This window comes from Loa loa, assembly GCF_000183805.2.
Source record: "Loa loa unplaced genomic scaffold supercont3.5, whole genome shotgun sequence".
NCBI lineage: Eukaryota > Metazoa > Nematoda > Chromadorea > Rhabditida > Onchocercidae > Loa > Loa loa.
In genome coordinates, this window is record NW_018108185.1 from 368205 (window position 1) to 429255 (window position 61051).

Here is a 61051-nt window from a genome sequence, read left to right on the forward strand (position 1 = left end):
TATTGATCAGCCGTGGCTACTTTTTCTTTTTTTACTAACGAGTTCCCTAACAACTCCCACATTTTCATATTGAGTGAAGTACTGATAATTGGATTTAGTTTGAGAGATAAAAATGGTTAGAAAATGACCTTTGAACTACTATGTAAACATTTCCTCAAGTTGAATTGTGGAAAACGCAATGAGTTATAGATGATGGAGCATACAGTTATACACGTGTTTATTTCACACGCACGTCGAATTGTACAATAGCTTGTACTTACTGTTTTCCAACATACCTCAAAATATGACTGTAATGTATAATGTGAATTTGAGAGATATAATTAAGAGGAACATTTTGTAATAGTATTTGTTAGTCGGGAGGACTCTAAAGTTATTATAAGAATTATGGATGTGCTTTTCAAGTCACATGTTGTTATACGGATTATGAATGTACTTTTCACGTCTCACGTTATTATACGGGTTATGGACGTGCTTTTCACGTCTTACGTTATTATAAGAATATAGATGTATTTTCCACGTCTCACGTTATTATAAGGGTTATCTCATGTCAATCTTTCCTCTCCTTGTTATTGTTCCTCAAAATAGCTAACGTTGATATAACAATCGACAGCAGCTGCAACAGTGAAATATACGCTGCATGTTTGTGCCATATATCCGAAAGGCAATGCATAAACAGTTGTGTAAGGTGCACGTGATAATTCCGGAATATAAGTCCTGAAGACGGGATTATCGGACCAAAATTTGTTGCTATTTGCAAATTAAATTCTAGAGCAGAATCGCTAATAATCCGAAATGTCATTTTGATGTCACAAAAATTCGAGTCAAAGTTCGGAAGAATGTTTTGTTGGAAATTTGTCTTCCTATATGTTTCCATTGCTTGCATATCAGTAAGTCTGGAAAAGGAAAACTCACCTAGCGGAATCGATCCAGAAAATGAAAAGACCCGTTATAACAACAAAGAAATCGCTGGAAGCAAGAAATAACAAGTATGTGTTGGATGAACTACGCATCCTGTAAATAATAACTGATCAGATATGAGGTCAAAGCTGATCTGATTTATTTTCATTATCAAATTCATGAATAACCTTTCCCGAGAATAAACAAATATATTGACAATATTTGATGCAACGCCGAAAGCCGAAATTGATGGTAATAAAATAATGACTGCTATGTAGTTAAACCTGGAACTTAATAAATAGTTAAAGGCCTAAAAACAGAAAAAAGAGATTAAGAGTAGTGAAGTAATAGTCAATAGGGCTAAAAATCTTTAACTCTGCTTATTTTTCACTATTTTTCTTCGATATCAACAAATTCGTCATTGATATTGGCTTAATCCATGGAAACAATAAAAATGGAATTTAAAATTGGAATGTAGCCAACCGGAACTGAAAGATATTTTAAAAAAAAAGCTAATTTCAACAAATTTGTTGAATTGAAGGAAAAAAGAGATACATACCATTCATATGCCGGTGAATAATCACTGTGTTGCAAATCGGAACAGATACATTGGGTGTCATTTGGATCCGGTCCCGAAATCATTTTAAGGCTGGAATTTATCTCAGAAATTTTGAAACTAGCGGTGCCAATGTTTATCATAGATAAAGACATTCCGACTGCTGATCTGACTGTGGGAGAGTGAATTTTGAATGAATTGAAGAAGTGAGTATAGGACGAGGAGGGGAAGATGAGGAGTTAGTATTACTTACTTTAAGTAAGATCTGAAAGGGGTAAACAAGCAGTGATGAGGAATAAAAGAGTAAATGGATGATAGGATGTTGTCATCTTTGACGAGAGAAAATAGCGAAACGATGAGAGAAAATGAAATTATAATGGTAGGTTAATTAAGGAAGCCTGATAAGTGGAAAGCAGATGACAGAGTTAAATATTTTCTTGTTTTTTTTTAATTTCCTGTTGGGATCCCCAATATAAGTCTATTGAACTGCGTCTGAAGAACTGATTTCATTTCAACGTTCATTAAACTGTAACATTTGTGAACAAGCACCAATCCAATGTATGACAATCAATTTCGATGAAAAATGCGCCTTAATTAAGCTAATAAAACTAAGCTGCTCAACTTCTTATCATAAATGGTAATTTCATTTCCGTTTTTTCTTTGGGACAGATTTCTTATATTACGAATTTCCGACAAAAGTAATTCCAATGAGATTGGTCGATAATTGTAATGAATTGCAAATATGATAAAAATAAAGAAAATCGAGATTTTACGCGAAAGAGACAATTGATAAGTAAAAACTAAATTAAAAGAAAGGGGAAACTGATGAAAGGTAAACTAAAAATGATTCACTATATGTATGACATCAACAATCTCGGGGAAAAAAATCTGCTAATGACAGGACGCTCCTCTTTCCTTCCGTCATCTTGAATAACATTATTTTAGAAATCCAAAATTCCATAAATTTATTTTGAGTTAATCGGAAATTCTTCTGTTTTGATTCGTTCTCAAATCCCAAAACAGTCTAACTTAAGTCATCCGGTTGAAAGTGTGTCCACAAAAAAAAAACTTTACAAGAAAAATTCTCTATTATGCCTGTGGTAGTCAAATACGCCATAGGCTTAAACAATTCGTAGATATCAATGTAAAAATAACATTTGTAATTGAAATATATAATTTAATCGGCTGCTAAGATTATCATTAATTATTTAAATGAGTTCGAAAAATGACCAATTCAGAGCGAAAAAAGAAAGTACTAGAAAACAAAATAAGATAAACAGTACCATTTGATCAACTGGGAAAAGGACTGAGTGACAGTTTGAAAGACAGAAGCACTTAGCAAATCTCGAATTTTCAGAACATAAGCTGACTTTATGATGTTTGCCTTGCTTGTACATTAATTTTTAAATAGTAAAAAACAAGTGCAGCAGTTGAAAACTATGCCATACTAAATTCATCGTCATTTCATCACGTAGCATAAAAGTGAAGAAAAATGCGATGAAATGAGAGATTTTTTTTTCCCATTACGCATTTCAGTCATCTGCGCTTCATTATGCGGCTCTGTCATCTGTTTTCCAGTTTGTTTTCATTTTTATTTTACAAGCCATCTTCCTTATTTTTTCTGCCTGTAAAAATGGTTCCAAAATATTTTGCAGCACGGGAAGTTCTTCTGTTCTGGAAAGGATTGCAGGCTTCCGTGTTAACGGGATCCATTCATTCCCATATGCAAAGATTAAGCGTAAAAGTACGCTGTTTATTCAATGTGCCCCATTTGTGATTAATGATAAAAATTTGAGGGATCTAATTGTTGTCACCAAGCTGGCAAGCAAAATTGTGATTATACTGCAGGATTATACTCTAAATTACAAGTGTAATTTAGACAATGTTGATTCACTAATAAGTTTTGAAATATTCAGTGTCTAATTCAAAAGTGATCCTTCGTGTAACTGATATGCTACTATCAGCTAGTTCTTGTTAACATTATTGCATAGAAACAATTTTAGAAAACGACATAAATTTTTCAAAATGCTGAAAACTATAAATTTTCTGCGTTGACAACTTTTAAAAAAAGTCGAATGAAAATCATAATGGAAACAAATTGTTTGACCTTCGTGCGTTGATCTTCTGAAATTCTTGACTTGTCACATTGGTCTTCTCGAACTTCACTTCAACGGCCATGCTTTTTACTATTTTAATTCCTTTGCGACGTTTCTTTTTTCAGAATTTTTGATAAATAATAAAAATGAAAAGTGATAGAATGGAAAACAGAAATTGGTTTCTAAAATTATCAATACAGTGCACAATTAGATAATTAAAATCTTTTTGAGAAACGATAAAGCTTACCAGTGGTGAAGTACTGTGGGTGAGTTAATTCAACAGATGACATCATGAACTTTTTTAAGAAAGCTTGATCTGCTTTCTGACCATAGAAAGCGAATCAAGTTGAACAAATGGATAGTTCTGGTTAACCTATTTGAAAAAGATCAAGGAATAAAAACATTTTGGAAAAAAAATGAATATGTATTTTGATTGTTTAATGCATTTTCCTGCATCTGCATAGTGTCAACCATATTCTTCCGCTTGATTTGATAGGTTAGAACAACTGATATGAGTATATTAAAGAATATTATGCTAGATAATTTACAAAATTAAAAAGAAAAAGATAAGAAGATTGTTCGATGAAAGAGACAAATGGCATTTCAGGCTCTTGCAATTTCTTAATTATTGTGTTGACAGGCATAAAATTGTTCTTTCCAGGAAATTTCGGGTGTTTTTTTCTTTTCGTTGCAAGCTACAAATGAATCCAGCAAGACAACCTGAATAATTAGTTTGTCATTTCTGAGGAAGGAAGGTTTTCTCGCATTCATTCCCGGAAGCATTCCTTCATTCCCATTGTATTTGCCAATAGCAGTCAAGGAAGTGGAGTTTTCTTTTCTTGTTAATAGAAATTGATTTATTTTTAATTCAATCTTAACTGAATCCCAAGAGGTTCTGCAATTTGTAAGCTTTGAAATTTCTGGAAAGCTTGCCTTGTCGTAAACCGATTTGGGATGAGTAATACCCTACGGCTTTTATAGATTTAAATCCTTCTTCTAATAAATTCAGGAAAAGCAGCATATTGCTTTTGACAGAAAAGAGAAAAACGATGAGGAAACGGAATTTAGGATATTTTTAGAAAAGATACTGTGGAGACTATTATCTATTTAATAATTGTATGTAACAAACAAGATAAATGGAGTTCGATTGATATCAGCCATAGAAGCATTTTCGAAAATAATTAATCATTTTAGATTGATTAAGAAGACTATTTATTGTAACTGATTTTCTTAAAATTAACCGATTCAACTGCTTCCCGTGGTGGGAATTAGCAATCGCGACAAGCTGTTGAATACGGAACTCTATTTAATTTAGCCATCTGATGCCTAAAATTACTGCTAATCTTTAAACTTCAGATTACAAAAGTATTACAATTGCTGGACCTGATTTACTTGTTTGATCTCTACATTGACTAAATGCTGATAATTTATCAACTATGAATTCAACCAATAACTTTCAATAAATCTTCTGAATGATTTCTACGTGAAATCCAGGTTCAGTCGAATATAAGATTTTGTGAATTTTCGGGATGAGTTAAAGACATGTTGCGTTCGTGGCATCTCAATGATATCGAGGGCAATGAATGACAAGCCAATCGAGGAAACATAGTGACAAAGTCACTAATTTTTCAGAAATTACTGCTCCATGAGGATTTGCAGAGAATCGATCTAAAAGAAATAAGAAGTTAAAAGGGAGAAATCCGCCTGCTGATAGTTTTTGATACATCTGTTCAAACAAGAATCAAGCATCAAGTAAGATGATATACCAAAAGGGCTGGATAAAACTCACTTCCATTACCTCATTTCAAGCTTTAGAAACTGTAAATTGCGTGAGATACTCACAAAAGTTTTTTAAAAGACTAGAATTCAGGATTCAAACGAATTTAGCTCGTAAAGTTTTCCGGAAAGATTTGTAGAATTTTCCGACAATTCATAAAATACAGCTATAATAACAACAGTTGTAATTTATTATTGTCTCAAAAAATTTAAAACGTTTACAATCTGACAAAAGAATGTTATCAAAGGTATTACTCTAAACAAAACCTTATTGGTTTAATAGAATTTCATGAATTCACCTGATATAAAATTCAAAAAGTAGGCAAAATTCTGAGGATTATTAAAGCCAATCATAATTATAAGGCAGAATGTAAGACTGGAAAGTTTAATTTCAAGAAATTCTCCCTTCAATCATAAATTGGAATTTTTATCGACTATATTTCTCTTTTTCAATACCGACAAACTTGCGCTTGTCTATTTTCTGCTTTCACCGAACAATAAATTCCCTTTTAATCTGAGGTCGAAATGGCCTTCCTGAATCCCGATCAGTTGTTTATTCCTGATCACTGTCTTGCAATCATGTACAGTAAATGTGTCAAGTCTGTGTTATTCCTTGTTTATTAAGGATTTCACTAACTGGGCCATGATTTTTTTTTGATAAACATATTGTTCACCAACGGTTTCTCATGATTAAAGTTTACCCTTTCTTATCCCTTAAAATCTGCTTTGGAGGAAATACATCTTAATACTAATAATTAATTGCAAAGAGTCCTTCAGAGCTGTCTTTGACGAGGAGAACTATCTTTATCAGATTTCTTCAGCACAATAGTTCTCCCATCCATTGTGTTAAGGAAATTTGATAAAATTAAAAAAGTCTTTAAAAGACACTGGAAAAAAGATATTTCAACAATTATATATTTTTCAACAAAAAAAAGAAAAATATTCCAACAAATTTATTTGGAGAATATGACATTTTTTTAGAGAAAAAGAAGAAAATTTTCAGTAAAATTTCATTAAATTTTAGTGATAATTTAACTACTAGAAGAAACGTTCCAATCGTAAAATTTTAGAGATAATGAACAATTTAAAGACATTTCTTTTGTTGCTGCTGCTGAAGTCTTTGTACCAATCATTTATGTTATTAGAAAGAATGAGAAATTTAATTGAAACTGTATCAGGTGTAATCAGGAAGAGATACTAATGTCTTATAAATTATTGGCAATAACATTTGGCAGATTTGTAAAAAATAATTGAAGAATTCGAATAAATCAAGGGAAATGGTTTTTGGAGCAACTGATTTTGCTTCATTTGACAAATTTTAGTTCTAAAAAAAGATCTCCCAGGGAAGATTTTTTTGTTATATAATGGGAAATTCAATCAACTGCACTGTTTTTTAAATTTGATTAAATAACAAAAGGGCCGAAACTTCTTGAACAGTCGAAAAACTAATGCATTTTCTTTTTCTGCAGAAGATACTCGTAAGCAATAGAAAGTAAAAATCCTAACATTGTTATCACAAGGATGTTCAGCTAACCATCTTCTTTCCGTCCCATCTAATTTCCTTCATTTTTATCGCCTTTTAGTTCCTTGTCTAAGACTGAAAGAAAATAGTTGGATAGGCAAGATCCCGAATACTATTCCTGAAATTTGTCGAGTTTGTTGAAATCCGGATATGATACAATTACCAGTTTTGATAATTTATGTTTTATCTCTGAAATTCAGAGTTACAATCCGTGCTATCATCCATTAATCATGAAAAGTATTTTTTTTTTAAATCATTGCTTCATCCTCACATCACTCAAAATTTTTATTCATCTCTGCTATACTTATAATATGACCTTTTGCCTACTTTCAGTCGTTTTTTCCATTAATTTTAATCCATTTCTATATGATTTATTATTCACTAATTCAGAAGATTTATCTGTTCCATACTTATCTTTGAAATTGATAAGTAAAAGTGTTGATCTTGTCAAAATTGAATTTCTTATCAAACTTACTCACATTTCCTCATTTTGAAGAGCAGAAGAAAGTGAATGATAGTTTTTTTAAATACAACAGTCTGTTGTGCTTAAAAAAAGAAGCGATAAGTGAGCAAGCAAAGAATAAATATAAATATTTGTGAGCACTGAAAACAAATCTGCGCACTTAAAAATCTTGAAAAGTGTTAGAATTGTCAACTTAAGACATGTCGTATTATTTTAGACTGTATAGAATTCCTCAAAAATCGAAAGTTGCAAAATTAATTCAAATCAAAAAACTCATCCATATCTCCTATAAAATTGTTTATTAAAACAGGTTAATTATTAGACTTTCGCTTTTTTCCAACTCTCCAACTTTGGCATTTTTTTTTTATTAACGTTACATTAATTTGTAACAAGTTATTCTTCTGATGCAGTTTATTATTTTGAAATTTCAATAAATTGTAAGTAAATATGCGCTTCAATCAATCAATAATTAGCAACGATATTTTCCTGATAAATACAATAGCTTTAGTATTGATCCCTCGCTGACGACACTTTCGATATTAGCTTTGGAGATGAAATTTCTGCACCAAAAAAAAACTTCCTTAAACAATGTTTAGCAAGTAGTCATCACCATTGAGTTCCATCTTAAATAATGAGAAAGCAAAAAGTACAAATAAAGAGCGTAGCTATCAGTTCATTAATGAGCAAGTCTGTCGAAATTTTTGTTCAAATTTTGATTGGAAAAGATTAATTTAAAATTTTCAATTATTATTCTCTCCTTTTTCTATCATAAATTCATAAACAAGAGGTTTTGATCCTCACAACATGCAAATAGTTTAATAATTGAATTCGAGCAATGTACAGGTAGTATGATTTAACAACTTTTAGAGTAGACAAGATTAACTGTTCCATTAGCTACAAAGAAGCTAAGAAGTGGTTGCGCTCAAATCTTTAAATCCAGGACTTAGGGCATAATTCATGCGAGATCTTCATGGCATTGAAGTTTGTTTTAATCGTTGTCAGTTTTTTTTAATCGATACAGTGATATCTTCGGTGATATCTTTCATAATTTTTATTAATAATTTTGTAAGCCATATATATAACCCAGTATTAAAATTCCAATCTTTTACTAAATATTATTGTCAGAAATTCAGCTTTTTGCCTGAGCTAAATCTTTGAATTCGGGAAGGTCAGTTCGGTAAAATGATGAATTTCGTAACTAATACAAGATTCCCAGAATTCAGTGGTATTCAGAAACTAAGCTTTGTATGCCATCGGTATTTTCTGACAAAAATAGTAATATATTTCATCTCATAAAATGGGTGATAACACAATAAAACATTGAAAGAACAAATTTTAAATTACGAAAAAGCAGATGAGTCAAATGACAAAAGATGACATTTTTGATTCTGTCGAAATAGAATTAAAAATGGTTAAAGAAATCGTCCATTGTACCAGAAAGAATAGATTTTTGGAATATAGCATTTCTCATCTAATCTAAACGGAAAGTTGTGGTAGAATGAGGCTTGTTTATGTGACATAAGCAAATTAACCTAATTTTATACCATTTTGTCTACCGCCTCCGCCAACGCTTCATCATCATTTACCTTATCATTTTGTTTTCTTTGGCATAACTTTCTCAGAAGGAATAATTAAATGGAAAAAGAAGACAGAAATCGGTTCTTTCATTTTAGATCAAATGGAAAAGGAAATCAGTTCATTTCTGACTTTTAATCATAAACTTGTGTATTTTTGTGTATCTGTGTCTATTTCTGTGTGTGCTTAATGAACTTTGTTAGAAAAAAGTTTTCTTGTCCTTTTTGGTGACAAGAAAATTGCTGTAATGTCGAAGCAAAGATATATTTTAGATTATTCGACCCTTAAAACCATTGAATTGATAAGCCGTGTTTAAAGTAAACAATGAAAAGCGTTGAGAATTATGCTATCAAATAGCAATTATCATGAAATATTCCATTGCTGATAAGGTATTATCCTCAAAAAGAGTCAATCGATATGAAATATACCATTCAAAAAAGAACAAGAAATTTCCCAGAGTTCTTCTGATCAAAAGGTTCCCGTCACTTCACTGTCACAAATATATGCTTTCCGCTGCTACTCTCTGTTATCCTTCCGTCACAACATCTGTTATAATCATTATTTGCATATTTACAGAAAGTAAGAAGGAAAGAAAAGATAGCTTAAATCCATTTAGAAGACCAAGGAAGTTAATGATCCTGTACTGATGGAACAATTGCGCGTACAATATATAAAGGCGATTTTTCTTCCTGAAAATGATTCAATACAAATAGATTAAGTGGTTTCTCGTCATTCTAATACAGTGTCCTTCTCCGCCCACTTTTGTTATTGTTATACCTACCACTTGTCAACTGTAGCTCAATTTAAGTATAATCACATATTTCATGCTCACTGTGACATTGTTAATAAAAGTTGGAGTTTTCACTTTGTCGGCCAAAAGGTAAGATATTAGAAAACATTTGTAGACGTTCATTTAATTCAAACAAATTTATTTCAATTGCACTTTCATCATGAGTGTAAAAAGTTTGCTGTTATCAAAAAGCTGAATTTAACTATAATGTCATCCAAAGAAGCTGATCAGTTATCGTTTTACTACGAAATGGCTTTAATGCAGAAAACACTTTTAAATTCAATATTTCACGGAATGAAATTCATCGAATTGTACTCCAGTTCGCTTAATGTCTTCGACAGTGGCCTTAGCTGGTAAAAGTGATATATATTTTAATGTATTTGCTTCAAGAATTCGCTACTAACATTCATAATTGTAGCCTAAGGCCAGAAACCAACTGGTAACTGGTAAGTATTAACTATTTTCGTCACTTATTTTCATCAGTCATGCATTTTTCTTTTCATTATTGGACATTATTGAACTCATTTATGGTGTGCCATTTGAACTGAAAGCCAACTTTCAAAACTTTAAAAGATGGAAAGGATTTGGTAAAATTTGTTTTTCATTTTTCGAATGGTATTGATACAAAGATTTGTCTAAATTAAAATTGAGTATATCATTAGAGTGATTTGCTCTCAGAAGAAATACATTATCATATTCTCTATCTGATAGTCTCTCCTTTTGTATTATTTGAAAAATGTTCATTTTTATGGAAAAATTGTCATTTTTCGAATGATATCTTACCTCATATCTTTCTTTTATTATATCTTACTATCAACCGTTGATTATGTAAGCCAATACAATGCTATTCAATTAGGAAGAGGAATAATAGAGAGAAATGGTCGAAATGAATACATTCATGATCTCACTTTTTCTATAAATAATTTTAATTTGCATAAAAATAGAAGATTGAAGAGTTAAAATGTCTGCCAGAAACTGAATAGAGATTGAGTTGGAAGTAGTTTGTAGGGAGTTCCAAAAGAAAAAAAAATTATTTTAAAAAGTGAGAAATAACTCTTCGCCTTATTAGTTAGATATCGGAGAATTCGCACTGAAATCTCTAATTTTTCGGGCAAGAATTGCATATTTTGATGCATTGTTTTTTTGAGAGAAAGAAAATCTGATATTAGAAAGAATAAAATGATGATAAGGATAGGTGGCAAAGTAAAACAACTTATCATAAAAACTGTGGATTAACTATTAAAAGAAGAATTTTTCTTTTTGGACCGTTCAACTATATACTTAGAATTACAGTTTAATTTTTTTTTCTGAAAAAAATTAATATCACTGAAGACAATCTTCATACTTTGCAATGACGATGACAAACGTTTCTTACATAATACACCACGTAATTCGATCGAAAAATGAGAAACTTTAGGGAGCAGAAAATAAAAGATGAAGAAAAGCTTATCTGATGGATAATTAGACGTTGTGCTATTTACTTCTCGATGGGATATCATCATTGATTATACTATTTTCTTTGATTCTGAATTATCATTTCTGCTAAACTGAATAGAAGCATTATTAAGTGCCAATAATTAAGGTTACATTTCGTTATATTCTGAAGTATTGTAAAAAAAAATGCTAAAAGTACTTTAAGGTTCGCTAGTCAAGTTGTCGAAAATCATGATGACAAAAGATTTCTCTGGAATTCAAACAGACAAAAAATAAATGAAAGAGTTATGGATCAAGAGCAATTTAATATGAAATTAAATTGAATAAAATTTCAAACTTTTCTACTCTAAACTGAGTTTGACGTTAGACATTTGAAACGCAAAATTCACGATGACTTTAGCGCTTGAATTAAAATGATATTAAATGAACCAGCTAATATCAAAACAAAACGGTAATTATTGAGAGCTCTATTAAAAATTACCATATCATAAAATTTATTTCCCCGAAATTTATTAAGAAAAAACAAAAAGCAGCATATTTTTGTTCGAAATTTTATGCATTTGGATTTTGAAAATCATAAAATTGGGAAAATATTCAAACAGAAAAATGAAGATTGACGTCATAACTCATGATAGTGAGGTAATATAAATAAGAAATACAATTTCTTGAAATTGAAAAAATATGAAAGATAATAAAATCTATTGCGAACCTACAAAACGCTAAACTTTTTCAAAGACCCTTAGAAGCTGCAATAACTAAAAGATTTCACTAAGGAAAGTCATACTTTTGCTCTTCCCTTTTCTCCTGATATCATTTAATTGATCATAACTAACTTCATAAAAAATCAACAAGGAATCTCGCAGACAATTTCCTCCCTTAATAACAAAAATTTTGAACTAACATGTTATTTAATGAAAAACTGACAAAATTATTTCTAAGAATTTTACCTTCTCTATTGCCATGCCTTATAATAAATAGAGAAAGCAGAATTACCAAAAGTTTCAAATGAATTTCAAGAGCGAAAGAAAAATCATGGGAGAAAAGTTTTTTTGTTTTTCTCAACAAAGTGCGAATTTTCACAGCTCATAGAATTTCAGATTTCTGACTACTTTTTATAAGAATTAAATTAATTTTCAATTATTTCGTTTTTTCTTTTCTTTTTTTTTTTGGAACTCTCAGTATTGAAAGCATCAACAGAAATTGGTCCATAAAAACATTGATATCTTGCAAAGATTGTTTTGAAAAATGATCGCATTGATAACAATAATATTTTACTGATACTCACTATTAGAAATTTGAACTTTTTTAGATTTCGTTTAGTACTGTTATGGCTTAATGAAAAATAATACAATTATTTCCCCAATTGCTTCATTAAACATCAGCTCAAATTATAGTTATCAATGCAACAGTTTTATCACACTTATATCATCGCAGTGATATAAATCTGATAAAACTGTTGACAAGGAAGGAAATAATTAGACAGTAATTGTATTATTGTTTATGCAAAATTGAAACAATTAGCAACGAGTTGAAACATAAACAAATTTGGAAACAATAACTGAAGTAAGAGATTTTGAATGCTGAGCTTAAATTTAATTTGATCTTTTGTTGTCTTTAAGGCAATTCACTATGAATTGCGCCCATTTACCTTCGAGTATTGAATATTCTATGTAGTGAAGGAAGGATTAAGAAATGTGAAATTATACAATCTATGCATATATGCTCGATGGTTCAATTCTGTTCGTTTTCAAATTATTCTCGCGATACATACGCAACCAGCGTTGTTGAACGTTCAGGGTCTGATTATGATCGATCCTTTTGGTTGTTGCTGATAGAACAATTGTCGCCATTGGCAGAGAGGCTCTTTTTGCTGTCTTCTTTATGCGAGTAATGATTTGTTGATTGAATGCAGTCATAATAAACCTTAAAACCTTAAAAGTGATCCAATCAAATCAGTGATATGTTATCAAAGGGTAAGCTAATTAAGAATATTCCCATTTCTTTGTATGTCTCATTGAATCTTATTGAGAGTTATGGCATAGATGGATGGCTGAAAAGGAATTGAAACATTTGTGATGAAATGCACAAAGAGTTAACAAACCCATCAACGGTGTGCATTGTTGCCCAGGCACCGAGATTTAGCACAAACGTGGAAAACGGTGTTGTCGCATAGACAGCAACACTCCAAAAGCATAGAAATGTCAATATAAGCATGGTTTCCGAACAAACAGACTGAAAACATGATGACTTATTGATGATAAAAGATGAAAGGAAAAGCCGTCGTTTAAAATCGCTTCTATACTGTACGATAAAGCCAAGCAAACTAGTAATGGAAGCGATATTATTATGCCCAAAGGCTCTTTGGATTGTAATGAAATTTAAGTCATTAAATCACCTGAATGAAATATCGAATCTCTTGCGATCTCCGCCTACGGTTTGCATGTTCTTGTGCTGGTTGGCCTTGTGATGGCTGCAATAAAGAGATGCAATAATTCCTGTAAGCACCAACCTCATTGGTAAAAGTTTATTTTCATTTGATCATCTATGAAGGGGTCATTGAACATGTAATATTGATTAATCTAATACTGGTTTCATCTGATTATCTTCATTCAGAATTTGAAATCAAACTGCAAGGTGATTTTTTTATCAATCCGATAAATATCTCTGTTATTCATTTATCAACTTCACATCCATTTTTGTGAGAAGTAGAGGAATTGATTGTTATTCTTAAAAATTCGTGCCATGTTTCTTCTAACCTGTACTGTTGCCTTACCTGTCATATTCGTGGCATGTATACTGGAAAAGAAGTGTAAACTATGGGTGAGATATTGTTGTAAAGGGTAAGGTTCTAGGCTTAAAGGAACATTATTTAATTAAAGATAGCAAGCGACAATAATAATTCGGCGTAAATTAATCGAAACAATTGCAGTAAATTTCAGTTAAATTGTATATTATATTAAAAGTAACCTTAGCCATTTTCTTCAGCTTAAAGAATGTCATTATATCGAGTATTACGACGAATATCACAAATGCTAAATTGAAGTAAAATTCGCAATAAGCAGAAATGATTTGGGCGCATAGCTCATCAGAATAAAGAAATAACATGGCACTACGATCAAAATAATAATGACAACCATCTGAAATAATATGAATGATTCAATCTTCTCAGAATATTTGCTTTTATGAATTTTCAGAGATTTATAAATATTTTTGGAAGGTATCAATCAGCAAAATTTTATCGCTGATAATGAAAATTTTTTATTTTTTGAAATGCAAAAGAGTTTTCCTTTTAGGAAATGAAAAATTTACCGAATTGATAAACACAACTTTGCATAAAAGAAATGATCCATATTAGCGAAATCCATTTTATCGTTTTACGATCATTAAAGTATATTCCGTATGTGAATGGCTTTGCAATGGCGATATAGCGATTTAGGCCAATCAATACATGTGTGTAAATTGCGCCATAATAAAATACAATCGTTCCTTGGCCAATTGTATAAGCTAATCGTTTGCTTTGCAGAAACTCGGGCATAGTTTCCGGAGTTCTAAATTTCTTTGTGAGCACTTAGTGTTATTAGGATATAATAACATATCGCACTGATAAGCAGTGTTTATCAACTTCCTTAAATTGCGAAAAATTTTTATTTTTCTTTTACAATCAACAACAGAGAATGACTAATTGCTTAATCATTCATCACACATAATGAATATCATTTTGTGCTGACATAATGAATCAAAGTGAAATATGTCAACTAAAGTATTTGTTATCTTGAATAACTGTAATCTCACTTATGCATAAGCTGACAAGTTAAATTTACTTTCTATTAATCTGAATTTTAATTTTATTCTGTCATAATGAATCAACACTAACTACAAATTTAATTTGACATTAACTCCTCATTAACTACAAATTTAATTTCATTCTACCTAAGCTCGCAATTAGTTGATTAAAATTAGTTCATAAGCTAATTATCATGCCTTAATGAATGCATGAAAGAAATATAGAATTAAAATTCTGTTTTCGCTCATTCTTTGAAACTTGCTGATAATTAGCTTGTTATGTAACATTTTTAGTAATCAAATGAGTATTGTCATCGGTCACCAACCATATTAATTATTTTTGAGACACAGTTTGGGTGTCGCAAGATTTATAACGTAAGGAGTTATAAGATTTATAACGTAAGGAGTCATATAACCATATGTTTTATTTTTTCAACCTCTTCGCAGATGGGACTATTTTTCATATATAATCAATATCATTACAGTAAAATATTCGATTTTTTGCATATAATTTTGTTTAGTTCAGGATTAGCAATTGGAAGTACACAATTTGTCTAAGAGAAATCCTCAGAATTCACTGAGAATGGAATCTGTTTGTAACTGGAAGAAGTATAGTAAGCATCTCGAAATATGACAATATAGAGACTATAGAGACTTTGCAATTCGTATGAGATGTCCTTGCATGAATACTTTATGGTAGCAAATAATTTTGCAAAAAATCATGAATCTCGACACCGTAAGATTTATAACAAGCAAAATTTTTCTCAAAGAGTTCCAATTTTATTGAAATATTTGAAAAAGTTCTTCAGGGACGTTTAAAAATTCTGATAAATTCCAAAGTCATTTAGTGAGAAAGTTAATGTATTTCAATTAAAGGACAAATGTTTAAAGAATTACGAATACCTCAACGTTTGCTATATGAGCAATAATAAGGTACTCAAAAGTTTACGAGAACTGATATTCAATATGATAATCAACGAAAATGAAAGAATCTGTCATTTGAGGCAATATCTCATAATACGTTATGCATTGCTTACATTCGGCAATTTAATTCAGGTCACAACTGATCACAAAATCATTTATTCCGTACAGATTTGATAAAATTAGCATGGAAGTAACATATGGCCTGTGACATTTTTGCAACGACGATACCAAATGTAATAGTGTTGATAAATTTGTTGCAGAGCTTTCACGCTTATAAATTATTGGAAGCAATATCCGTCCACGTGATTCCAAAGCAAATAAAGGTAGATATGACTGAAGTTTTTGTAATTATTTGAAAGAATATTAGGAATAGGAAGATATGTGAGTTGAATATACTGAAATAAATATGTGACACTTTTTAAAATATTTCAATTCGGTCGAGTAAAATTTCCTTAATTTTTTAAGAAAAGGAAAGAAGTTTGCGATGAAGTGATCTTTGAAAGATATAAACTTGTTAAAATAAAGAAAGCGTGTTCTCGTTAACGGTCTTTCTTATCAAGAGTAATCGAACAAACAAGAGGGAGGCTATTTCCAAAACTCAAATTCATCGCTTTACCGATTTCTTTCAGTATGTTCTCTTATTTTTCTCATCTACCTTAAAAATTCGAACTCAAATTGTTCACCACTTGGAATCAGTTAACTTCCAACTACCGCATTTTCAGAGGGTTAATTAAGAAAATCAGATACACAAATCTTTCTGAATCCGAACCAATTATTTCCTGACCGTTCTTGATTTCACAAATTAATTTGAAGGCGCAAAAGTCCTGTTTAAGCTTACAAAACACAATTTTATTGTGAATATTGGTCATCCATTTGAGAGCCTATCAAAGCAAAAAGGATGGGAATGGAGGAATTGAACCATAAATTTTAGTCTGCAAGGTAAATGCATAAATACGAACAAAAAAGTGATGTGAAAAATCCAACGTGATTACGGATACTGTAATCTATTTAATGAATCAAACTAATTTATAACACTGTTAATAAATGCTTATCTTTTGTTCATCTTTTGTTTCATTTCCAGTGGCGCATTTTGGCAAATTTTCAATTTTTTATTTGAAAAATAATAAATTTAGTTGTTCCTAAGAAAATTAGAATCTTAAAACTCAAGAAGATTAGAAATACTTCTCGAGAGAACTCAAATATAAAGCTTACAACTTCCCAATAAGTTTGTTTAGTTTTTTCGTATTCCGACAGCCCAAAGTTTTTAACTTTGAAGTTTTTAAGTTTCCTAAATTATTTACGACTTCTTTGAGAAAAGTTTATGAACTTGAACTCATCTTTAATTCTTCAATCTAATCATAAAATAGGACCACGAACTTCTCATATCTACTTTTTTTCTTTTTTTCTTATTTTATTCCCCCTTATTATATGCGGTAACACTTGCCGACATTTGCATCATTCGAATAAAGTGACAATTACGCCGAGACAGAGCTGGTCTGTAAAGTATTAAATCCTTATCTGAAAACGTTAATTAGCATATCTGTTGCAATTTATCATTAAAAGAATTTAAAATGCTGGAAATTTTTGGCAGATTTTTCTGTGTTTACCTTTCATTTATCTGTCTGAAAGTGTATTTAGAATGTTAGTCTAGCTCCCTCTTATTTGTCTTTTTATTACATTAGATTACGATTCATCTAATAATGGCATTGGCAATTTGCATAACAGCAAGAAAAATTTGGCGATAATTTTTGGATTAAATTAAGCATCTTCTCCACATAAAAAACTTCATCCAAAATTGGCTTTGTTGATTTTGATCAAAAGTATTCTTTTAAAAGCAATAGAAGTGGCGCAAAATGATAAAACAATATGCGCCGTAAAAGTTCGCTTCACTATTATTACTTTATCATATAACGGATAAAAAAGCTTACAGAATAAACTGAATTGGTAACCATGTAGCGAAAATGACCAATACACCAAGGTCACCAATTGCATGCGACATGCAGGAATAACCAAAAGCATTTTGCAAATTCTTCGCAGATACAATGATTGCAACTGCAAGACCGTTTGTTATGATGCCGAGTACTGCGAGCTGCAATATAGAAGCATGCACTGCATTAGCAGCAAAAAACAAAAAATAAAGAATACACGTGAGTCTACACGTGACCCACTATTACAGCTTCGCTATATTGCGGCGTGTTAATGCAATATAGGATTTCACTATTATCTTATTCAATTAGCAGCAATAGAAACCGTAAAGCAGATCACAGCGGCGTAAATTTCATCGGTCCGGCTAGCTTGCATTACTTGTTCAGTGCTATTTAGCACCATGTGAAGATCCTACGAATGATTCATTCCTGAAAAATATAATCGACAAGCTGGGGATAAATCGAGCTAGAAACCAAGGAGAATATTCCGGCTCGAAAATCTATGTCAACGGACTCAAAATAGTTTGGCATTTTTCGTTATAAAAACATATTGCCATAAGAGAAGGAAAAAGATCAGGAATATTCGATATAGTATTTCTCTCCATTTTAAGGGAAAAATCATGTTGAAATTTTCAAACATTTATTTTTAAATATTCAAATAAAATAAAACTGTGACAAAAAAGCTGAAAATTGAAAGTCGTGAATGAAATAGATATTCAATTAAACATAATTCATATTTTGTATTAAAATTTGTGCAATCATTATTCCAAACGTTCGAACATAATATTTAAGTAGAAAAGAAATTGTTTATTACTTATGAGGGTAATTTGGAACTCAATACGTGTTGTTGAAATTTGAATCTTGAGAGATTTTGTTTGGCAAACAAAAGTGCTCGATGGTTAAAGTTTAGTGAGCACCTGCTTGTCAGAGTTATATGATTATAAAAATTCATTATCTATAAAGCAAGGAGAATCAAACTCTGTACGGTATATCTTTCTTCAAATTTTTGTCATTTAAAAGACAAATATTTCAGGAGGGACTTTCTTTTTTTATGAACATTTTTCTGCAGTTTATTCCAGTATTTTTTGCCATTGCATTTTCTAGAAAGTGTTATACAAAAGGACAAAACAATCAGTTAAATGTCGTTGACAAGTGATTTTTTTTTATCAGATGCATTTGTCTGAATGTGTCAAACAAAAATTTCTTCCCTTTAAAACCAACAAATTAAATGAACTTAGGCATTTAAATGGAAAAGATCAATTTATCAGCAAAAAAATGAACCTGAAAATGATTAGGCTCAAGTTCTTTTTTCTTCTTATGAATGATTATTTTTATGTCAAAATACTAATTGCGAAAAGGCATAATTTGCATAAATTTTTCATGTCAGGTAATAAATATATATATATATGTCACTCATTATTCAAATTATTCTAATTTGTTGATAAATCTAATTTATCACTTTTTCACCAATATTTTTCTATTTCTACTCTCGATGAGAACTTATTTAGATAATACCATTCCCTTTGATCCTTTTTCTTATTTATTTCAACAATAATCAATGCTGATCATACGGTATTAAAAAATTGATCGATTTATCCATGTCTTTTTTGATAAGTCTAATATTAAAATAAGAGCAGATTACAGAATAATTTCAAAAAAATATTTAAATAGTTGGGAAGAAAAGCAGCTGTTTAGTTTGTTAACAAACATATGATCTTGGCACTTTTTAAAAACAATTAATTCTCCTAGCAAATTATTCTGTTACCCAATGACGAAATGGGAATACGTAACGTGACAAAAAGCTTAGCATTTTTATCAAATTTTCAAGCAAAAATGAAACGATAATTTCAAGGAATGATTGTATTTAAATATTGAATGATAAAACCTTTTTGTAAATTGGAAAATTTCGAAATTGAAGATTTTGTGCAAATGCAATTGAAATAAACAAAATTGTAAGCAAAAAACCCAGTAAACTAAAAATCGCATAAAATGTTCGCTGTTATGATATTGATAACATATGAAAAATGACCACACCTACGAAGCGGTCGGGAAGTAAGATGTAAGGTTATGTTAAATTAGTCTTAGATTATGGATTTCAATGTGTCCAAATTGCGTCATTAAAAGCAGGTAATGTGAGTTGGTGACTGATGACAACACTCATTTGATCATTGAAATATCAGTTAATAAGCTTATTATCAGTGTATTTCAAAGAATGTATAGCGAAAGCATTCTACCTTCTATACATTCATTAAAGCATGATAATTAGCTTATTAACTAATGTTTTGCAGGAGTTTGGGCAGATTGAAATTAAACTTGTAGTTAGTTGGAGGAATTAAAGAAACTAAATTAATCTGCTTAACTCCATGTTGAAAAAAGTTAATTGGAAGAATTTTAAAAAACTTTAGTAATTAGTATATGAATTTCAAATCCAGTTTAGTATTGGTTTTAGACTATTTATTTGTTGAAAAAGTTATTGAAAATAGGCCTTTCAACTTAGCTTTTAGATTGAAAATTAAATTTGGAAGGGCTTTTGAGAATTTTTTGTAAAAATAATCAAATAATTTTTTAACTAATCAAAATTTCGTCAAAAATTTTATTTGTTGCATTACAAAAGTGAGGAAGACTAACTCTTGGGTCCACTTTTTCATATCTTATAGCATAAAATGACGAGATAACCTAAAGATTTCAAATTTAAGAGGACAGTTAAAATCAGAAACAGCAAGATCGAAAAGCGATAGGTAAGTACAAAATATGCCATTTGTTGAAATATTATTCATTAATTTGAAAATGAAATTAAAAAAATATTTGCATTCTGAATTAAATTAAAAATTTTAGCCAATTAAAAGTGGATAGAGGGTCAGTGGTCCATCAGGAAATTGATATAAAGACAGGACAGCAACGTGGTGGTTTCCGGAAATTGTTGATGCGAATTAGTGAAAAAATTGGTGCGACGGAAAAGACTGAATATACCAAATGTTTCAATGATATGTGCAAGGAAGTGGACGAATACAGAGTAAGCATGGCAGATAAGCGAATGGATCAGGATGATATGATATGATACGATATCTATGTTATAATTTCAATAATTGATTTAGATAATTGATTGATTAATTGATTTAGAAAAAAACAAAAAAACATGATGAGACATGTAATCCCTGATCAGACCCTTCAATTTAGCTTTCTAATTTGTTCACTTTCAAACAATTCTTTTTGAAACTATCATTTATCAAATTACAAATTATTTCAGGTTATCGTCGAGGATATAGCACAACAATTAATTTCCACTCTTCAGCAGGATCCACGTTATGTGCCAAAACCACCCGGCAAAATGGAAGTGGAGGCTCCACCACAAGAAGATCCCTTTGAGTTATTGGAATTGGCGCTTAAGATAACAAGCCAACAAATGGAGTCAAAAAAGTCACATTTATTTTCGCATACCTTTTCTTATCATTAAAAAAAAAAATGATGAATGCTATAAGCGATGCGCTACAAGTTAAATTTTATTTCGAATTAATTCATTTAATTATGTTTAGTTTTATCCAGCCAATTAAAAATGAATTGGAAGATTATTGAAACCACACGATTTTCAGCACTTTTTATCTGTGCCATTGAAATGTAACTTTGCATTAATTGCAGGAACTCGAACAAATTCAAACCTCAGCACTCAAACTTGCGTCGTTACATCGCGAATATCAGCGAAAAGGTCGCCGAGCTATACACGGCATTCGAACATTCATTAATGTCGATTACGAAAATATTCGAGACGCAAGGAATGGTAAGTTACGACACGCTTGGAAATGACGGGTTTAAATTTAAAATTGATCTAAATTAGAATTTTCTTCAATTTGAATGATTGATCTCTTCCTTCAGCGTTAGAAAAATTTCGCCAAGCGCTAGATTTTGCGAAGTATGAACTAAAAGGAGCCAAGACTCCAGAAACAATTCAAGTAAACAACGCCCTTTACGCTGATGCGCTCAAAAAATTTCAAAAACAGTTATATGATGTATGAAAACTTTTCAAAACTTGAATTTTTCTATTGTTTAAAAACTGTTTTTAAAAAAATTGTTTAAAAAAAAGGAAAAAAAGACCGAATAATGGTGACAATGATAATAACAAATGATAAAAGCAATAAATAGAAAAAATGATAAAATAGCATAATGAATAAGATGATGATAGAATTATCTGACAAGTAATATAACTTAACAAATAATGAACTCTTTCATTAGGCCTTGCATTTCTTAGTTAAATTTTAATTACTCCTTTAAAGAAAATTGTTCAATAAACAATTGCTAATGTAGAGATAAAATACTTACAGACTGAAAGTATGCTGAAAGAATTACCTGGAACTCGAGAAAAACATCGTATAGAAATTGTGAAATTTTTTCAGGTATTCAATTACTTTATTTTTTTTAACTAAGAAAGATAATTGTTTTTTCCACCTTATCCTCCTTAACTTCTCATCTGAACAACTGCAGATGAAAAACGCTCCATTATTCATCTCTTTTTCCCATTCATCCAATTCCTTTTGAAACGAAATAAGTAGATGAAAATCAAAATTCTTATTAGATGGAAACATTTAATAGGTAATTAATTATATATTCAGTGGAAACTCTTGCATTTTGATGAATTCTGCTCTTTTCCTTGTTTGATTTTATTCAGACATTTAAAATAGAATGGATATCGTGGGAAACAGTTCGTTTCTTATATTACTAAAGCAAAAAGGTTTTATTTTAAAGCGAAAGCTTTTTATAATTTTTCCAGCTGATGAGAAAATATCATCAGGACTGCGCCAATGCGACAATTTTGTCCACGTAAATCTAAACAATCTGTTCATCCATCTCTGAAATGTCAAAGGTTGGAAAAGAAGGTGCGCTCAACAAATGACTTCTCTTTGCGCTAATGAAAAATTCGAATTTTTACAATAAACTATTAGTTAATATTTTAAAACTTTACTCTTCTCTGGATGACTCAGTAATGACCTTGCTTATTATGGCTACATATGTATTCATTAATGAATATACATGTACCGCATGACAGATGGTCTCACGTGATACACCTGCTTCGAAATTGTGATCTCTGATTTCCAAGAATTTATTTTCGCTACAAATAAAAAAGCAAAAAACATGGTCAGTGTTATTTTCAAAATTTGTGGAATTATTTGAAATATTTAGAAATATTATCCATATCTATGTTAATATTCAGTTCATTTTAAATTAATTGCAATCTTTTTACTTGTGTTCATTCATTCCTTTCAGCTTAATGCAAAAATTATTAGTACTGTTCCCGTGAGAGTCTCTAATTTCTCCATTAGTTCTCTCAGAAAAAAAAAAGAAAAAAAACTTTTCGGAAAATATTTAATTGAAAATATTTAACATTATCTTTCAGAGGTTCTCAGCTCTGAAAGCAGACAGTGCTTATACTTTTTGTTTCGGTGAACTGTTATCATGATGTATGATCATTGTTGAGAGGTAATACTAAAGTTAAATCAACGGAACAGATACAGATACGGTCCTCAACAAGACTACAAATTCTGAAGTCATTTACTATGAGAATATTATAATGACGTCAAAACTTTATGCAATTAAAAAATTTCCAATCATACGGCAAGGATAATTTCGAATCATTTAATGACAAAGTAGAAAATAAAAATCAATGCATGAAGAAGATTAAACATAAAGCTTTTTCATACAAATTAACTAGATTAAAATGAACACTATACGGCAATGTGGTTTGACGAGAAATTTTCAAAATTAATTAATTCGGCATAATTAGGATTGGGATATTTTCGGCAAATTAGAAGAGTCACTATATGGCTTGAATGCATACTCAATTTAATAATTGGAGGAATCTCCAGCTTCTCTAGAAGAAGTTCTTCCAGTAATATCCTTTTGTGGGTCAAAATCTTCTCTATGAGCTGTATAAAATCTTGTTGATGAAAAGGAGTGAATAAATGAGATGTAAATAAAATAAATAAAAAATGAAAAAGAATAGAAAGAGATCAGCAAAAAGTGCATCATATAAAGATTAAAAGAAGTTGATGAGGAAATTTACAAGAGAACAATTTCAATTACATAACAAGTTAAGTTCATTCCCATGTACCTGAGATAGATAAAAGCCTTTCGTTACTATTATTGCTAGAAACCTGAAAAGAGAATAATTTTGATGTCCACTTCAGATCACACAATTTTTGTTTATTTTTATGCAAATATAAATATGAGATTCATTTGTTATACTTTTTGTTAACATGACATAAACTAGTTGTATGATGTATGAAATCTCGAAATACTTAAGCAAGGGAACTAAGTAGGATCTGTAAGAGCAATAATAAAACTCTAAATGGGCGTCAAATCAAATCATTAATTTCGATTTGTATTATCAATTCAAATCACCAAATGGAACACTTCTTTACTGGATTCATCGGTGAACCTATGGGACAGTGGAATGCTTCAGAGAATTCAGGTCGATTCTGAAGTGGTATTATGGCACGATACTTGCTTGGTGCATGCACATCCGCCATAATAATTTGCAAGTAATGCTTCGGCCTTATCAATGAGCACCAATTCTGCAAGCTTACTACAATGAGTAAATGAATAAATCATTATTGATAAGATAAGGAATAAGATACAAAAGTACAATAAGTTTGGGAATTAATTAGATAATCTAGTAGGTAAATGAAACTTGCTAAAACTATGTGAAATAGTTGTTCATAAAAACCCTTGTCATTTTAATCAAAACTACTGGAAAAAATTTAATTTCATTATTTCTATTCATTCCTTAAATCAAACATTGAAATTACAAGGAAAAAGGTTTAGCTAATGAAGTTACATTTGCATAAGCAAGGAAAAACATCTGCATACTGGTCATATTTTGAAAACCTGGTAGCGCTGCTTCCTGACGAGAATTTTCTTCAACCCATGATTTATAAGCCTAAAAAGAAATCAAATTACAATAAATGATAGGAAAATAATAATTTAGGCTTAAATAAAAGAAGCATTTACTCTTTCAAAATTTTTTGCAATCAAATGATTATAAAAAATAACAAACTATGAGTGCTGTCTTTACACCAGCATTATCAGCGATATTTTCCCCAACAGATAATTGACCATTTAAATGTACGCCAGCTTCTTCCACTTTTACTGCATTATATTGTTTTATGAAGCATTCTGTTTTCTCATGAAATTTACGTGCTGTCTGCACACCCCACCAATTATGCAAATTACCGTATTCATCAAAACGACCACCTGAATAAATTAGTCAGTTGAGCAATTATGAAATCTACAAGAGACAAAATTGAAGTTTTGATTTTGAGAGCTATCCACAAATAAGTATAATAAATTATTAGAGAAACCCTGATCATCGAAGGCATGCGACACTTCGTGTCCAATAACAGCGCCAACCATTGCATAGGTAACATAACTTGGTACACCGGGTGACATAAACGGAAATTGCATTATACCAGCCGGAAATACTGCAAATTGTAAAAACTTATAAAAAATTTCATAAGAAATCACACTGTTGCATTAGCGCTTACTATTTTATTTGAATTGCTGAAACTAACTCATTTCATTTAAATTTGGCGCATAATAGGCGTCAACCTGAGCTGGACCTTGAAACCAAATTGATGTATCCACAAATTTTTTCAATCGCATTAGCTCATCGGTGATGCGAGCACATTTAATACGTATTGTAAATTCAAGCAATGATTCATTATCTGTGGTTTCAGGCTGAAAAAAACTTATGATTTAGCATATAATCGAAATTAGGTAAATTCAGTGCTACCAAAATCATCTGATACAAAAATTATGGCACTTGACTTGTCAGTAACACTCAAAAAATTCTTGTAGTATAAAAATATATTTGAAATATAAGCAAGACAACTTTTTAAACTTGCCAAAGCCCAGTTTTTTTCCATATAACTTTCGTTGAAAATATAAGAAGGGAAACCGCTCTTATAGTTTATATGCTGTGCTTTGATTACCGCCCGTCGTCGTGTCTCTTCGTCCATCCAGTCGACAGTTTGCAGTTGTTTAATTAGTTCATTTTTAAAATGTTTAGTCAGATCGTTCATCTAAATGGAGCTAATTGATTTTTTCTGTTCTCATTCGAATGAATGGCACACTCTATTTAATTAAAAATCAATAACTTTTGTCATTATGTGTTCTTACATCTTCGATATCATAAATTTTTAAAAAAAGTTAAATATTTAATATAATGAAATTGGAAACTTAAAGACTAACTTTTTTCATGATTCTTGATTGATCAAAATGATTAGCTATGTAAAGCCTTCCAACCGGCATATCGATCATTATTGTTGCCAAGAAGACGCAATCTTCCCACCTGAAAGGATTAGCAGATCTGCTGGGATAACTAAGCTTGATTTTCTCACTACTAATCAGTTCGATGTAAGATAATTATTGCAAGCGCTAAATTAAAATAACTTGGAATTAAAAATCAGAATTGAGGCTCAAATTCAGAACAGTAGCATTCTTCATATGATTGATATGATCACGAATTGATTTCCTAATCTTTGCTAGCTTTCATTTTCCAGGATGAAACAAATCTAACCTATCCGGAATCGGAATACTAGGTATGCCAGTTTGGTTAGCTTTGAATGCATAGAATGGTTCTCGCATTGTAGGTGATAGAAATGATGAATATCCCTGAATTACTCGCCACAACACATAATTTGCAATGGTTCGTTTACTGGACCGTCGCATCACTTCCTGTAATGATTTAACAACTTGTCTAGTCAGGACTCCGCTAATTTTTGATTCCACTTAATTTCCGAGAATAGTCTATAGATTTAAATCTTGGTAAATGAAAAAAATTATGTAGTAAAGACGATATGACAATGGCAATAACCTGAATTCGACGAAAATATTCCGGTTCCCGTATGATTATTGTATCGTTTGGACTAAGCTTTTCTAAACCCCCGAATATTGTATAGATATACGTGATCAGATCTATCTGAAAATTTCCATTTACTCTCTATTTCACTTAACCCTCTATTGGATCATTGCTAATACATCTCTCGACAGTATGTAATGTTTAGTTTATGATTTGCTAACTTCTACTGTATAAAAAGTATTAGTAAAATTCACGTGCGGAAAGAGACTGCCTAACTGCCAGAGCTGAAATCGATTGTTACCACGTTCCGGATTACGTCGGGTTATTTCATCAGCCGAGAAATTCACTAATCGTAGTTCAAACTCAATCGCTTTTTTCATATCATGTTTGGCATATATTGGATCAGCTCCTAAAAATCAGAATTTCATTTATTTTCGTTCAGCATTTCCTTTCGGAACTTATTTCGTTTTTTGAAATTCTTTCATTAAAAATCAATACCTATATTAATAGCTGTCTGTATCATCAGTGATGTATAATTCTGGATGACTAGATCGTTTATTCCTGCTAAATATGGCCATCTTGAGCCTATTCCCCATTTTGGCTGATCGACCTGAAAAAAATTGTGGTTCGCTTCATTTCAGGATTGCTAGAACTATTCGGATTGTTAGAATTAAGGCAGTGAAAGTTATCAACCCATATAAATCTATGCACGCATTATGCGAGCATGCACTGATCTATATGTTGCATTCGAGAATCCCGGAAGAGCATTTGGGTTGTCTTTGCTTAATTGTCGAAGGAGATGAAATGTCAATAACAATGTAACTGAATTATTCCATTGTATTTGCTTGCAAATAAGTTGCTAATGCTTGAGTATCCGAATAAGCACACTGCTTTCTGTTTAATAAAGAAAATCCTAAATCCCCCTAATATCTTGCAAATTTTCATTCCCTTTAAAGTGCATAACAAGTTTACCTCAATAATAAACCTGGAACTGTTGAGTGGATCATGTGATACGGCTAATTCGAGAATAATCGCATTGACACCGGTTCTGTTCATAATATATGCTAACTGTTTTTCCCAGCTGTTGCTCCAAGGTTTCCAGGTGTGCTCTTCCAGAACTGGCCATCCACCTAAATCACGAAGCAATTTCCGCATCGATGAAGCACCCGTAGCTTCTAACTCTTCTGAAAATAACAATTAATATTTTTCCTCAAAATTCTTTTCAGGTAAAATTTCAAAAGTAAGCTTGGCTCATATAATTTTCGCTCCCCAAAGATATTTCATCTGTAGAGAACTTTTTACTTCACATCGTGCAAAAATGAAAAAAAGAAATGCTTTGTTTTTTTGTTTCTCACGCTAAAAAAAATAAAAAAACGTTTTCCATCACTAGAAGGAAATTAAAGAAACCATCGAATTTATACTTGCAAATTTCACTTTGCAGTATTAAATTTAGAATATTTTTGGAATTTTAGTTTTCGATTACTTTGCTTATGAAATATTCATATTCCTAAAATTTCATTTAATCAAACCTTCATTAAGACATTTTTGATAATATTGCTTTGCAAGGCGATTCCATGGTTTATCATCATTAGTCACTGGAGCCTTAAAAGCTCTTACAATTATTTTGAATAGAGAAAAATAATGAAGAGTATTTCTGATCATGGATAGAAAAAGTACACTTGAATTACAAATAAAACTGAATTTTGAACCTGCAGTAATTCTCGAATTTGTTTGTTGAGACGATTTTGCATATCGCTTAAGGTATGTCTAATCGCCTTATTAGATGGCAAGTGCCGATTGATTGGATAATTACCGCATGCGTATTCATAGAAGTCATCACAAGGATCAACCTGAAAAGGAGCCAAACATATGATCTACTTTTATTTAAGGGAAAATTAGGAAAGCAATCGAACGTGCGTGGTAAATAACAAATGAATCTCTTAAACTTAAAAAGCTTTTTTCCTGTTAATGAAGTATTATCCGGAATTGGGACTATTTTAGTCAAAAAAAAAAATCCAATTTTTAATTTGTTTGCTGCTTAAGCCTTCAAGCATAAATAAAGTTTTTATTCAATCTTTTTGGAAATTAAAAATTTTCCCAAATATTATTCAAATTTCATCTATGACTGTTTGATAATGAGTTAATATATTGTGACATTTACTCAAACGTAATGATTTGTTTTTTGGTTCACTGTGTTAGATAGGGTGACACTATGATAAGAAGAAAAATTGATAAGTTTTTCTGTTTCTTGAAATGAAGAAATCCGAAATCTTTCTTTATAAGCGACAAAGAAAAATTCAATCCATAATCTTTACAAAATTTCCGTCGTCTAAAAAGTTATTCATACTTTAAAATTAAATACACAATTCAAAAGATGGGGATGGGATTTCTCATCTCATCCATCCCACTGTAAGTGTTGCCCACTTTTGTCTTCCCTTAATAAAATATTTATTGATAAAAATGTTCCAACTGTAATTGAAGAAGTTTTTCGAAATGTTAAATATTGATTATCATGATAATGAATCACCACTAAGGTTTAAAGTCTATAAAGTGATCCTATCTATATGTTTAATATATCTTTGTGACTATCTCTTTATTATGGAGTGAAAACTCGAGAAAACAGAACAGCTTATCTTATCATTAAGATTATTGGCAAAGAAGCCAGAAATCTGGGCGCATTCCCTAGAAGTACATACATAGCCATTGTGATATAATGCGCTCTCATCAATCCCCACTGATAACAGATTGGCTTCTTCGAATAGATCTCGCTTCACATTATTTGGAAATGTTGAACCTAAAAGATCCCAAGAATGCTCATTAAACTTTTGCAAGAATTTACTAGGATAAAATATTCATCCTAATATATTAGATTAATACCGTAAGTTATACCCCCAACCTTCAATAAAGTTTAATTTGTTATTCAAATTTATTCAACTCTTTGCAAACCTCGATATATAAAAACCCATAATGTTGAGATACCAATCAATAACGACAACAAAACAGAGGAAAACACAAGAAGTGCAATTTCCAGACGTGTAAAGCGAAATGCACATCGCCTGGAAGTGTAGTAAATATGAAAGATTTTAGAAATGCCATAAGTTCAGCTAATAAAAACTTCTTGAAATTTTGAGATTTTTCTGATCGAAATTTCAAGGATTGAAATTTCTACAATTCATGATATCATTCTCTTCGTACTAAGTATATTTCCTGAATACTTAATTCAGTAGTGTGACATTTGCAGTAACAAATGTCCTGTTAATAAACTACGACAACATTGTTTCTGGGCTTTATAGAAAATTTCTTTCTATAAAAATTTTTTTTCTTCTGCAAAAGTTAAAATGGAAATACTTTGATGAATTGCGATTATTCCATATGCTGCCATTTTGATCGTAATTCTTCATCGCGACATGCAAAGCAACGATTTATGCAACTTTATAATGCACTTATTGATGTACAAATATTTCCTTGCCATACTGAACTTCCCGTTTCATTGCGATTGTTGCTTGCTAATATTGATTATATCAGGTTGATAGATTCCTGAATTCAGAAATTCCTTCAGTGTTCTCTTTGTCGTATAATTGCTGATGAAATATTGCACGGAATCGTATACGAATCTGATCTGCATTAGAGATACTCGTTAAAGTTTCGGATAAGTGTATATTTTGAAAATAAGATTCAAAGTGTATGAAATGTAAGAAAAATATATTCAAGAAATCAAACTTTGCAGTATGATAGAAATTAGCAAAAGGACATCTAGCAGGAACCAATCAAAACATGCGACTATATGGAGAATTTGAATTTTGAAATTGAATAAGTGAAACGAAGACGCGACCGAATGCGACAAATCGATTTTTTAAATGCCTTTCATGGTTAGCAGCTAACTTTGATTTGCTATACGTTGGAAAAAAAACTTCGTGAACTTTCCAGGATAGATTTAAATTTCCCGGAGGATAGATTTAATTCTTTAATCACCCGAATAATTCTTAAATCAAATCTGATTGCCAAGCAGTCAATTAAAACTTTTCCAAACTTTTACAAATTTTGCTCAAAGCAAAATTTTGAAATCATAAAAATTTTTGAAATTTGGAAACTGATCTGAAACACAAAAAAAAATGTGCAAAAAAAATGAAATTTATATGTGTAAAATATAGAAACTGAAGGAAAAGTATGGTTTTACATTGATCTTATATACTAAAAGCAATTTCCTATGTGCTTGTTGGCATTAAAATTCAATTAGCTTCTAAAACTACCTCACATTTAATGAATTTCAGATATATAAATGAATCGCAACTGATTACAGAGAATTTCTAAAGTTAGGGAATTTTACGGATAATTTTAAGCTTTCAAGATAAAAAGAATATATTTCATAAGTGGTTACATAAATGTGAAAGGTTTGGAAGATTAATCTTCGTGTTCCATTAGTCCTAATTAGGAGTACTACGGTACTTCCAAATATTGTAGTTGTGAAAAAGTTAACTGAAAGGATGAATGGTGTTAAAGATTGTGTCAAAATTTTCAAACTAGAAAAAATAAACTATCACTTTGGCAGAAGTATGAATAAGATGGCAGGAAATTAGCCCGAGATTAGCCTAGATGTCCAACCTCTTTAAGGAAGTCCATTCCTAAGTGATTAGTATTTAACTTTGGGATAATCAAGATTTACTCTTTACCAAGTTAGGGAGGAGACAAAATAATGAGATTGACAAATGAGTTGACAAGGAACGGAGATTTTTAACTGGAATCAAGCGGATAGAATTCGAAAAAAACGATGGCTGCATCTATTACGCTTGCAGGACGCTACCTAACATCCATCATTTCAAAAAGTTGTAAAAAAATGCACAACTGACAAATTGAACTAACTATTGTCGCTAATAGCAAGCAGCTGCGTTGGGAAAATGTGTAAAATTTGAGGATTTTCTTCGAAGACTTAAAAAACGGTATGTTTGCAAAAGTTGGCGGCTAATTGGTGCAAAAATTGAAATAGCCTCTCAGAACAGAATGCTGTAAACAAGCTGCAAAATGTTTTCAAAAGTGCTAAAAAATTAGTCAACGGTTTGAATTGTCGCATTTTTTGGAAACCTTACATTTCGGTAAATTGCAAATACAAATGATGTGACCAGATGATGAAGGAAAAATGCATTAATGAAAAGGATAGCAAAGAATATTTGATTAAAGAGTTTTTAAAGCAATGAGTGAAAGTTTAAGAATAAGTTAGTTGGGTGATGAATGAAAATAGCATGCATTATTGCGAATGAAATTTTAATGGAAATTTGCGCGGCGAATCGGAAAACACCGCAGATGACGATTCTAGAAATTAACAACTTTATGAGAATATGAGATATGAGACAAGGCTAGATGATTCAATCAGGTTTCTGGAAAAGCCTAAAGAAGACTAACTCTACTCTTTTCTATTCCAAACACTTCCCAGTTTATTGACTTGAGATCCTTTTTTTTTTTACCTTCCATGAGTAATTTTAAACTCAACATCTTGGTTCGACGTCTTTCCACAACAATTTTTCAATTCATAAATATGACGCCCTAATTTAAGAAAATAATCAAATATAATTATGTTCTCATTTTCACTCGAAAGTTCGAATTTCTTTTTATCAGAAAGAATGACAGTTAAACAATGGGAGAGGAAGGGATGAGATAAGAATAGCCTAAAGTAATGAGTTAAGCTTTAACCGTAATTAAATCTTCAATCGAATTACTAGATCAAATTTTTGTAACTTTGGCATTTGGCTTTCTTCTGATGATTCCCAAAAATTTCGAATGTTATTTAAGTTATTTAAGTAAGATCTATCAAATGTATGAACGCAACAAGATTTACAGCTCCTTCAAAGTGATTTTATGGTCAGAACTAATGATAAGTTCTTATCGACGGTTATGAGATGATCGATCAGAGAACCCATCAAATGAGAAAGCTTCAATTACTCCCCAGAGAAATAATGCAAATGCTGATTTATGACTGCATGGATGAAATTCCACCTTCTAAACTATCTAGAAACAAATTAGTTTGGCTAAATATTGGCTAAATCAGAGAATATGAAAGTTTCGTCGGTTTTTGGTTCGAAGTTTTTCATGCGAGATTGCTTTTAACATCCATTTATCATCACTTTCGACTTGAGCTAAATGAATAGAATTAAACTGTAAGGAAATTTAAAATAAATAGACTTCGATAAGCTAAGTAGCACTGCTAAAACTGAAGCAAATCCTTAGGCTGGGACAGAATTACTGTCCGATTTTCTATAAAAATGGTAACAACTGAAGTCATTTGAAGAATTATTCAAACATCATCACTGTCACATCTTTTTCTTCTTTATTTCCATCATTCATTTCAATTCAGAGAGAAATGTGAAAGTTTATTTATCCTACAATATTACAGTTTAATTCCAATTTACCTTTGCTGATGGCCTATTTGTTTCTTAAATTTCGTTGAGTTTGAAAATGGAGCCGAAAAAAAAATAAAAAGCAAAAATGGAATGTTTTAAAATTACAAAAAATTCTGAGAAGTGCACAAAATACGAAATTCGAGATTGGAAATTTAAGAAAGTATGAAAAAAGCGTCACACCGCGTAAAATCGATAATAAAAGGTTTTTCACAGCGGTTTTATACGAAAAAATTTTGATGTGTGGAGAAACAGTTTTAAAATAGAGGAAGAATTTTTAGGATTATGCCACAGGAGATGAGGACTTTACTTGAAATGAGACTAAGTTGACACATAAAGATACTTTTGTTAACGGTCAATGATCATTAAGTGTATAAAAGATGTTGGTTGCAGTGAGCTGCACCCTCTACAACCTTTAAGCGATCTGAATCAAAAAGTGTTCAGAACCTTCAACCTTTCCAGTAACTTTTATCACTCAATTGTGTACTTTTGATTTATTTTCAGAAGTGACAATTTTCAGTAAGGTTGGAAGAGATTGTGAAAATGATGAGTGACGAAAGTACTCCACTGACCAATAAGGAGGTGACAGTGACGCTTGATGTTACGGATGAAGAGCTAGTTTGTGATGAAAACTATTAGACATTTTCTTCTTTCAACAAGAGATAAGGAAGCTAAGGCCAAATAAGTGAACTATTTGATAAGCCATTTAAAGCTTTGTCATACGCATTAGTTTCATGCTAAGAGTGGAAGATGCAATAAATTTACATCATTTTAATCATTGGTCAACAATAATGGCAGTGAGAAATAGCAAATTTTTTAGCAGGTGAACAGAAAGAAAAAACGAGCAATTTTTAAATCAGAATGAAAGCGAAAAGATAAAAACTGTTCATATAATAATACATTTTCCTTCTCTGTCTTCAACTTATCTTGATAGCATCATTGAGTAATGAATTTTAAGCAGTAATTTCCCAGTTAGCTTCCAGAAATTCCATTCGTGAAATTTTTAATGCTTAAAACTTCCGGCCCAAGCTCTCCGGAAAGTAATCATTCTTTTTTCTCGAAAACATATCCAGTAAACACCAAATGATATGTGACAAGTACTAAAATGTTCTTTGAGGATAAGTGCCTCGTTCGTTTTTCTACTCAGTGCTTAGGAGCAACTTGTGAAATCCAGGGTCAATTTTTTTTTTTTTTGCTAATAGTTATTCTGCCCACTTCTTGTTTTCCAATCTTTTACTAATTTCGAGTCAATACACTTTACGACACTTCTCTTTGCACTTAAATAATGAGGTGCTTCTGTAACTATTTTTCACCTTAATATAGCATTCTAGCCTAATGGTTCTCTCCTACTTATCCTTCAAGACTGGCCTAATTGACAGTTGGCTAGTGCAATTTTTAAATTACAGCCATAGATTTGAAATCAAAAGATTCTAGAAATTGACAAATGACTGATAGTTTTTGGATTACATTAGTTTACATTTTATGATACAAAATTGCGAAAGGCACATTTTATTACAATATCAACAATTTAAGTAAAGAAGAAAATGATAAGCAACGAAATGATAACCGAATTGATCTCACATGTTGATCGGTGTAAATTCCAACAATCCACTGCTTCCGGATAATCAATCTATCAAAAAAGAAAAAAAGATCAAACTATCTCAAATCTGAATAACATTATAACAATTTTAAGCTCAGTGCAAAAATAGGTTAATTTGTAAAAAAAAAATTTCGGAAGAAATTTACTGTTCTCCACGAGGCCCAAACTAACGTGCCACGGACTTAATTAGTGACGACTGAAGCGCAGAAGTACAGAAAGTTGAAATGGACGGTTCAATCCATTTCTCTTTGTTGAAACACAATGAGGCGCAATTAGCGCCAAAAGTTGTGCAACGCAGGAATAGCTTTAGGGACAATAGGTTCGAACTGATGATTAAGCATTAAACGATTGGGTGAGTTAATGAGTTGATAACACACTTAATAGTTCATTTCATCATCGCATTTGCAACCAATTTAGCAATTACACAATCAAAAGTGTGTAAATATTAATTAAATTGGAAGCTAAAATTAAAATTTATAACCAAGACTTAAGTAATCAAAATGGAAGTTTTGGAAAGAAATGGACAATACAAACGGATAAAATATTTGCGCTCCAAACAATATGAATGAAACAGAAATATGGCGATAAAAGAGGGAGACTGACTCTGGGGATACAAATTTCCCTTCCAGTTGATATTATTATTATTAATATTTACGAAGACAACAAGCCCACAGCGGTAGTTCTTTAGTGATAAACATTATCAGTTTATGATTGGCATACTTTGGAGATCAGTTTCATCCAATTCCCCCCACATTCCTTCTCGAGCGAAATGATTGCTGGGCGACAGATGACCTGATTGGATTATTTGTCCCAATCATCAGCATTCTTTGCTTTTCAAGACTTTCAATTCCCAGAGGTATACTTTAAAAAACATTTCTTTTAGCCTTCGACCAGGCCATATACTGTGTTTGAGATTGAAAAGTGTTGTGAAAGTCAGAACATCATTTGTCATGGGTGTAACAACAGTGAAAGCAACACTACTTTCGTTTGAGATAATGAATTTAAACTGGTTAAAACCAAAATAGAATAGTGATGAGAAAGAGAGACATTGGGGTTACAATTCAGGTCAATGATGATCAGTTGACCGTTTGTATGATTATTCTTAGGCTAATGACCGTTACGGACAAGTTGAAATGTAAATAAACGGGAGAAAGTTATTTGACTGTAAATAAGAACTGATGCGATATGAAGTATTTACTTGTGGACAATGAAGAATGAGTGTAAATTCCTCCTCTTTCCGTCGTCCCATTACCTCCATTTTCGAGGTTTGTGGCATCTCTCGCAATAACTGGAAATGACGGGATCTTGCTTGTTTGAGATAAGGACAGCCACGGATTTTCCTCAGTATTTTTAATCTTCTAATTAATGATATTTTTAGTCTGGTAGTGACCAGTTTGTTCTAGAAACTTTACAAACAAGTTACTTTACATATTTTTTGTTTAACTCGAAATATTTTCTTGCCTGAATCACTTCTATTTTCTTTTTCAAATTATTAGCTATAAAACACATCTAAAGGAAAAAGCTTAATCTTATAATTGGATGCAAACAGCGAGATTAATAGAAAGAGGACAATACTAATAATTGTTAATAGCACCTTAAATAGTTTGCAAGACTTGTCACCATTATATTTGATACGCATTCGGATGACAACCAAATCGTCAATAGTTATTGGGTGAAATTAGATTGAAAGCAAGGATGGAATTAAAAGTATGCATTTGTGATGAATGCATAAACATAGGTCTTTAAGCTTTTGAATTAGAATTAAGTGCATGGCTTCAAGCTTTCAAAATATTTAATGCACATTGTTTAGTTTATCACTTTGTCGGATGCAAAAAGACATGTTTAAACATCTGACCGCTTTTAAATATTTCGTTTAATTTCTCAAACACATTTAATGCATCATATTTTCTAGCGATTTGTCATTGTGTTTTCGTTAATTTCAGAATTACCAAAAAAGTCAAAAAAGCGGCGGAAAGTAAAATGAATTATCAGTTTTTGACTTCATCCGCTTATCAGTAATGAAATATTACGACCATGTTCCGATGATGTATGTATTTGAAGATCAGAGTGACCTTTCATCTTCTTAACTAAACGCTACCTGCATGGAACAGTTAGCATCACTCATTAATTGCCTACATACATGTCTTCTGTTCAGAATTCAACAATTCCTGCAACGGGAATCTTGAAATTTAAAATTGGTTGCTTACCATGGACTATGAAAAAGTAGGATGTGTTTAATGTACAAAATAAAAAACTCATTTTAAATGTGAGTGCTAATATCAGACAAATGTGATTATATGTCTAAATGAATCACATGATATCAATGAATTACATGATTACTTAAAAGAACAACCATTCATAAGAATCGAAATTGGTGAGGAAAATTCAACAATGGTTCTTCTGTTTGCTCACATGGAGCAAAGTTAGTGTCCACGTAATACAATCTCACGTAACAAGTATCAATGACCATCCATAACCGACTGAAATTAATGAACTACATCAAAAAATTTCAATCGTTGTCGTGCATTGTCAGTTGTTATCAGGTGCTGTTAAAAAGTAAAATCATTGAAAAATGACACAGTTTGAGGAAATAAAACGTATTTAATGTTTTCAGCACGCTTTCCACCAAATGTTTTAGAACTGCAAACAGATTACCGTGCAATTGGAAATTGTGTTCAGGATTTCAAATGTTAGATGATAGACGAAGGGATCGATTGTTAGTTTTCTTGACCTGCGATAGATTGTAGAAGAGATTTATTCGTTTTATCCTTCCGTACCATCAAACTCTCCTGCTCTATTCTAACTTCATTTCGTATGTTTTAATAAAGTATCTTACTAGAGCCAAAATATTTGAAGCCCTTAAATTCAAACTGATAACTACCGCTTTCACTCAACAGAACTCCAAAGCAGAAAAGGACATTATTTATACCAACCAGTTTTAAGCCTATTTGCTTAAGAAAAAACTTTTTTTTGGTCAGAAAAAGAATAATAAATAGAGAATGTGTAGCTGATGTTTCAAAACCATTAACTTCTTTCCATTGCAATTAAATTCAGGCGATAAAAGATATTTTATGTTGAGCAGCAAATGAATCTTGTGATTTTGATTTAAAATTATGGCTTGCAGTGAAGTAAATAACCTGAACAGAGATGCAATAGTTTAAAAAGTAGCAATCCAACAAATATGAAGTGCTAAAAGAAGAATTTCTTTAAACTTTTAATAGAATGTTAAATTCTGAAACGTTGATAAGTCTCGAGATCTATTTTATCCCGTCTTCTCTTCCATGCCTTTTCTACTTTTGGTCCATTTTGAATTTGGCTTCTTATGCATAAAAAACCACATGTAAACCACAATAATAAGTGCTGTGGTAACTGTTAAAACAGAAAAAAGAGAGACCTATTAAAAGCTATATCAGAAGTGTGCACAACACATAAACAAAGTAACCCAACTTTTTAAAAATATTCATTCATAAAAATTCGAGCATCATTTAAGAAATAACATTAAAACTTGGAACAGTTCAAACGGGGTCAGAGTAATACAATTTTTCCAATACTACTAACTGTGCATTGAATTTTATGATAGGCCAGTAGTACGGGAACCATCGCATCCTTCTTAATTCAATTCCTCTGAAAAGAAAGTAGCATTATATAATAAAAACCTCTTTAAAGCATTAAAAAAATATTTTCAGAGTCCTGCACATGCTGCCGGAAATTATTGATACGCTTTTCATTTGGAGTAAACATGAAAATTTCAGTTGCAAATGAAATAATAGGTAATGAATTAACAGATTTATTATCAGAACTTCAAATTTTGGATGGTCAGAATCTTAAGAACAAATTAATATAGATAGCAGAAAAAAGTCACTGGAATGCTTCAACGTTATATAAAACACGATGAGTGGCGAAGAACTTTCGTGCGGTAAAGTTGACGATATCAAGTTCTGTGTATGAACCAATCAACAAATAGTCGAATCGTTTAAGTTGCGATGGTCCCAGATTTTCCGTTTTATTATACCTATATATTCAAGAAAATAATTTGTGATCAGAAAAGATTTTGATCCCGACTGCAAAAAAAAATTTCACAAAAACCTATGCATCTTCACTGTCACAATTACTTGAAACATATTATTTGAAAACAAATACAGAGACCGTTTCAGTGGGAAAGAAGAGAATTTTTTAAAATCACCTCAATTTAAATGCATTGCTTTTCATATAATATAAAGGCTCATAATAGTTGTCTTAAGCTTTGTATCTTAGATTAGTTCTTTTCCGCTTATAATCCACTTCCCTAATACACATGCCTCGCTTCACTTTGGTGCTAGCAAGGTCAACATAATTCTTTTTTAATTACTTACTCCCAAGCATCATACCACTGCAAGAATCGACTGACGCCAGTCTGAGCGGCATAATTATCAATATAGACGGAGACTGGTTTGTTTCGATTAAAATGTCGCAAATACTGAAAAAAAAAATGTTGAAAAGATTTTCCCACGAAACAAGACTTTTTGAAAACAATTTTCTATAGAACTTTCTTCGACTTATACGGTGATATTTTTTCACTGACCATTTCTTTGTTAATTTTCCAACCGCAAAGCTTTTATACTGAAATGGTGCATGAGGTTCTATCAATTTGTATTATTCAGCAACAGCTGATATCGGCTATCGCTGGGTGAAGAACAATATTTTAAAATGACTGTGAATTAATTTGAAACAAAGGATTCACGGAAATCAATGTAAAAAAACTACGGCCTAAGGTATTCTAGGAGAAAGTACCTGAAGAGAAGTGAGTGCTTCACCGCCAGGATAATTTCTAGAACTCGCAAGCAGGAAGATGGAAGTGCCGATAACATTTGCGATCAAATGTAGTATTACTCCAAAGGCCATTAGCATTCCAAACATCGACTTCCAACGATTGATCCAAATAAAAACAAAATACATACCAATAATAAAATTTATTGAAAATCAGTGCGACTGTGATTAACATCCTCTATTTTACCATAAAAAAGCTTATGTTTTCCAAATGAAATGATTGAAAATTTCTTTCATTATTCTTTTATAGTTATTTTTTTATAATTATTTATATTTTGAAAAACTTCGCTACGGACACCGCCTTGTCGTGGAGAGGAGCTTGCGCGCCCATATGAGATGCGAGCTCTGCTGGTGGTGGCATATGCCTTCAGTAAAATCTCCCTGCTAGATGAGTCTCAACTGAAGGGTCAAACAAAGTATATCCACGGATAGAATGAACTCGCTACCCTATCGGCAACCATCCTAGAAGAAGGAAAACTCTACTCCAAACCCAGGTAGATGAAGCCCATTTGGCCCTGTAAAGATATCCACTCAAGAGAAGGATACACTGATAAAACCTACGTCCTTAGGACTTCGTTGTCACCGTTCTAGCCGCTAGACTCCGCAAATGAACCTTGGCAGTGAAGGGTGGGTCAGTTCTGCACACCCTACACCTTCATCTAAAAAATCCATTGCACAAGCTCGAAGGATACACTCACATTTTTAACATTTACAACAAACCTAGTAGATCCCTTCCCGAATCTTCGTTTCCAAAGCCTAGCCACAATGATATTTCGTAACAACTGAAAAGAAGAAAAACTAAAATTTTCTTTGCAATTCAGAAATTAAATGACTTACATTCTTGCACAGAACACTGCTGATGAAACATTCAAAACCGGTAGTGTGTAAATGATAAATCGAAGTTCCTTATGGGGAAGGAACGAATACACGAAGATGTAGCATATAACAGGCATCAGAATTGACAGTAAGCGACGATCTGAGAGCAAAAAACCTATTCGTTTTGATAGTGAGTTCATATATGTATAAATATCATACGCATGATAACAAAATACTTCATGTTCTTCGGCGAATTTAACGACGAATTTTGAATAATAAAGTGCTAACATGGTTGGGAAGATTTGTAGATTCAGGAAACTAACATGGTTAGGGAAGATTTTTTTATGGATTCCAGTTTTTGATGCAAAACAAGAAGGAATGCAAAAAAATCAGATTACATACCAATTAATGCGCCTAGAAGTACAAGAGGAGTTGAAGCTATCATTGTCCGTGGAATCGCGGAGTAAAAATACCAAAAGTAAGGTAGAATCTGCAAAGAACAAAAGATTGCTGAATTCCCATCAAAGAAGGCAACTTCTGAACAGTTGCTCACTTCTGATTTCCAAGTCTTTATTTATTTTAGATTTCAGTCTACTGACTATAAACCAAGAAATTAAAAAAAAAACCAAGAAAATTTAAAAATTACGCCATATTCGTGGCTTCTGTTTAATACTACATTAAACCACCATACTTCACCTTCAGGCCATACCCATCGTCGCCACAAGAAAGAATCTATTGGCACGGACACACCTAAATAATTTGTATTCTGCGTAAGCATTCAGGACAGCTTAGCAAAAACTTAACCTTATTGTATTAAACCAAATCAAAATATTTCAGTGGACAAAACTGTAAACCACATTTAAACGAGTAATTCAAATATATTTTAGAATTTGAATTTAAAAAAAAGGTATAAACAAAATATATAAGTGACTAACCTAGAGCGAGCAAAGCAGTAGACAAGCAATGAACAACTGCACCATTCCAGCCAAACAGAGGTAGTTGGCGTGTTAAAACAGGCCATATAAAAATGCATCCATAAAGCAGAATCAGTTCACATCGAAATAGTAGTGTGAAAACTGCAGCAATTCGTGCTGCACATAACCAGTGTCCCTCCAGAATTTTCTGGTAGCTCCAAAGTACTATAGTTTGTAAATCATAAAAACGAAGTCAAATGGAGAAAAACAGGAATAAAGCAATTTTGATAATTTTTGATTAGATTTAAATATTCTGATTAAGCATGAAAATCAAAAGGAAGTCGAAGGAAGGACAGAAAAACTCGTACCCCCAAGTAAGGCAAACGTATTTGGAAGAGGCCTGGAACAATAGAACATGAAATGGAATTGCGTCGCTATTGTTAATCTGAAATTCTTCCTCCGATTCAAGAAAAATTGAAACTTCTAAACTAGCTATATATTTGCCAGAACTGATTTCATTTTTGAAAGTTGTTTTCCGTTTTCGAATATCTGAGGGAGTAAACAACAATGATGCGTTCATCTCAAACTATGTTACATTCCATCAAATCGCAGTTCATACTATTTGTACCAGATTTATGAACTGAAGTAGCCAATAAGTTTCCTACTAAATCAAAATTTGAATTCTAAAAGTATAATCTGTGTGACAAAAGAAAAGTACCTCAGAAAATCCCCTGACAATTTGCCAAACTTCTTGTCTATTTCTTTAGCAAAATGACCAAATGCGAATATAACTGTTAGACCAAGCATAAGTCTCACTAGAATATGCTCTTTTTGAAAAACAGTACTGTTTTTTTAGAGATATTTTACAAAATTTCAAGACGATGAACAGTAAATCATCAATTATATATATCACAATCTATTAAATAAAGCGAAACATTACTAATATCAATAAAGCATGAAACGAACTGCCGTACAAAATCCAACGCTTTGCAGTATTACTCCATCTGAAATAACTGACTGCAGGAAAAAGTGGAGCACAAACTGCTATAGCACCCATGAAAGTACGTGGTACCACTCCCGGAAATTCGTGATGGTCATACTGAAATTAAAATCCAGAAATCCAGACAAGTAAAATCTCACAAAGGACCTACATTTTTCAAAATTGCCACAAATCTCTTTAATATAACATGACACTGGTGACTCGGAATTTGAAAAAGTTACTACTTCGGTGAAGTAATCATAACTGATGTTCTTACAGCAGCAGTTATCTTAGTGATGATTATCAAATGAACAACTCGCTTATTGCTAGTGATGTAAAGGAAAACTTCCTTGTGTTGAAATGCATCCACATAAGATTTAATATAAACAAAGCTTTACTGCACAACTGAACTATCATTAAAAAAAAACAGTGGCATCATTAAAAATCATTTAAAAAGAAACATATGACTGGTAACTCATATGCCTCATACAAATTATAAGTACAAAGATCTCTTGTTCAAAAAAGGTCGCAATATTTTACCTCGGTAAAATTCAACCGATGATACAAGATGTCATGAATAGCTTGTACATTGAAGCTCTCTTCAACTTTTGTATAGGGTGCCATTATTATATGCAGCACACATACTCCTATCAGAAGCCATTCTGAAAGTCGTTTGCTTCCGCCCATCGCTTGCAACCGAAGACCAAAGTCTTAAGCAAATCTTTATATCCCAAAACATTCAAATTTAAAAGGGAAAATTCAAATTCAAGCAAAGTAGGGGTGCCGGAAGACAATGCAATGTTAATGCATGAAGACATAAAGTGAAATTACTTATGAGTTTTTTACTAATTTTAAACTAAGTGGTATAAACAAATCAACACAGTTATGGAAATAAGACTACAATTGATTCCATTTAAATCTTTTTCAGGAATTGTAACCAATAATAATTTAATTGACTGACCAGCCAAGTAGCAACTTAGGATCATGAAGATCAAAAAAATCGAAAACGTAATCAAAGTCGTTTAGTTCAAAGTTACAATTGTATGCAATAAAGTAAAAATAAAAAAAATATTAAAGAAAAAATGCAATCGATCCCCATTCCTCTATTTAAAACATACAGTACAGAAGACTGAGCAGAATAAATTTGAAACAATTGATAATGAACAAGAACGATTTAAGAAATTTATAACTTATTGGATAAGCAAAGAAAGATTAATGGCCCAGTACATTTTCCCTTATATAAATATTACTATTTCAAACAGTGATGTTTAATCACAATGTTTCTAATTTCTTGATTAAAGCTCCTAATTTTGAGATTTCCTCGGTCATACCATTCACCACTGCATTTGCCTGTAATGAATAATGAAGGAATAAAATTATGCCTATAATAAAGAGAATTAATAAATTATGAATAAAATTATGATAGCAAAAAGATTATGTGATGAGAACCTCTACAAAGCAGGCAATCTAATTCATGAAAGGCCAGATGAGATTATCAGTTGTTAGTAGGCTAACTACAAATGAAATTGCTGAAAGACATAAGGAGGGGAAGTGAATTCCAATGCTCCTGAAATAAATCATTATACGTCATCGATAAAAAAACAAAAACACAAAGAGCAAAACTCTGTGATATGTTAAACAGAAAAAAAAGTAATGCAAATCCTAAAGGTCTGAAAAACCGGGAAAGGTGCAAGATTTTGCAAACCTTTAGGATTTACATTACGTATATTTTGCTTTCATGGATTACCCGAGAAATTTTCCGCTGGTATCTTTCCATTAAATCATCTCTGGATGCATTTCTGGCTAATCTCTCGTGCTTGCCAATTTGATATAAAAATTGCCCTTTCCTTTTTTCTGCCTTCTGCAATCGCCTCAATAATTCTTCCTTGACCAAAAAACCATAATCACCCTGCAAAATGAAAGTGAAGAAATTAATGCTAAATTTTTTTATAACCTTCTTTAATCAAAGAGTGTAACATTAAAGAGAAGAATCAGAATTCGATTTATTTCGTAATCTTTCAGGAGCTCTACTTCACGCACCACAATAGTAACATGGACTACAGCTGAATAACCATGCACAGGAAAAGGCAGACTGCAATTACTGTTTTCTTCTGCAACTGCCGACGAGAGTGTGACGTTGCAAAGTTCTTGAATAAGAGACTGGAAATTTTTCAGGTCGCAGTTCCCTCCGTAGCAAGCTACTAAAAATAAATGAAACACGAAAGTTTATATCTGAGAAAAAAAAGACAAACAACTTGTCAATATCAATACTGGGAAGCCCCCAAAGGACTGAACAACACAGGGAAATAACCATGAAGCGAAATACAATTTTTTTGAAAATCATACCTTGTAAAGTATTTTTTACAGAAATTCGAAATTGTGCTCGGATAGACCTTATAGCTTTAACTACCTCCAAAACAAAAGACATATCGTTTTCAAGTTTTTTATCGATTCGACAAGATTTCAAATCCTGAAAATTGAAGTATTCTAATACATTAGGTTAAAAATTATGAAATAGCTGTTTGGAAGAACTGAAAACAAAAGACTTCAAGATGAAAATGAGACAAAAGCAAGTAAAATTACCATCTTTGGGCTAGCAACAAAAGAACTGTTTTCTTTTCCTCGTTTAATGCGATCAAAAAGATACTGGCTCACAAAGGGCATGAAAATCGAAAGATGAAACAACGATTTTTCGATAACATCATGCAAAACTTCAGCAACTACCTTCAGTCTCGGGTAGTCTTTCAACCATAATGCTTTCTTTGTTGTCTCCTGAACAATGCTGCTGACAGAAAGATCTGCTATTTGTTTCAATTAAAGCTTACTTCTTCAAAACGAAGACTAAGGCGGAAATTATTAGTTTTCTGTGCGTTTAGAACTTCGGAGAATCGAACAAGGACTGTAAGAAATGTTTGCCGGGTTTTCTGGAACTCAGATTTAACATAAATCTATCTCAGCAAAAATAAGAAACTCACGATGTAAACATCACATAAATCATTGTAAAGAAATTTGTGTAGTGCATTGAGCGCTAAATGAGGACAATCTGAATCCATTTTTATTGCCATTATCATTAAAGAACTTTCCAAACGGCTTCTTATCCAGCAATCCTGAAAAGAAATATTCTGGGAAATGGTATAACCTTTACAATCATTGACTGATTAAAAAAATTTCGTAGTGGAATTAATTTTGCATGATAAGGATCATTCTCTCGGCTTAAAAATCCTAACAGTAAATTAAATCGTATGTTTTATACTGACTTCTTCCATCTTCTGCTATAGCGAAGAATTTTGAATATCACTACAGATGTTAGATGTGAAAATTAAATAAGAGGGTAACTAACTTCAATACGATTGCTGCAGGCTTGGTCCGAAACTTCGTAACAATTTCGCCATATCTCTTCAGCATAGATACAAAGATTCCATAGCTTATTGCAAAATCTAAATTTTCTAGTGTTTAAGTGAAATTTTTAATTTATATTAGATATGTGGTAAAATGAAGTTGTTTTCTCACTTTAAACCTTCTTCAGCGGTTTGTACAACATCGATATTGATATCCATAGCACCAAGATCATGACGGAGTAAAGCAAAACGCAAAGCATCCGGACCACATCGGGGAATGCCTTCAGGAAATCGAGATTTCAGCGAATTTGCTGCCGTTTCTAAATTTTTCCGAAATTACCTGACATTAGTAAACGTAGTTTTCGCTATTTGTAGAGTCGTCATCATTAGTAGAAGTAACAATTATAACATAAAAGTATAAGTAACAGATTATCTTACAGCTCTTATGAAGCGAGCTCACTTTTTTCCGTCTCCGAAAGAATACTTTTGTCAAGACGATCCAACATTTTCTGAATTGAAATACCATCAACAATATCCGTTGGATCGATTACATTTCCCAACGATTTACTCATCTTTTTTCCATTCTCATCACGAACTAAGCCATGCAATACCACTTTTGGAAAAGGCAAATAACCCGTTAAACTAAAAATTCATTTCGGTGATATCTGTGAAACATCTGTGAAAACATGAAAATCTTTTATTCATATTGGTGTGCGATTTATAAAACAAAGTAGAGATTTCTTTTCAAAAAAAAAATTATAGAATAATATTGCAGTGTTTTTTCTTTAAAAAAAAAAAAAAAAAAAAAAAAACCTNTGANAAACTGTAACCATTCGCGCAACCCAAAACCCAACAATGTCGTATCCAGTTTCCAGCACAGATAATGGAATATGATCAATTCGTTTTTTGGCCAACCTGTAAATGCATGATGCCTTCTTTTCTCTAAAATTTAGAAACCTCTGATAAGTATGTGATCCCCAATCTGTGAGAAATTTCACAACTATGAAATCAACTAAATATTTACCAAACAAAATGATAGGGATAAGTGACGAACAAAACCATGTATCCAAGACATCTTTGTCTTGTTCCAAATTCATTCCAGTGTTTTTTTTATCACAGATACGCAACGCTTCAATCTTATTTGGAGCCACAATCCAATCGCTAAAAGAATGACTTTCTTGAGAAACTTATGGAAATGTTGCCGCTTCGCACAACAATTTGGTGCATATTTCAAATTCAAATCAAACCTATTGGAATCGAAACGAAATGCCGGTATTCGCTGACCCCAATCAAGCTGTCTACTCAGACACCACGGTTCTTTTTTATTCAACCAATTTTCCAGATGTGTCAGCATGTATTTCGGAGTTACAGTAAGCTGCAATAGATGAAACGAAAAAGAATTCATCTCAGAAGGCAGAGGAAATTGTAAAGTCAATACTTTCAGATTTATCAAGCATCAAAACTTCGGAGTTACAGCAAAGTCAATCAAAATTGTACAAATAAACTGTGAATAAATGACATACCAAACCCTGTTCAATAGATCTAAGAGCTTTATCATTCATACTAGCGCAATCCATGAACCACTGTTTCTTAGCCATTGGTTCGATAATATCACCAGTTCGACTACATACCCTTAGTTGTTGTTCATAGTAAGGCATCGTCCCACCATATTTATCACGTGCAATCAATTTTGATACAACCTAAATTTGAATTTCGATATCACTCATGTTTTTCAAAAATCCGGAGGTATTCCACACAAATCAGAATTACTTTATTCCTAGCTTCAAATCGATCCATTCCATTAAAATCGCCTGCATTTATGAGACAACCAGATTCATCGATACAAGATCGATTGAAATCTTCCTTAGATAGCTGATTTGCATGACTCCTAGCAATAGCAAAATCAGTAAAATTGTGGGCCGGTGTTATTTTTAAAACACCTGAAAAAAAAAGGAAAAGAACTCCTCGATAAATACAACAAAACCAAGTCAACAAAAATTTCTGAAGGAACCAACGGTATGACTAACAAATTTGTAAATTTAATCAATATATTTATAGACATAAACTAAATAATAATCTTTCGATAACTCTCTTACTAATAAACTCGAGTTACATTTTACGAATTTAAGTACGGAAACATAAACTAAATAATAATCTTTCGATAACTCTTACTAATAAACTCGAGTTACATTTTACGAATTTAAGTACGGAACACAATATCTCAAAATCACCACCTGTACCCTTCTCAGCTTGTACTGTTGCATCAGCTAAAATAGGTAATGTACGATTGGGAAGCAAAGGATGTCGAACACGCAAGCCAATATATTTCACATAGCGTTCATCATTTGGATTGACAGCTAAGGCACAGTCAGCAAACAGCGTTTCTGGTCTTGTTGTTCCTACTTCTAAGTAATTACTTCCAGATGAGCTGAAAATACTTACATAATTATTTTGCCAATATAAGTTATGTTTCAGAATTTATTTTATTCTACGAATTCGTCTGAAAAGTAATAATTATAAGGATAAAAGCAATAAACTATTGAAATATGGAATGAAATCCGACCTGTTTTCATCCAAAAGTTCATAACGAATTCGATGCATAACACCTACTTTGACATGTTTCCTTTTCAAACCAGATTTATTCAACAAAAAATAATCATTCTTTCCAACATTTACAATATCAACCTCCTAAAAATATTTATATATACATTTTTCTGTATGGTGACATACACAAATTGCACTGAATGCAGATCAGTTGTGAAGTAATGCAGAAGTGTACCTGATCGGAAATAGTGCTCCTTAAAGTCGGACACCAGTTGACCATTCTTAAATCATTGAATATTAAACTATCATTGTATAACTGACAAAATGCAACCGTAACTGCTTCAGAAAATCTCTAAAAATGAGAAAATATCAAAAAAAATAGCTCCAAAATTTATACATATTCAAAAAGATTACTAAATTTAAGAGCTATAGATCAAAATAAATACATGATACTTTCAAAAATAACATTTCAGTCAATCTTTCATATCTAAATAACCTAATGATCTTTTATTAGTGTTTTATTCTAAACTTGCAGTCGTTGTTTTCGAATAAATATTTTCTGCCTACTCTAATGTCTACTTGAAACCAATCACACTAAAACAAAAAAGATAACACGAATGCCGCAAACATATTTACTAAATCAAAATAAAAGGCAAAAAATCCATTCACATCATCTAATGTGTAGTACATATTACGCCAATCAAGTATTGCACCAAGAGCTTTCAATTGCTTTGACATATCGGCCACACGCCTAAAACATAAAATCATGGTCAAATTTCTATTAAGAATATAAACTTTGATAAACTAAACTTCATTTTACGAATTACTTACAATTTACACCAACAAAACAACTGTTTAAAAAAACTTCACTCGTTTTTCCATCGTCGACATAATTCCAGGAAATCATGTTGTGTGACCTGATGCCTTCGCAGTTTTTTCTCATTCCACAGCTTTCGTTCAACAACTACCTGCGTAGCGATTCCTGCATGATCAAATCCAGGGTACCATATTACCTGAAAATTATGCAGTGACAGGAATCATAGACAAAGTTATTTGTCTATTTCTATAAAATCGGAATAGTTTTGAACAAATATTCATTTCAGTTGAACACAACCTAATCAGTTCACAACTCAGCTACATATCACATACTTGTTTTCCCTGGAGACGTCGATATCGACACATGGCATCTTCAACAGTTACCGTTAAAGCATGGCCAAGGTGAAGATTGCCGGTAACATTTGGAGGAGGTAGAATCATCCTTAAATTATAAGGAAAAGAAAAACATTTTAAATTAGTAAAATCTCATTCGTTAAATTGTAAAACCCAGAATATTAACAGATTTGACGAAAACAGTATTAATCTTACCGATAAATTTTGGGATCTGATTCGTTTGCTTGCATTGTCGCAGCACGTTCTATCCATTTTTCATGGCTCTTTATCACAGCATCTATGTCGAAGGAAGTACTTCTATATTAAACCATTTTTTTTGTAATTCTAATTTTTTGAAAAAGAATGTTTTAAAATGGTTATTTCTAGTCAAATCAGAAACTGTGAACTAGCAATAAGTAATGAGAAACGGATACTTATATAAGCCAGTTCATTTATACAGCTATAATTACTATACCTAGTAACAACGAACCAATCGAATCTAAATAAATATGGTTCAGTAACCTTTTGCTGTCCTGAACTGAGGCATGTTTACTAGAACAATATGAATACTTTCGCAAGCATAAGCAAATATTTCGTGGATAAATCATCACCATTTCATTATTATCTAATAAAAAGGCAAAAAATGATGGTAGGAAATGAAAATATACTGTTATAAACAAGTTATTCACCTTATGGGAACTAAGACAAACTGAAACTTACGTGAAAAATCATATAATTAATTACAAACAAGACAGCTCGCTTTCCCTTTCGAGACAGTAAAGATTACTAATTACCAACATATCTATTACCTACAAATTTTTTAATAATGATAATCTCAAAAAACCCGTACATCCTGAACTGGAAAAATTGAGTTCAGTACTCAAAAATCGACTTTACATTCATGACAGCCCTCTAAAATAATGATCAAATCACGACCGTATAATTTCGCAAAATTAACAAACGATAATTCTGACTGCGCATTTCAGCACTGTATGCAAATATGTATACAAACATCAGTCCGCAACGAGACTTTTATTAATTTTAAGAGATAATAACTAACATTCGCTTCACACAGCATAAATATCAAAAACGAAAAAGCAATAACAGAAAGTATCTTTATATCCAGATGTATATCTGTGGCAGTTAATGCAATATCACACTTACTTAATGAAGAAATATGTCTAAAATAGCCTAAATATCCCTTCGTATATACTATCACATCCAAATGTGACGCTTTCCAATGTTTTCGATTTTTCACGCTAAAATTTTGTCGCATTTAATTTATTTCAAAATCTACTGAATCATCCCAATTGAAAGTTAATCCAAAACAAAACAGCTCGTATGTTACAGTATTAATCGCATTACAAAGATTGAAATGTGTACTGCATTTCATTTCATTTGCAGTGCGATAACACAATACATTTCCCTGAAAGATTTGAGAACAAAGATAAAATCATCACCGCAATACAACGCCATAATTTTCAACAATTTTTTGTCTGATTTTAAAATGAACTTGGTTCACCTCCTCTTTCTTCAAAGCTTCTTCATGGCTTCGGTATATCAAACGATAGGTCTGACTAGTTCTCTTTGTTTCTGGGTGCTCGAATGTATCAATTATTTTGACCTATAGCGAATAGAACTTTCATTTGGAAGTACAAACTTCTACGTGGGGAAAAAGATGTAGTCATGAATGGTCAAATAAAGGCTAATAAGTCACCAAAAATCAAGCTATGAGTTTTTTCTAAGAAATATTTACCAGACAACGCTTATATAGACTTACCTGTTCAATAAGTTGATCACCTATGGAACGTATCAAATCGCAAGTTTCAGCAGCCATCTCTTCGGGATCAACACCCGCCGGAAGCCAAAATGATAGATCATACAGTACTGGCGGATGAATACTAACAGGTACATATTTGAAATTTTCACTGGGAGATTTTCCAGCAAATTGTGTCAAAAATCCTGAATCACGGCTCCAAAATAACCGAATATCCGAAATCCCGTATACAGCCTGCAAAGGACGAAATTAGCCAACCAGGCAAAAATATATATCTTTTTATCTCTCTTTCTAGAAAAAGATTAAGAAGTAACCAAATGCATTCTGCCAAAAACCAAAAGCAGAACAATGACAAATCATTTCGAAAAAATGAACTGCATGTCGTACATTAAAATCAGTGAGTCTTACCATAGCAAGTCTTTCAAGGCCCAAACCAAATGCCCAACCAACTTTATCCATAATGCCAGCCATTTTCAAAAGATCTTGCTCCATAATACCACAACCAAGAATTTCTATCCATTTGTCTTCATAATAAACTTCAAGTTCAAATGATGGATATGTGAATGGGAAATCTGCATTAACCCATCTCATGTCATATTCAGTGCCAAATATGTGATGGCAGAGAGTCTCCAAAGTTGCCTTAAAATGCACGAAAAAATAAAGAAAGTATGATGCGCCACTAATGGCTTCACGATAAAATTAAAGTTCATTAGACAAAAGAAAATGCCAAACATTTTCTTTGTGATTTTAATTAACACTGAAACCTTTAAATCCTTGATTAAACATTCTGCAACATTATTCGTATGCTGTCCCTGTTTCTTTGCAGTTCTTCTATCGTTCGTAAAAAGTGGTTTCTGAAATTCTGTACACTAATATATCTATTTTTCTCATGTAGTAATACTTTAATTGAGACAGGCAGTTTTTTACGCACAATCAAATGAAAAGATCTGAGGACGAATTTTAGACGAATTCTAGAATACAGACAACATATGAAGTTTTACCGGATGTCGACTTAATGAATCGTCAAACAGCTCAGCAGCAGTAAACAAGCGCACACCTTCTATCTGATGAAAACATGGGAAGTGAAGGCTATCGATTGCATCACGTCGATACACATCACCGATCACAAGAAAGTTATCTAGACCTGAAATCTTAAAATCACTGGTCCGCATTTCAGCTTTAATAAATAGATGGATTTTGGAAGGAATTAATAAAATAGCTGAAGTGATTCCGGCAAGAAATTTTGGCATGGATAAAGCGTGTAGACTTAAAAGATTAAAATAAAGGAGACTTGCATTTTTCTATTTTTCTGATGAAAATTTAAAAGAAGCATACTTAACAACGGAAAACAGATTTAAGATAAACCTTGACTGATCAGAGAATGCTGATGCGCCGATGTATGTGCCCTTAAGCAGTAATCTTTGTTGATGTAATAAGTATCCTGGACACTCCGACTGACATGATTTGTAGGTACAAGCAAGGAATCAAAATTGTCAAATATAGAAACTATTCGTGGCTGATTATCAACCACTGCAAACTGCGGAGACATTCCACCTAAAACTTTGTCATCACTGATAAAAAATCAATTAATGATTAAGTTGTCCAGTAATCACCTATCCCTTTTTGCTTAGTGCATAAAGAACGCTTGTTAACTTGATAAAAATATAGGTTTGACCTATTATTACAGCATCAATCATTCTTTTAACGATCGCTTCTTTAAATAATTATTGACCGAAATCTATGCAACTCCACCTTTCACTTGATACTTTCCATAAATAAAATTGACAATACGTTGTTTGAGCAGACAGAGTGGATTGTCAATTTCAAAAAGCAAACGTCTCTGCAATGTTCGTAATACAGCTGGCGATAAATTCCATTTTTCATCGGGCGATAATGATATTCCTGAAAAAAACAGTCGCAATACATTAATCTTCTTCCTCGAATAAAAGATTGAAGACTCAATATACTTTCTATTTCAAATAAATCTGACCATTATTACCATTCACATACACATCTTCTAATTGTAATGCTCAGCAAACTTACAAAGTCACAAAAAACTTTAAAATTAGTTGTTTGAAGTGAGACTTACCATCAAGTTCAAAAGTTTGCGGTGGTGCACACCACTGTTTGTTTGTTCGTGCTAGCCGAGAACAACTGAAACTTCGTTTACACAAGCGCGACAAATACACTACTTTCAAGCGCATCTGATATAGAAATATCTGAAGTCAAACTTTCGGAAGAACAGTATTACAAGGGTAACACAATACAGAAAAAAATACTGCTCAAATGTAATTATTACCGGTACTTATATTGAGTATTTCCCAAATACAAACAAGCAAAATGATGTCTCCTTTATACACCAATATGGATAACGAAATGCAGAAGAAATGTTCATAAATACCTAACTAAATATAATGCTTCATGGAGTCTCATCCCAGTCAAAAGCAACCAACAAGAACTCCCGGGACCATTCACCCGAGAAACTAAACGAGACGAAATGCAATGGACCAAACCACAAATCCACGGAGCATTTCATGGAGCGATTTGCCAAATGTACCGGATATTTCACGATGTAACGCTTAGTCTCTGCTAATGATCTTGTCAAACAATCTGTAAGATCCACAACACATCCCGCGATTTACGTAGTTATTATCTGGAAATCGCAGCCATTTCTTTTGAAAATTGACATACTGCTAGCATAATTCTTTAATAGAAAGAGACAAGTCTTTGTCATACTGTCCTCTCTTGTTAACCAATGTTATTTTCTAAAACAGCTGTCTTCATCTCACTCTCAATTGAATGCACATCAATTGGTATTGCATGTATAGAAGAGAGAATGATGACGATGTGTTCATTTCGATGAACATATACTAAAATTGGAACAATACAGAGAAGATTAGCATGGCCCCTGCGCAAGGATGACACGCAAATTCGTGAAGCGTTCCAAATTTTTTGCGTTTTTTATGGGTGTAAGGTTAAGTGTGTTTATGTATGTGTGAAGTCTTCCATGTAAATGTAAGCTTTATATTGAACTGAATTTATTGGGGAGAATCAAAATAGTTCAAATATTTCAAAGTCTTTTCTTATTCATTTGATAAGCGTTTTAATGAATTCGTACTGTGGTAATTATAGTGTTATTAATAGTGGAGTAGTTTATGGTATAACTTGCTTAATTACGGATACTTGCCGCTGGTAATTCCGCTCAATCAAAGTTGATCCAACAGATTGTCGTATGTTACGATATGAAATCTTGGCATCGTGCGCGCATTAAATCTTTGACAGTCAAATTATTTAGACAGAAATCTAATTCATTTTCTAATCACCCTCCCTAATAATGATAATTATTAGACAGTAAACATACACCACAAGCCTCCGTGTTTCAGGCTTAAATGTTAAACGTTTCTTCATTTCCAGCACCTTATGTCCCAAATATTTGCATATTTCGTTGCATAAATTTAAATTCAAAATCTTGTGAGAAGTCCTATTTATTTTCATTGTTGACACTAACGTCTTGTGGAGTTTAGTGCCTTATTTCTTACCCTGTTATTTTCCGCTGTTGACAGTACAGCAATCAGGTGGAAGTTCCTAAGTGATGAGTTCTTCCTCATGGGAGATACAAGAAGATCGTTTCGATGACGTTGATTCGGAAATGGACGAGAAATTATCCATTTACGAAGACGATCTCTACATTGATGGTCAGTTGTATATAAAATTAATTTTTCAAGGTGGTAAATATCACATAAGTTGGTAGCATGATTTCACAACTCAACTTATTATTAATGTATGCTATATCACTGTTATGTTTAATTGCCATTAAAGTAAAGTAGTGTCGTTGTCGATAGTTGTCATTGTCCATAATCAATAATTGTATTCTAAAAAGCCTACTTCCCAAGAATATATCCACAGAGGGAGACTTCAAGGTTTTTATTGTTTTTGCCGTCTTCCAATATTTGTGGGCATAACAAATCCATGAAAATCTAATAATCCATAATAATCCATAATAATAATCTAATAATCCATAATAATGTATTTCAGACCATGCAGTCATGCAGCAAGAAAAATTAAATGAAGCAACAATTACAAATCATTTGCCACCGAGGCTGTCGACTATAGCAGAGGAGTCAAATATTGTGACAGAAGGTTATATATTATTTTGTAAAGGTTGTTGGTTTTGGAGGTCTTCCGAAAAGTTATATTACAATATTAATCGTTTCTCCTCCCAATTTTTTTGAGAACGGTTCCATAGCTTTCAGAAGTCAATTTTAATTTTATTTTTATACTGTTTTAAATCTGGATAACATATTCTTTTATGGTTAATTGTATTAAGGAAACGAAATTGGTGCACGAAAGAATGCATATGTTGATTCAGTTTTCGGACCTGGGTTAAGAGGGGAACTAAGTGGTGAAAATGTGAATGTGATAGAGGAAAGTCCACTGTTTAAAGGTGGAGAAGAAGGCAAGTATTATGACCTTGACTACGGTCCTCTATACATAATAGATTATCCACATTCTCTGGGAGATATCTTAGAAACATTATTGGAAAGGTATCACTTCTCGAATTATTTATAATTCACCATTTGTCATCATCATGTTCAGAACTATATGGGACTTCTTAATAATTTCATTCTTTTGATAGTGTTGAAAAGGAGACGATTGTGTTTTAGATCAAGTAGATATCTTGTTACCATTAGATGAATTTGACCATATACTTATTGACATAATTCTTTCGAATGTTTCTCACAACTTTAATCGTGAAGCTCACACTTTCTTGAGCTTATCATTTATTTACTAATTTACTGTTTTAGTATTCACTTCTATGAAGTAAATTAAATTTGCTTCTAATTTTTTTTTCCAGGCATTAAGAAGCTGCAGCATGATCAGGAATCATTTTATAAGCACAAACAGCTGGCACAAGATGACTTCCGTTTTAATAAACCGTATATGGAGAAAGAGAATAGTTGGGAACCATCTATTCATCGTTCGCCCCCACCATCACCAAAAATTTGCGTCGATGAACTTGCTGCTTTCAGTATGTCTCCTTTACGAATAGAAATTTATTAAATTCTAATCATTAATGCAGTTCATTTTGGTGGAATTCGTGAAAATTTTGATATGACTATCGAATTTATAACCATAGCAACGCAGAAGCTACAGGTACAATACCAGTGTAACTCTTATCTATTTTGGCATTTTAACCTCCCCTTGGGCACGAAAAATAAGCTCGCGTCGTATGGAAAGGAAAACATGGGTCTTGACCCTTCAAAGTGAATTGTATTTATTAAATGGTATCTTACACTGGCCTTAAATCAATATAATAAGAAAAAATAATTAATTTGCATATATTAGGAATCTTTTGTTAAAATAGTTCATTGTGATTGTTTTGAAATGAAGAAAACAGGGTTCCGTTTTTGGAAATAATAAACTATTTTTATTCAAAGACATGACGGATTCTCATTTAATACCCGCTACGTTGTCTACTACTCGAAAAGAAGCAAGGCAGGATATTGAAAGCACACCACCAGGTACCTTCTCATATGTGCGACACTTGAAGAGAAAGAATGAACCAAAGCAGAATTCTGGTGGACCCAAAATGTCTACACCTAAATGTAAATATCATATGGCATTTTCTATTAATTGCGGAATTTAACGGTTACTGAAGTTTCCCAGGCTATCAGAAATAAGAATTATTTTGCCTTCTATCTGATCTTTTTTCTATTCCCAATACATGCTCATAATTTTAGATCTTTTTGGGATATAGTGAAGTAAATGATAATTCTCTAAATGGTAATAAGCTTTAATTTCCTAGATTTGCTGGAAGCGAAAATTTCGCAATACCGAAGATATATTTTAAGCTATAGTTATTTGATCAGTTTATATGTTTCAGCAACAGACACTTCGCTTCGAGATTTGAGTATAAATTGCATTTCGTCAATTTATCCGGAAACAGTTTCACCTAAATCAGTTCGTGGGATGAATTTGAAGTTCAGTGGTCCTTTCACGATGCCCCGCAGAATGTCAAAGGTCGTGGAAGAACCATCGTTAAGTAGTTCTGCCATCGACAGAGTTCTTGAGGTTGCTGTTCAATTGAAGATTGCTTTAATTCCAGTTGAAATGATGTCATGAATAGAAAGCATATTATAAAATGTTTCCTACAGAAGGAAAATTTTGACAATGATGATGCACTCGTTGAAGCATTGCTACAAGCTAAAGCACGCCCTCGTCTGAAGCTGAAGTTTCCTGAAATAGTTGCAGGAGAACGACCTGGGACAAATGGTCTGTCTACATATTTTATGTTGGGAGGTTTTGAGATTTTAAGTTTCAGTAAACCATCTCTACTTTCGATTGCCATTTAGAGAAATTTGTGCTTCTGTTATGATTTGATATAGAAATGTATAGCGTTTTTTTCTTTTTTTGTTGAGGTTCGGAAACCTTTTTTTTTGCATTCAGTTTTATGAGTAGGCACGTGAATGGAAGTTTTTGATTTCAGTTTCAACTTCTGAATGATCCTCTCAGTTTGTTTCTGTTTCAAACCGGAATGCTAGGGTAGTGAAAAGTATCTGTTTCACTGATGACGTACCGATTGTTTTAGACCAAGTAAAACGTTCCTTGAAAAGGTGTGAAGAGTCAGCTGATGTACTGGATAGTGTAGATAAGATATCTAATACTAATGATCATAAACAAATGCACAAAGGTTGGTATTTTTTCTTTCATTTATGAAAAACTGGTCATATGAGTCAGTCATATCCTTTTACCCTTTTCTGCTTGTGTTCATGGGTTGTGGCAAAATTTTAAATTTTAACTTAAGAATTTCAAAGTCTCGGTATGTATGGCATTCATGATTGAGATTGGCAAGAATATAAGACTTAATCTTTCCAGTGATTACCAGACATGACCGTTCAGGAATAACCAATAAAACGAAGAAGCTAAAAACTGTACAAGAGCTGGATTTATTGCGGGAGAGTAGTAATACTCCAGGAAATTTGCCACCAATCTTAAAAACGATGTGGAAAAGTGATAGTCTGAAAGTGCACAATGATTGGTAAGTCTGTGTAACAGAAATATTTTATAGCTATCGTTTTCCATATTTCAGTCGGGTCTGCTATTTCGCATCCCTATGATCAGTTGGTCAAATAACTTTCATAAAAATATACATAGATATAATGGTCTAATACTTAGAAGTGACTTTAGTTTTTGAGATTTGAAGTTAATTTTATCTTCTCATCAAGTAATGAAATGTTCAAAATGCGAAGGATGAAATTGTATCGGTAATTATAACCCAGGGTTATTACTCTCAGATATAAACTTTTAAGCTTTCAAAGTACTGTAGTATTTGATAATTAGGCGAAGCGCCAGTTTGAATGTTATTTATTTATGTTCACGTGTGGATTTATTGAAGCTCACTTCGGCACACCGATGCGGAAAGTCAAGGCAAATTTCTATCATGTGATCAGTCTTTTGTTTATTTTGGATTTGTCGATGTCAAGTGTCGTGTAAATAGAACAGTTAGATTGCGAAATATCAGTTCGAAATCGCTAAATCTCAGGCTACAGTTACATAGCATGAGTAGAGGATATGAAGTATGTAATTATTACTCTCAGATATGAACTTTATCGGCATTTGTTGTTTACTATTTAATTATTATTGCATCACAGGAACTAACAAATATCCTTTAATCCTTTCAGTAATCGAAGAGGATCCCTAAAACTGAAGTATATTTTTATAGTTACTAGAGCAGGGCATTATTGTGTTGAAGCCTCAAGAAATCCATTTGGTTCATGTCATATTTCAACCTCCTTTTGGAGCTTGTTTTCAGAATACTCTGACTATCAGAGTTCTCAACGCAGAGCACATTAATTATTCCGTGAGTGCTTATTCTTTATTGCATTCTGTTAACATTTTTGTTCCTTTTCCACTGAGATATCAAGATTTATTTGAGGATCAAAAGTCTGAAAAATGCGGCAAATATCTGGATTTAAAATTTAGATTCCTTTACTTGGAAGTGGTGGTGTTGCTGCTTTACGGATTCTGACACAGTCTGGACTGACTATGCTGCGTGATGGCTCATTTGTTCTGACGACTCAAGGAGTTACAAATATTAGTTTCGAGGTTGAAAATAAGGGTCTAAGGTATTCTATTTGCAGTACTTCTTCTATATTTTTTATAAGCAATATTGCCTACCTTTTTACACTATCTTTTATTCGAAATTGACCTCCCAACCTATTTCATCGTGATCCGTGATTCTTGTTGCTTTTACAATTCAATTTCTAGCGACACATTCTTGGTTCATTTGAATTATTTTCAATTATCTGTAGACATCCTTTTTTCTTCTTGCAACTAGTACCATGTGTCCAGTCAAAAAGTTGACTTTTAGCCATGTTCTTCTTGCACTAAAATATCAAGGATTTTTTTTATTCGAAACTCACTGAAATATTCTCTTTCTTTTGTTGTTATTTTTAATTTCCAGAGATGCATTTGTGCGTGTTGCTGTAGTGAATAAAGAAACAAAAAAAGCTGTCGGTCGATGCACTATTGTGCCATCGGACTGCGTTTCCATTTTGCATCGCAGTAAACAAGTGATTCTTTCAAGCTTTCTTTCTGAACAGAACATGTAGAAATCTAAGAGCTATTACCAATTTGATGTTTCATTTTGATTTCGATTGCCGGTAATTCAAGTGCAGTTTTAAGTGTTAAATATTAATGTCGATTCCTTTGATTTTTATCACTTTATTCAGAAATGTGATTTATTAAATTTACAGAAGTTCGCTATTGAAGTTCCTTCTTTCTGTAGCGAAGAAAGTAATGGTAATTCAAACCGCTCATTTCCTTTTTCTTCGTTTTCAATGCCGTCGGTAGCAGGAAATACTCAGTATTATGTTCAGTTACTTTGGGGTGAAGAGGCACAAAGACGCCGACTTAAAAGGTAATAGGAATTTGAGGGAACAGCAGAGATAGTGGATATCATTGTATTCTGTAAATATTTGATTCATTTTTCTTAATCTTGACGTTGTTCCTATATGTTTGTTTGCAGCAAATATTTATTTAAACTGGAGAATTTTAGATATGAAGATATGAAATGTGCGAATTTTACTTTTAATGGGTTTACTTTTACGAAATGCAAATTCATAAACGAAGAGAAATGTAAATCCACAGCTTCCGAGGATGCTTGTTATGGTTTCTATGATCGTGATGCATTCGAATTGGGATTAAGAGTAACTTTGATATCGGTATTTTAAATGCGTTCCTTTTTTTTGAGTTTAGAAAAACAAACTAGAGAGTTACAAGGCACCAGTTTATTCCAAGTTGGAATAAGGGTGAAAAAAGATTAGATCCAGACAGAAATCAGAAACATTTGAAAATTTATTGAAATGATTTTAGGTTGTGGATAATCGGCTCTCATTATTATCTCGGAACAGTTATCTTTCTCAGAGGGATATGCTTGCTGAAAGTGTCATTCTCGAGCCAAATGCAGCCCTCTCACCAACAGATGGCAACAAAAGTATTGTCGAGGATGTGTCTACCATTTTTACTGCTAGCCGTGTTTTGTAAATTTGTGAACATACTGCATACTTATGTGCTTGCTTTCATTGGTTTTTAATCAATCTGGTTATTATATTTCTTTTCACTATACTTAGCACTATTTATACCATAAATTACTTAGCCAGTTGTATTATGCATCGATTATTTGTTGATTTTTAGTTCATATTTCTACATTCATTTATTAAATGCACACCGATATGGGAATCCGAGGAATCTTAGATGGCGTCATTTTTTGGAGATCATTAATTCCTTGTATTTTCTCTTAACAGTTGAGATTCATTTAAGCAATGCAGTAGAAAACAGCCTCCAACCAAAATTTATTTTCAAGCGACGCGCCCACTTTTGTATGCTATACATCATTTTCCTATTACGCAAATTAATTTGGCTTCTACTGAACGCTTTTTTAGAAATTTTCTGCTGATTTAGGTATTCTTTGCAATTAATATATCAGCTTTAAACGCATCACTGTCGAGTTTTAGCATAATTCATTCAAAAATTAAAAGGAAAGTTAAAAACTAAGCTGTATGAGTACATATATATATATATATATATATATATATATATATATATATATATATATATATATATATATATATATATATATATATATATA

At 32.1% G+C, this 61051-nt stretch overlaps 10 protein-coding genes across 10 annotated transcripts in view; 2 read left to right on the plus strand and 8 right to left on the minus strand.

The window, feature by feature from the left end:
- The window catches only part of LOAG_00289 (hypothetical protein), a gene marked incomplete at both ends in the record, with an annotated part of 4822 nt that extends 3214 nt beyond the window's left edge, over positions 1-1608 (minus strand). The window contains 5 exons of the mRNA XM_003135829.1: positions 129-275; positions 591-714; positions 913-1011; positions 1086-1181; positions 1457-1608. Coding sequence (XP_003135877.1) covers positions 129-275; positions 591-714; positions 913-1011; positions 1086-1181; positions 1457-1608 — 618 coding nt within the window. The remainder of the gene's footprint in view (positions 1-128; positions 276-590; positions 715-912; positions 1012-1085; positions 1182-1456) is intronic.
- Positions 1609-12818: 11210 nt separating this feature from the next.
- On the minus strand, positions 12819-13889 carry LOAG_00290 (hypothetical protein; the record flags this gene model as incomplete). Its single annotated transcript, XM_003135830.1, has 4 exons — positions 12819-13032; positions 13211-13341; positions 13505-13579; positions 13866-13889. The coding sequence occupies 4 exons, from the start codon at positions 13887-13889 to the stop codon at positions 12819-12821; spliced, it is 444 nt and encodes a 147-aa protein (XP_003135878.1).
- Positions 13890-17740: 3851 nt separating this feature from the next.
- Positions 17741-18144, minus strand: LOAG_00291 (hypothetical protein; the record flags this gene model as incomplete). The annotated part of the gene is made up of 2 exons (XM_003135831.1): positions 17741-17905; positions 18067-18144. 2 exons carry the CDS (start codon positions 18142-18144, stop codon positions 17741-17743), a joined length of 243 nt encoding a protein of 80 aa, XP_003135879.1.
- A 1621-nt stretch (positions 18145-19765) lies between these two features.
- On the plus strand, positions 19766-21751 carry LOAG_00292 (hypothetical protein; the record flags this gene model as incomplete). The annotated part of the gene is made up of 6 exons (XM_003135832.1): positions 19766-19800; positions 20438-20479; positions 20577-20754; positions 20989-21075; positions 21378-21516; positions 21612-21751. 6 exons carry the CDS (start codon positions 19766-19768, stop codon positions 21749-21751), a joined length of 621 nt encoding a protein of 206 aa, XP_003135880.1.
- Positions 21752-24127: 2376 nt separating this feature from the next.
- LOAG_00293 (hypothetical protein) lies at positions 24128-30042 on the minus strand (the record flags this gene model as incomplete). The annotated part of the gene is made up of 17 exons (XM_003135833.2): positions 29938-30042; positions 29536-29645; positions 29286-29383; positions 28299-28439; positions 28119-28191; positions 27562-27773; positions 27088-27199; positions 26844-26998; positions 26605-26709; positions 26308-26465; positions 25980-26079; positions 25721-25810; positions 25301-25466; positions 25091-25210; positions 24787-24983; positions 24568-24669; positions 24128-24304 (listed from the first exon to the last, which is right to left on the minus strand). Exons 1-17 carry the CDS (start codon positions 29988-29990, stop codon positions 24128-24130), a joined length of 2169 nt encoding a protein of 722 aa, XP_003135881.1. The 5' UTR covers positions 29991-30042.
- Positions 30043-38436: 8394 nt separating this feature from the next.
- Positions 38437-39513, minus strand: LOAG_16478 (hypothetical protein; the record flags this gene model as incomplete). Its single annotated transcript, XM_020449130.1, has 3 exons — positions 38437-38590; positions 38931-39034; positions 39349-39513. The coding sequence occupies 3 exons, from the start codon at positions 39511-39513 to the stop codon at positions 38437-38439; spliced, it is 423 nt and encodes a 140-aa protein (XP_020307390.1).
- Positions 39514-39826: 313 nt separating this feature from the next.
- Positions 39827-42810, minus strand: LOAG_16479 (glycosyltransferase family 22 protein; the record flags this gene model as incomplete). Its single annotated transcript, XM_020449131.1, has 9 exons — positions 42634-42810; positions 42081-42213; positions 41833-41929; positions 41483-41559; positions 41136-41339; positions 40847-40950; positions 40603-40690; positions 40222-40360; positions 39827-39899 (listed from the first exon to the last, which is right to left on the minus strand). The coding sequence occupies exons 1-9, from the start codon at positions 42778-42780 to the stop codon at positions 39827-39829; spliced, it is 1062 nt and encodes a 353-aa protein (XP_020307391.1). The 5' UTR covers positions 42781-42810.
- A 478-nt stretch (positions 42811-43288) lies between these two features.
- On the minus strand, positions 43289-49442 carry LOAG_00295 (valyl-tRNA synthetase). Its single transcript, XM_020445394.1, has 21 exons — positions 49341-49442; positions 49125-49233; positions 48846-48988; positions 48645-48726; positions 48211-48327; positions 47995-48119; positions 47666-47859; positions 47202-47371; positions 46955-47131; positions 46679-46806; positions 46389-46592; positions 46245-46346; positions 45892-46073; positions 45604-45751; positions 45434-45530; positions 45069-45200; positions 44677-44865; positions 44440-44563; positions 44134-44294; positions 43841-44002; positions 43289-43443 (listed from the first exon to the last, which is right to left on the minus strand). Exons 1-21 carry the CDS (start codon positions 49373-49375, stop codon positions 43366-43368), a joined length of 2859 nt encoding a protein of 952 aa, XP_020304143.1. The 5' UTR covers positions 49376-49442; the 3' UTR covers positions 43289-43365.
- Positions 49443-50364: 922 nt separating this feature from the next.
- On the minus strand, positions 50365-53217 carry LOAG_00296 (phenylalanyl-tRNA synthetase). The gene is made up of 8 exons (XM_020445395.1): positions 52991-53217; positions 52654-52803; positions 52267-52455; positions 51903-52045; positions 51666-51755; positions 51310-51540; positions 50905-51135; positions 50365-50748 (listed from the first exon to the last, which is right to left on the minus strand). The coding sequence occupies exons 1-8, from the start codon at positions 53103-53105 to the stop codon at positions 50581-50583; spliced, it is 1317 nt and encodes a 438-aa protein (XP_020304144.1). The 5' UTR covers positions 53106-53217; the 3' UTR covers positions 50365-50580.
- Positions 53218-54361: 1144 nt separating this feature from the next.
- Positions 54362-60574, plus strand: LOAG_16480 (hypothetical protein). The gene is made up of 16 exons (XM_020449132.1): positions 54362-54596; positions 54937-55041; positions 55229-55357; positions 55757-55930; positions 56340-56507; positions 56786-56973; positions 57057-57174; positions 57491-57592; positions 57778-57940; positions 58298-58478; positions 58625-58762; positions 58885-59027; positions 59366-59474; positions 59658-59821; positions 59960-60125; positions 60277-60574. The coding sequence occupies exons 1-16, from the start codon at positions 54494-54496 to the stop codon at positions 60445-60447; spliced, it is 2322 nt and encodes a 773-aa protein (XP_020307392.1). The 5' UTR covers positions 54362-54493; the 3' UTR covers positions 60448-60574.
- Positions 60575-61051: the final 477 nt, after the last annotated feature.

What these genes read in the sequence shown, in the direction of transcription:
- LOAG_16480 (XM_020449132.1), top strand. Translation starts at nt 54,494, where the DNA reads ATGAGTTCTTCCTCATGGGAGATACAAGAAGATCGTTTCGATGACGTT. An exon ending in AGAACGACCTGGGACAAATG is followed by an intron (nt 57,175 to 57,490) that starts GTCTGTCTACAT and finishes CGATTGTTTTAG; the next exon opens with ACCAAGTAAAACGTTCCTTG. An exon ending in GTTGAAAATAAGGGTCTAAG is followed by an intron (nt 59,028 to 59,365) that starts GTATTCTATTTG and finishes TTTAATTTCCAG; the next exon opens with AGATGCATTTGTGCGTGTTG.
- LOAG_00296 (XM_020445395.1), bottom strand. Translation starts at nt 53,105, where the DNA reads ATGCGCTTGAAAGTAGTGTATTTGTCGCGCTTGTGTAAACGAAGTTTC. An exon ending in GCAAACTTTTGAACTTGATG is followed by an intron (nt 52,804 to 52,990) that starts GTAAGTCTCACT and finishes TGTTTTTTTCAG; the next exon opens with GAATATCATTATCGCCCGAT. An exon ending in ATTCATTAAGTCGACATCCG is followed by an intron (nt 51,756 to 51,902) that starts GTAAAACTTCAT and finishes ACAGAATTTCAG; the next exon opens with AAACCACTTTTTACGAACGA.